This window comes from Lemur catta, chromosome 24, assembly GCF_020740605.2.
Source record: "Lemur catta isolate mLemCat1 chromosome 24, mLemCat1.pri, whole genome shotgun sequence".
Taxonomy (NCBI): domain Eukaryota; kingdom Metazoa; phylum Chordata; class Mammalia; order Primates; family Lemuridae; genus Lemur; species Lemur catta.
In genome coordinates, this window is record NC_059151.1 from 1069049 (window position 1) to 1130479 (window position 61431).

At 41.2% G+C, this 61431-nt stretch overlaps 1 protein-coding gene across 2 annotated transcripts; it reads left to right on the top strand.

The window, feature by feature from the left end:
* The first annotated feature begins 32201 nt into the window (after window positions 1-32201).
* Window positions 32202-52223, top strand: FGF5 (fibroblast growth factor 5). 2 transcript variants are annotated; one of them, XM_045536909.1, is made up of 3 exons: window positions 32202-32680; window positions 40075-40178; window positions 51203-52223. In XM_045536909.1, exons 1-3 carry the CDS (start codon window positions 32335-32337, stop codon window positions 51548-51550), a joined length of 798 nt encoding a protein of 265 aa, XP_045392865.1. In that variant the 5' UTR covers window positions 32202-32334; the 3' UTR covers window positions 51551-52223. The 2 variants fall into 2 exon arrangements, with proteins under 2 accessions (XP_045392865.1, XP_045392866.1); XM_045536910.1 differs by lacking the exon at window positions 40075-40178 and having other exon boundaries at window positions 32335-32680; window positions 51203-51423.
* Window positions 52224-61431: the final 9208 nt, after the last annotated feature.

A 61431-nucleotide genomic window follows, 5' to 3' on the forward strand; every position in this document is an offset into this window, starting at 1 on the left:
AACCAACTTAGTTTAGAAAGTAGCGTTGGTGAGTTAATAGGTGTATTATGTCTTTGAAATATTAATAACATTTCAGCGCAGAAGTAAAAGCAGCTTATTAATGGGAAGGAAGTTCCTATCTATTTATTTGGTTGCCAGGTTCCCAGAGGTTTTTTTTTCCATAAGAGTAAGGTGACCTGGCTAATTTTAACTTCAGCCATTGCATTCTATCCAGCTAAGTTATCCTCGCAACTTCTGTTTGGATATAGCATCCTTTATTGTTTCCTGTCCTAACCCTTTAGGAAGTTGTTATTAACTGATTTACCGTTGCTGACCTTTAACGAGCATAGACGATGATATTAGCTACTTGGTAATTTTATAAGAGCCTTTCTTACTATAAGCCGGGGAAGGAAAAGAAAGTTTAAAGACACTTCCCTTTCAGTAGCCCTTGGGATGTCCTAAGAATGTCACAATCCTTACTTAGTTAACCATACCATGTGCCCGACCTCTGAAAAGGTTCTATTCCGGATGATGTAACACCGGGAGCTTAAGTTATCAAATGGTTCTGGCTGCAATTGTTGGATACAGTTTCCTCCTGTACAACATGAAGACAGAAGTGCTAGCGAAAGCCTTCCCTTCCAAATAAAATGGGCTTAATGTGAAAATGTCAGTAAGTCTACAGGAAATAAGGATATATGCTAAATTAGGAGATGTCGTGAAATACTACACATAGGTAGTTTGCTGTAATCATTCAACTTTTAAATAATGAGTTGTGTGAAACTGCACATTTCATGAGCGTTAGTAAAATAGAGTACTTAGAAATTTTGATAGTCAACTTCTGTGTGAGGCTTTGTCCACAGATAAGGTACACAGGAAGGCTAACTATAATATTTCTAGTAACTTTCTCACTTTTTCCTTTTTTTGTCCCATCCCCACCAAAGAGAGAGAGAGAAAGAGAAAGAAGAAAAAGAAAGAAAGAAAGAGAAAAAGAGAAAGAAAGAAAGAAAGAAAGAAAGAAAGAAAGAAAGAAAGAAAGAAAGAAAGAAAGAAAGAAAGAAAGAAAGAGAAAGGAAGAAAGGAAGAAAGAAAGGAAGGAAGAAAGAGAAAGAAAGAAAGAAAAAGAAAGAAAGAAAAAAAATGGTTACATTTATTCTGAATACAGTCTGGAAAAGTTGCTCTGACAGCTGAGGAGAACTGAGAAGACATTCAGGATTCCTTTTTTCTTCCTAGAAACTCTTTTTGTGTGTTCTCTTTAGTAATATTTGATTCTCAGATGCATTGTATAGTATGTTTTTTCCCATTTTGCCTATTCTCTTTTCAAACAAGTAAAACAACAGCAAAACAAACTTATAAGTCCCCAAATGTGCAGCTGGAAACATTTGCCTTCTTAGAATACATAACTGTTTTCCCCCATTGTGTTTTCTGTGCAAATTATTTAGTAACCAGATTCTCCTAGTTTCAGAGGTAAAAATTTCAGTTTATTACGTGAAATACTCTTTATTCTATCTGCTTATATCTTCATTATCCATGTCACCGGCCTATTATATATCTCCAAATTCCTCAATTAGGTAGGTAGCTTCCGTAATAAAATATAAGAGAGGGCTATTGCATGCCTGAAACCAACAGTTGGATGTGACAAGGACAGATTAAAGGTCATGACACCTATCATTAGGGAAACAATTTCTACAGGTTTGGAAAAAAAAAAAAAAAACCTCTCAGATTGATCTATGTCTTAAATTTCAACCTAAAACAGATACATCTGTCAAGTTCGTACCATTATTTTTCTAAGATAGCATTTTCCCCCCTGAATTATCGTGGAACAATACTAAATAACAAGCAGCATGATAAGATGACACCCTACCTAGTGATATATATTAGTCCATTTGCTGTTGCTTATAACAGAATACCTGAAAGTGGGTAATTTGTAAAGAAAAGGAATTGATTTCTTACAGTTACGGGGGCAGGGAAGTCCTAGGGTGAGGGGCACATCTGGTGAGAGCCTTCCCGTTGGTGGGAACTCTCCGCAGGGTTCCAAGGCAGCGCCAGGCACCGCAGGGCAAGCAGGCAGAGCGTGCTAACATCCTACCTCAGGTCTATCTTACTCTTCTTACAAAACCACCGGCTCCTCTCCCACCATAACCCATTCATCCATTAACTCATGAATCCACTAATCCATTCATGAGGGCAGAGCTCTCGAGACCCAGGTACCTCCTAAAAGCCCCACCTCTCCCTACTGCCACAGTGGGGATTGCGTTTCAACATGAGTTTTGGAGGAGACGCTCAAACCACAGCATGATCCATAATTAAAATATTCCGTTTTAGTGAAACCAGGCGTCCTAAGAGCCATGGAATGGGTGCTTTAACAGGTAACTTTGTTTTGACTGTCTGATTTTTTTTTTTCTTTTTATTACCCAGATGCACGTTCATTTCATAGACATTCCAGGGAAGGTGGGATTAGAAAGTTAAAGGTCTTTCTCATAATAAAGGAGAAGAGATTCCTGAAGTCATGCATGTTACATTCCACACATTTTCCATGGTTCATAATAGAAAGAAGTTGTAGGATAGTGAAGTACTTTGGAAATGCCGGTGATACTCAGTGTTAGGAAAGTATTGAGATGGAGAAATGTCAAAGAAATAGAAGCAAACTGAAAATGTTTTTTTTTTTTCCTGTTAAAATATCAGTCTGCTTAGGTATACAATGTTTTATTAACCCTCAATTCTATTGTATGCACTTATACATATGCATGGTAATACACTTATTTATATTCAACCAAACATTTGGCAAGATGCCTAGAATAGTCCAGTGTTTTAAGAGTCAAACAAATGACTCAGAGATTGAAAGTCTTGTTTCTTTTTCAATATCTCAAAGTGTTAACAATTCTTTGTCCTCTTGTTGCTGCATTCTATAAGTCTATTAATTGACAAACTACACAAACTACCTAAAAACTATCTGTATCTACATTAAATGCAGAGCCTTCATTTGGGAATTACAGCTGACATATTTAATATCTTTGTGTATTTGAGTGGATGTATTTGGTTTCTAGGTGGACAGATAAAATCCACAAGTCACAGGTTTTTGCTTTATTTTGTTTTGTTTTTGCTTTTTTTCCTCTTTTAGTCCATTGGTGGGATAGAATTTGTCAAGTCAGGGTTTAGAATTTTATTAGTTAGGTAGCTAATAAGAACAATCATTCGGATATGGAGATTCCTGATGACTTAAGGAGTGACCTCTGCCCTTCCTTTCCCTTCTACACTGTGTTGGGAGGTGGAGCAAAAACGGGCCCAGTGGAATCAGAAAGACCGTGGCATTACCTGCGTCACTCCGTACTTGTGTTCTGTTGCAATGTGTACTGCTCGCAAGTCACCTTGCCTCTCTGAACCTCAGTTTTCTCTCCTGCAAACTGGAATTTTGAGAACTATCTAGGGCTGCAGCAAAGATCTGAGACACAGTCTGGAAGTCCAAGTCACACAGTAGTCACTGGACACATAAAAAGGACTATTTTCATAATCTCCCTTTATAGGTCTTCATGATTTTTCCATTACCTTGTGGTTTCTCAACTTTAGGGCTATAAATATTTTTCTTCCTTTTGTGAATAAAGGGAGGCGTTTCCTGTGCCCTTTCTGTACGAGGACGAGGATGCTATTGGGAAACTATGAAGGGAGACAGCCCAAGCTACAGACTGTTCCTTTTCTTGCGAATGGTAGATGGGAAAGTAACTAAGACAGATAAGGAGGGGAGGGAATATGAACTTCTCCACTCCTCAGACTAGATTCCTTATTTTCCCTAAACATCTTGGGTAAAAATTCATCCCCCCAGACTCCTTTGGAAGCTTGGCAGTCCGGAGCTCCCTTCCCTGGTGTTCCGGTGGAGCCCAGGAATGCCGGCCTTGAGGGCTCAGGGCCAGACCTGTGTGTGCACTCACGCTTAGAGTGAGCAGCGTCGGGGGTCCCGATAAGCCAGCACCCAAGGGTGCAAGATGCGTCCTGAACTTTCGTATATGCGTTTAGCGAGACAAGTTGTCAAACGGTCACTAAGGAGTTTGCATTCCAAAAGAATAGATGCATGCATTTTATTAGCATATTATCCTACGAGAGCCCTAAAAAATGATTCTGTATAGAACATTTTCAAATATCTATGTGACTTTGGAAAACAATCAACTCATCCTTTTAAAGACCCCTTCAGAACTCCTCTTTTAAAAATTACGTAGGTGCTAAGAATCTAAACCAAAGTAGCTATTAATAATGAGGGAAAATTCAGGACTCTGTATTTTCCTTTCTAAAATAGAATAAAAGGGGAAAAAAATCCTGGAGGAGAAGGCACAATTCAATCCTTGTTTAACTCAGTCTCAGGCTGAATGAAGTTTGAAGCATGTAGGAAAAGCAGATGAAAGTAACACTAAGCCTACACACCCCATTCCACGCTCAGACTTCTCTGAGTAGAAGTGGGGTTGAAGTAGCGAAGTTTACAACAGTTACCGAAGACTCCTTAGTCCTATAAAATGACATTATTTTAGTTGGGGAAAACCTATAAAGTTCAGCTGCTAAAAAATCCCCTAAACTCAAGACAACTTTCCTAGGTCTGAAAGAGTAAAGTGATCATTCAGGATATTTCCATAGGCTCTTCAGAACACACACAGAATTTTTATGTTTACATGAAAATATAGTTTCTGAATATGTCTCCCTTTTTACTCCCTTTTTATTCAATAAACTTCATGTTAGTTTTTTTTTCACTCTTTGGAAAAAAATGACTATACTTTTAAAATAATATATAATTTATGGTGCCTCAAGATAAATCATATCTTTAATTGAGTGGAGGTCCCTTCCATTTTTACTGTGTCATTACACTACCATAAATCAGCACCTTGTTTCCAACAGGTGCTTTTTAAATGAATTTCCTTCAAGATCCCGAAGTCAGGAAACAACTGGTGCTGGCTGATGGCACTTGCTCGGGGCAGGATCTGGCTATGCCGAGGATTAGTCTTATTTGGGAACCGGCGTGTGCTGTCCAGCCGGTCACGGGGAGGTGACCCACGGACCAGCTACATGGGGGGTGAAAGAAGTGAAGTATCAGTCCCAGAAATGCACGTGCTGGTGAGATTCCATCACTCATTTCTCATGAATCTAAACTGTATCTGTCATGGGCTGACTAAAAATCCATTTTTGACCAATAAACACCATGCCACGTGTGAAAAGTAGTCTTTAAAGTTTACCTTACTTTAAATATATTAGACTAACATATCGGGAGAATTTGAAAAATCCTTTAGAAATAATGATTTTTAAATTTTGAAAACAATCAAAATAAACTTATGTATTCCTATGTGTGGGTTAAATGTGTTATCCAGATTCTATGGCCTTCGCAATTGATATTTATAAAAAACTTTCATTTTTTTCCAAAATGAAGAGCCAGCTTTATGAGTGAAGCTAAGAGCCCACTAGAGGTCACTTTTTCAACTTATTTTCCTAAATAACTAAAAAACTTCAGCCTTCGTTCTTGTCATTGAATCTTTTTTACGAGCCCTTGTTCCCCGTGTTAGAACTTTCGTTTTCTCCCAGAAAAGTTTTTAATACTTCTCAAACTTCTTTTCTGATGTCCATCTGGTACTACTCCTAAGAACTCTTTGTTATTCCCTGTGGTCATATATTCTTTTTTCTTCTTTCTTTTTTTTAGAGATGGGGGGTCTCACTATGTTGCCCAGGCTGGAGTGCAATGGCTGTTCACAGCCACAATCATAGCAGAGTACAGCCTTAACTTCTGGGTTCAAGTGATCCTCCTGCCTCAGCCTCCCAAGTAGCTGGGAATACAGGTGTATGCCATTGCACCCAGCTTCCTGGGGTGATATATTTTTATTTTTGAAGCATAATTTCTATTGTGACATTTTTTAATGATCTTCCTGAGTACCTAATTAAGTCTCTATTCTTGTTGATTATTCCAATGTCACTATTTGAACACTAGCAACATCTATTTCCTAAAGTGTTAGTGGACTTTCCATGCTGCATTAGTGTGAAAGAGAGTGTACGGCCTTCTTAAGACTTGGAAGCATCCATGCAATTTCTGTGTCTTGTTGCAAACACAAGAAAAATGTCCAGCATCAACACCTGTTGAATTGAATTTCTGAAATGTGTCATTCTTGATTTAATTTCCCTAGTGACCCATAAGAGCTATGTTTTGAACCACTTTTTAAAAAGCAATAGCTCTAAAATATGAATGCCTGATATACTTTATCTAACTAAACGACATTGTAGCATTTTTTCCCCTTACTTTTGCAGTTTTGACTAGCAGGAAAATGTTCACAAGCTGCTATCACGTTAGTTTCACGAGTTGTGCATAAAAACCAGCATTACAAACATAGTTCTGTACGTTTTCTATCAGGCCACCTGGCATAAGATTATAATTTCCTGGCTTTCCAAATGCCCACTATATCTCTCCTATGCCCATAACTATATTGATTTTAAAACACTTTTTCTCAGCTATTTTTTAAATTCAACCAAAATGACTACTTTAAAACTCAGAAATAGTATAATATCTCATTTGTCTATGAAACGGAGGTGCTGGTAGGAAAATCACATGCAGAGACTTATTCTTACCTCCCAAAAGAATGACTGTCTCTCTATATCATTCATCTACCATTTATCCATATAAATGCCCTAAAACAGAGGCCACTTTAACATAAATTCTACAGCTTTAAAAAAGATGTTATAGAAGATGTCAATAGAAAATAATACCTGAAAAACCTGAGCATCATTAATAAAACATCAGGTGTGCTTTCAATCATTATGCATGCAGTACATAATTTTAACACATAAAAATTTTAATGCATAGAATTTTTAATAATTTTGACTGGTTAAAATTATTTTTATCCATCAATACTTCTCCATGTGAAACACTAAAATGTTGCAGACAGGCTGTGGCTTCTGTCATCTACTGGCCCTAACTGCCAAACTTTCCTTTCGTATTCTTCCAGATCTGGTGATAAACATTTACGTTCAAATACGTGCACATTTATGACATATATCATACTATTTTGTTGTTTTGTGTACACATGTGTTTTAAATAAATGTTATATAACACTGAACAAATTCTTCTTTCTATGTGTTTTATCTTTATTCAATAATAGATGTTAGAGGTGTTTACATGTTGGTTCCTATAAATCTCATTCTTTTGAACTACACATAGTTCTTGAGAGTGGATATACCCACAGTTTAGCCACTTTCCTAGCGAAGAACATTTAGTTTGTTTCTCCCTTTTCCTTCTTACAAATGACGCTCTCTAGATATCATTGAATGTATGATCAAATGTTCTCCTTCAATTAATACTGTGATGACTGCTTATTCATATGTTTGCATTTTTTCCATTGTATCATTTGCTTTTATTTCCTAATCTCTAGTTTTAAAATATTTTGAACATCAAATGGTTATGTATTATATTAATTTAAATCTGTTTCCCAGTTCATCTCTTGATTTTTAACTTTATGAGTTCTTTGCCATAAAAAAATTTTATTTTGATACTGTCAAATGTATCAGTTCTTTCTCTTACAATTTTAGTTTTGGTGTCTTGCTGAAGAAGACCATCCCTATGCTCAAAACAAATGCAGATCTTATATCTTCTTCTAGCTCTTTTATAATTTTATTGCTATTATTATTGTTTAAGTCTTCAGATTTTCTAAGAAGATTTTCATCTATGAGATTCACGTTTAGCTTTCATTCTTTTTCTCAAATAGATATCAAATATTTCTGACACCATTGGATACATTTTCTTACTGAATTAAAATTCTACTTTTGTAATATAAAATTTCTTATGTTCACAGGGTCATTTCTGAGTATTTTACTATTAATTTAATATTATTATTGTTCATGTGTTCCTGCATAATACCATATTTAAAAATTAGTACATGTTTTGCTAAGTGGTAGGTCAAACCCTTTCTTTTTCACTTTTTCAAAATTATCTGTGCTATTCTTTCATACTAATTTTAGAATCAGCTTGTTATGGAAAGATTCTATTGAAAGTGAGAATTGCGCTGAATTCACATATTAATCCAGGGGAGAAATAGCATATTGAGTCTCCTCATCAATAAATATAATGTGTCTTTGAATTTATATGTCATATAAGGTCTTTAGTTAAAGTTTTCTAATAGACTGGTCTGGTCTGGTTTATTCCTAGTCATGCCATAGTTTTTGTTATGTAATGAAAACTTTTATCCTTTTTTCTATTTTTGATGGTTGCTATTGTAAAGGAAATCTACAGAATTTTAGAGACTGATTTATATCTGGCTACCTGAATGTATTAATTCTAATTATTAATTCTAATAGTTGTCCAGTGATCCTCTCTGGTGGTTTTTATGTCAGTGATTATATCATCATCAAACAATGACAGTTTTGTTTCTTTCATACTAAGATATAAACCTCTTATTTTCCTGGTTTATTGCATTAGCCAGGACCTTAAAAATGTTGAATAGGAGTGTTGGACATCCCTGTCTTTCATTAACTTTAATTGGAAAAATATTTATATCTCATTCTTATGATTTTGCTGAAGTTTTTTGACAGGCACTCTTTATTAAGTTAGGGAACACTGTATTAATTTTAAATTTGCATGTAACAATATGATATCACTCTTGTCAAACAGGATAATTAGTATTTTGAGAGTGTCGAGCTATAATGGATTATTTTGTTGCACAGTACTGCAGATAAATTACATACAATATGAACTGGTCTATTAGACATCTCATGTGAGTAAAGCTAGGCTAATCCTAAAAAAGTGTTCAGAAGCAGCTAAAACAGCTCACCCTTAGATCCTCTCTTAATTGAAATTCTTTTTTCCAAGGCTGCTTGTCAGTGAAATTTGTTGCCAAAGATACAAAGAATACACCACTAGTGTGGATTAAAATATCAAATAAAACCCACTTTTAAACTACGTAATAAATACTTTGTCTCATTTTTCCTGAGCACACTAGCGCTTAAGATTTACCACCTAATAGGTCGTCCAGTATTGATCTTGACCTTGCTATAATGAATCCTTCTTGCCAGTGATAACATAAGGAGTCTGTAATTTATTCAACAAAGATTTAAAGAATGTTTATGTTGTTCCAGGCGTAGAAAATAGATACGGTCATGCGTTTCTTAATGGCTAAGATATATTTGAGAGATGCATTGTTAAGCAACTTCCTCATTGTGCAAACATCATAGTGTGTACTTACACAAACGTAGATAGCATGATAGCCTACTACACCCCCAGGCTATATGGTATAGCTTATTGCTTCTAGTTTACAAACCTGGGCAGTATGTTACTGTACTGTACACTGTAGGCAACTGTAACACAGTGGTGAGTGTTTTTGTATCTAAACGTATCTAAACATAGAAAGGGTAATACTTGGCGTTACCAATGTCATGATGGCTATGTTGTCATTAGGTGCTTAGAATTTTTCAGCTCCATTGTAATCTTATGGGACCACTGTCATATACGTGGTCTAATGTTGACTGAAATGTCATTATGCGGGGCATGACTGTACTGAAAGCTGGAGGAAAATTACGCCTCTGAAAAGCTGATGAATTGACTCCATTGTCATTCGCATACTCTAGAAGTAGAAACACATTTGCCTTACATACCTGGCAAAATCCTAGCCCAGTTCAAATCCAATTCCCCACTTACTACACGCCAGCACATACACAACCAAACATGGGTGGAAAAAAATATGTAACTATGTTGACCAGTCTCGCTTTAAGCGCAGGACCATCGATCTCCTGTGGGTTAAGTGCTACCTAGCAGTCCTGTCCTGCTTCTGTGGCTCAGTAGTGTGTCCAGTGTCTACCTGCCCCTGCGGTCCCACTTGCCGCCTCGTGCCGGTTCCTTCGGATGCATGATCTGTGCGTGTGTCTGAAGACCAGCCTCTAGCCGTGCCCTGGACTCATCCCCTTTCATCTGCTCAAGGACCTGCTGCTGAAATGGCTCTGTCATTCTCCAACCATCCCGTTCTCCCTCCCTCCCGGATCATTCCCATCCGCACGCAAAAATGTGGCAATATCTCTGTTCAAAAGCAAAAATTAAAAAACAATTCTCCCTTTGCCTAGGTTGCTATAATCACTGTTTCACATCCCTGCTCTCTTTTTGCAACAAAACGCCTGTCTTCACTCACTTCCTCTTCTCGCATCCTTTCTGGCCCGCATTCCATGCGGCTTCCCTTCCACACCACTGCCCGGACACAGCTCTTGGCAAGGACACTAACGAACGCCACATTGCAAAATCGATGCTTATTTCTCAGTCTTTAATTAACTCAAGCTACTGACACTGTTTATGTACATCTTTCTTCATGAGATATTTTCTTTTTTTTAACTGAAAAATAATGTTTGTTTGTTTTTTTTTCCCTTCTGTTTTTGTGACATCAATTAACAAATCCACAAGGCACTAAAACCTTCTTGCTGTTTCCTCAGGTCAAATTTCTAGCAGGGTACGGGTGCCCATCACAAATGGCTCTTGGATGGTCATTCCCCATTTATGAGTAGTGTTGCTTCTTCTATTAAGGAAAAAAAAAAATCCCTCGTGAAACATTTTCTGCATTTGCCTCCTGGAACTTCCCTCTCCGAGTACTCATGTAACTGTAATCGTGGAAACTTTTCTGTTTCCTTTGTTGTTTTCTTTTGATCTCCCTGAACTCATAGGTTTGAAGCGTTCCACACCTGCATCTTTGGACCACGTTTCATGTCTGGCTCCATTTGCTCATTTAGTCCCATGTTTTAAAACATTGTCCACAGGCTGGTAACTCCCAGGTGGATAAATCCAGCCTGGATCTCTTTCCTGAAGCCCAGACACACGTATATCCAACTCTTATTTGACATCTCACTCTGGCGTCTATATGAGCAATAATAGAGTTCAAATGTCTTTAGTATTTTGTCATTACCAAAGCATTTCACATATATTCTTTTCATTTGATCATCATGTCACCCCCGGGACTGATCCAAAATATTTTTTTAGTCTTGAAATTATAAATTTAAATATCATATTAATAAAATTAAACATCATAGTAACATATTTCTTTCACCCATCCTAAGGTGTAAAGTTTTATAAGAGCTTTTTTGGGAATTAAAGATTAGCTTCCCCCCACCCCAAGTCGCTAATAGGAGAATACCAGGCCTTCATGGTAAACCAATAAAATCGTCATTTTGGGGTCATTACAGCCAGTTAGGTTGGTAGCCTCCTGCAGTCGGTCACAGTCTGTAAGCACAACTGAATAAATTTAAAATAAATGATTCTTTACTCCTGTACATTCTTAATTTGCCCTATGTTACATTCTAGGTCAAATGTAGAGTTTAGGAAAAGAAGAGGCTCAGTAATGAGGCCCTTTTGTAGAGGGATCTGGTGTTTAGCAGAACTTAGAATTTCATTGTTACAAAGCAAGGATACAAAAAGTACCATAAAACCAAAGCCAAGCCCCCATTCTTTGGAAAGTATTTTTTTATTATCTTGTTTCAAGTTATTTTAAAGTACACCATAACTTGAAGGAAGATAAAATAAAACATTTATTTAAAGTTTAAATCATGTATGCTCATTTTTGACATCAGAACTGCTGCAAAATATTTTTTCTTACTATTGCAAAATCCAAGGAGAATTTGAAGAACTGTTCAACTTTAACTCAGTCAAATGCATCAACATTCCTGGTTTACACAGTAGCGTAGTTAGTAGAATCCTACACATAGTCCTATTCTGATGGCATTGCCTGTTTGACTTGCTTAGAAATTATTTCATATACCATATGATAGCTATAATTATATGGTATATAATGTATATATGTATCTTTATGTTTACAGAATTTGTTAGAGCCTCTTAGCTATCTGTTTTACTTGGTAAGTTTTAACCTGGTAAATTTTAACCAAGTTTCACTGCTTGCTGCCCTCTTGAAATTTTATCTTGATGACCAGTTTTCTATTTTAAATTCAGATTTCTTTTCCTTCTGCTCACTTTCCAAGCCTTTCGCTGGGACTCACCCATACTTGGAATACCTTTTAACATTCATACTTCCTCTCTGTGGTTTCACTTTCCTTCCTTTTCCTTTCTCAGGTCTTCAGTTTCTCCTCTCCCAGATCCCTCCATCCTCTCTCCCTCCCTGCACCTTCCTGCCGCTTGGTCCTTCTCACAGGAGTCATCAGTTCCCGAAACGAGACAGGGAAAGCACGTTCTTATCCTATACTCTTTGGCTGCCTTCCCACTATTGCTCCTACTCTCTCTCTCTCCTCCAGCCCCATGGTCTTTCCACCCCCACAACCCGCCACCTTCCTCCCTGTGGCTATTCACTCTTTTCCCAGCACATTCTCTCTGTTCTTTCCTCCTTTGGTAATTTCATGTAACTGCTCCCGGGATTCTTTCAATCCTTCCTTACTTCTCCTTATTCTTCCATGTGGAAGTCATCGTGATACAGCTCAATGGTAAAGGTAAAAAGATACAATCCAAGCGAGGTGGCTTATGCCTGTAATCCCAGCACATTGGGAAGCTGAGATGGGATGATCACTTGAGGCTCATTCAAGACTGGCCTGGACAACACAGCAAGACCCTGTCTCTACAAAACATTGAAAAATTAGCCAGGCATGGTGGTGCACATCTGTAGTCCCAGCTACTCGGGAGGCTGAGGCAGGAGGATCCCTTGAGCCCAGGAGTTGGAGGCTGCAGTGAGCTATGATCGGGCCACTGCATTGCACTCCAGCTTGAGTGGCAGAGCGAGATCCTGTCTTTTAAAAAAAAAGGGTAACAAAGACACAATTATTGCTAAAAAGCAGAAACATCAGATATGAAGTCACTGAGTAAGGGTCACACTGACAGTTAATATTGGGGCTTAGGCTGAAGACTGGAACTTCACCCCCCAGGCAGTTTCAGGACTCTTGTATTCCTTGAACATCACAGGACATTCTAGAGGATTCTGCCTCGCCGCTGCCAAAATCCACACTAGAAGGAAGTGCTTTGCTTTTAGTGTGAAGCCAGTGAGATGTATTATAAGATAACTGTAAGTTCAAGGAAGGAACAGAATTTTGCTTCTGTTTTATCCAGTATCTGTGGATATTGTCAGTATCTTAAGACGCCTGTCTGTTGCAAACCTAAAGAAGCCTTGAGGATGTATATTCTGGCGTTAATTCACACCGAGACTAAGACCCCTTATACTTTATACTCCAGGGCCTGTAAATGATTCACAAGAAAAATCCGCTGGTAGGTAATTGAGAATGATTAACTCAAAAAGAGGAAGAACTAGAAGGATTTGTCTACAAGTAGCCGAAGTATTATTAAACAGAGTAGCAATTAAATAAATAATTAAATGTATTTGTTAAATGAAAGTCTCTCAGGTTACCTCAACCTTGCTCCGAACCTGCAGAGAGGGATGGAAACCAAAGAATGGCCCATTAATATTTTGCCACTCTGACACAGTGAAGACTCAGAGAAATAGACTCGCTTCTTACCTAAAATTGTAAAAATTATATTTCTTGGGCCTATGAGTTTGGAAATTCATGTTCATTGGAAGAGGGCTGTACTTAGCTCCCCAGCGTGGAAGGTGCTTATGGAAAAGCTCCCCTCCCCAACCTCTCACAGTCTCCCTCCACACAGCCTGTCTAAGATAACATTCTCCAGCCGGCCGAGAAAGGGCTGTCAGTGGGTTGTGAAATCAAATTAGTAAGTTACAACATCTTAAAGAACATAGTTCAGATGAGAAAAAGAAACTAGAATGGAACATACGACACACGGTTAACTGAAGTATTACCTGGTGCAGGTATATACTGGAAGCCACGTAAAATATACTGCTTAAATCACAATGTTTTTAAGACACTGTTCCAAGGGACCATTAAAACTAATCCCAGAGTGCCCGACATTCCAGCTGACTGCGTCACTGTGGGAAACCTCTCGTCCCCAAAGGACTGGATTATTTCCATAGCCTCCTAATAGAACTTCCAGCTTTGACCTTCGTGTCCCTTAAGATCTGTCCTCTACCCAACACCAGAGGGATCCATTTGAAAATTAATTCAGACCATGTAGTGTTGCTCAGCACCCTTCAAGGGTTTCCCTCACATCTGAGGATAAAATTCTCAATCCTTGCTGTCATCTGCAAGGTCACATGTGGTAAGTAGCCCTCTTCCCTTTGACCTCCTCCCTTATCACTCTCCTTCTCTCTCACTCTTTTTCAATCCCATTGGTCACCCTGTTCTTCCTGGATTAACCAAGCATGTTTTTTCCAGCATGTTCTTTCCCCCCCTAGCAGCACAGCTTGCTTCCTCAATTTTCACATCTCTGGCCAATGGCAATTTGTCAAAAAGGCCTCCCGTGACCACCTTTTGTAAAATAGCAATATTCTCTCTTCCAACATGATATCTCCATCCTGCTTACTAGGTAAAATATTGTAATTTTTTAGTCGTTTACTTACTTGTCATTTGCCTCCCTGCACTGGAATGAAAGTTTCATAAGGGTCATGGTTGTTTTGTTGAGGCTGTTTATTATCATAGTTCTATCCCCCAAAATAGCACCTGTGTGCTGTTATTTGAGTAAGCACTAAAGAAAATTTTTTAGTGAATAAACAAATGTCATTACAAGGTGACAATTTTAAATCTATCACCTTTAAAATTATTATTAAGGCTATTAGAAAGCAGAATGTATTTTAGGTACTGAAATTAAACTCTGCTTTCCAACTCAAGTCTCCCCCGAGCGAGAGTGACACCTTTGGAGTACTGTCCTCCTAGAGGAATACCTTCTTGTGCGAGACAATTTGTCAAGGGAAACATGATAAAATATTGATGGAATTCTATCACATTGAATTAAAATATCCTCACACCATATTGCTACACAGTGTCAAGGCAGTCTCCAAATCCAGTGAAGCAGCCGTCCTCAGTGACTCACTGTTTTTCAGAACTTTCGTGCAGCAATCTGGCACCAGTAAATATTTACTCAGTCGAATCATAGGAGAGAAGTATTTCACAATCATCTATAATTCACCACCTTGATACACCGTCCTAACATGGCTGCAGAGCAGTTAGAATCTGAGGCTCTAACAACATGTTCAATCTCTGATTCCAAGGCTCAGAACTCTGGGTCATTTGGATATTTGGGGATGCCCAAGTGCCCCTCTCAGATTACTGTCCCCTGAGCGGAAAAACAAAGCATCAACAACAAATGAAAAAGAAACTGTCACCAGGGTTCATTTCTCTTTGTTTCCCTGTCTCCGCGCGGTTACAATGTATCACCCGCCTCCTGGCACGGGAGCTCGGGGGACTCGCGGGGCTGCTGGAGAACCGCGGGCTTCCCTGTCGCCACGGCGTGGTCCTCCCGAGCCAATCTGGGGCTGCGGGCCACCACTTCCACTCTTACCGCGTTCCCATGTGTGCCTGTTCGGGGGTACCTGTCACCCTGCTATGACAGTCTGCTCTGCCCTGCTCCCCTATCCTGGTACCGCCGTCTCTGCAATCTCTCTGCTATCGGTAGTTCCTGCACTCTGGCTGGCGACAGCTTGCCCTTGTCGTCTCCAGCCTATCACACCTGCTGCCGCCACCTGCTCCAGGACCTTGCCAGCATCCCCCCCGCTGCCTGCGGCGCTGGCCGGGCTCCTCCAGGAGGAGGGAGGACTCTTTTCTAATCAGTGGCTGCGGCTGGCCGGTGACACACTCAACAGGGACATCTGGGAAATATCAAGTCGTCTGTCCTTCAGATGCTGCGCTACCGTCATTGTCGCCAAGACATTTCACCACCGAGTCCTGGAGTCTGGTGTTTACTGTTCTTAGAATGCTTTCTCTTCCTAGCTTTCTAAGAACTGCAACCACACTGCTACCGAAATAAACCCTAACTGTCAGTTAAAATTACTCCATTAGGTCCTCGTTCCTAAAAACCTTCATTGCTTCATGTATCAACATTTAGTTACGGGGAGGAAGGGAGGCATGCACGGTGGTGAAATTTTAGTTCCAGCCTCACTGACATTAGCTAGGATCTGAGATGTTAAGTCTAAAACAAAGAGCCTTATTATGTTTACGAGTAAGTCTGCATTAAAGATTTCCATTTTAATGTGAATATTAAGTTGGTACATGATCTGTAAGAGGTAACTAATTAGGATATTGGTAACTATATCACATACTGCTGGATGAATAATGTGCCCCATAATATTCTGCTTTTCCAGAATGCCAAAGGGAAGACTGGGAGCGAGAGACAAAAAGAGACGGAAAAATGAGAGAATATATTTGGGATTAATATAAATATTTATATCAATATAAGTTAAAATAAGGTTGTTTTTAAAATGCTTACCTATAGAATAACAGAATAATCGAGATCCAAAGATTAATGGAAATCAAAATATATGAAGGTGCATAATTTGTTTACATAAATTATATTTCAAATAAATTATAATTCAAATATGAACATTTTTAGGAACGTGATTTTCAAAGCACAGCTTCCAGAAACAGTGCACTGACCTCTTAATAAGGCAGGCTGTTCCATTAGTGAGTAGCTCTAATCACTAGGAAAATTATACCAAGCCTTAAGCTACTTTCATTTATATTAGTTCTGTATTCTAAATGATACAAAATAATCTAATCTCATTTGAAGAACCCTTTAAATATTTGAAGACATCTTTAAAAAATGTAAAATCCAGAATAATCACGTTCCTGTAGAAGTGGAGAGTTGAGTTTCATGCATTGCTCAAGAGGTCTGTGAGAGCTACCCGACTTTTCAGAAAGTAATCTGGTGATATATATTGAAATACAAAACACATATAACCTTTGACCCAGCTATCCCAGTTTTGGGAATCTATATCACAGAAATAAAATCTTGGTCTGTTTGAATGTGTATGAATGCATGTATGTAAATGGTAAAAAATATTGGAAACAACTTGAATAACTATAAAATAATATATATTCTATATCATCCTGTTGAACATAAAGCAAATATTTAAGAAAAATTAGATCTATATGTATTGATCTAGTCCAAGAGGGCTGCCCTTGGTATGTTTTTTTGTGAGGAAACCACAAAAGCACAACCTTGTGCATTATAAGGTCCTATCTATCTATCTATCTATCTATCTATCTATTTATTTATTTATTTATTTATTTTGAGACAGAGTCTCACTCAGTTGCCCAGGCTAGAGTGAGTGCCGTGGTGTCAGCCTAGCTCACAGCAACCTCAAACTCCTGGGCTCAAGGGATCCTCCTGCCTCAGCCTCCCGAGTAGCTGGGACTACAGGCATGCACCACCGTGCCCGGCTAATTTTTTCTATATATATTTTTAGCTGTCCATATAAGTTCTTTCTATTTTTAGTAGAGACGGGGTCTCGCTCTTGCTCAGGCTGGTCTCAAACTCCTGACCTCGAGCGATCCTCCCATCTCTGCCTCCCAGAGTGTTAGGATTACAGGCGTGAGCCACCACGCCTGGCCTAAGGTCCCACTTTTTAAAACTAACAAAAGACAAACCAAATATCTATTTGGGGATAAATATTTGTAATAGCATTAAAAAAGCATGGAAGAAAATACTCCACACTGGTAAATAGATTTTTAAGATATACATCTCTTTTGTTTGAATAAGCAATTCTTTTAAAATTAAATTATCTAATACCTGAAAACATAAAACATTTTCAAAGTAAATTAAAATTTTAATTAAAGTAAAGATGTAAAAGTAAACTTCAAGCTATGCTGTTTTATAACTACATGAAATTGTAGTTGCTCCTAAAATTTCTTCTGGTTTGGAAACTGTATGCTCATTTTTCCAGTCACAGTGACAAACTTATACTTAAGGAAACTTTGGTTTTCATACATCAATCATTAAGGATCTTGTTAATAGTTATTCAACTTTAATAAAGTTATAAAAATAAAGTATCTGTCATTATTTAAGTACACACCTTTATATTTGGTTTGAAATTGGGAATACATCCAAGTAAATGTTGTCAAGAGTCATATTTCCAAGCAAAGGTATAGTTCCCCCAATTCTCCTATTTTCTATGCCAACCACCTGCCAGATCTTTCAACCAAATGATAATATTGTCGCATCCTTTACACCATTTGGATTGTCATTCTCTGGTTCTATTTTGAGATATGTTATTCTGCTTTGGAAACATTTCTACATCTCTTTCTTAAAATATCCCAATACTGCAACTGATTTTCAGAAGTCATATCTTCATAGAGATTTGCAGTTGTGACAAACGTGTGTTCTGTTGTATTTGTGATTGTTTTAACACAACCGTGTTGGGTCCTTTATTATCTGTCTTATACTTGAACAACTTAGTTTTTTCAGACAAAGTACAGGACTTTGTCATTATCCATTTTCAATTTGATTACGTTCACCATGTTAGAATAAAAAAGGAACTATATTGTACATACAGTACGGTTACAACTAGGTGAAAAATACACCTCCTTATGAGAATAATTCATGCTCATAGTGGTACAATAGTCAAGAGGTTGAAGCAATCCCAACAGCCATCAATGGATGGATGGATAAGCAAAATGTGGTGTATACATACTGTGGAATATTATCGAACCTTAAATAGAAAGGAAGTTCCGTCACATGCCGCAACATGAATGGACCTCAAAGACATCATGGCAAGTGCAACAAGCCAGCCACGCAAAGACAAACACTGGATGGCTCCACTTATATCCAAGGCATCCAAAATAGTCTAATTCACCGAAACAGAAAGCCAGAGCGGTGGTTACCAGGGGCTGACGAAAGGGGAAAGTGGGAGTTACTTAATGGGTACAAAGTTTCAGTTTTGCAAGACGAAGAAGTTCTGGAGACCTGTCTCCTAACCGTCTGAATATACTTAACATTACTGAGCTACACACTGACACATAGTTAAGATGGCAAATTTTGTGTTACGTGGTATTTACTGTAATGAAAAAAAGAATAGAAAGAGCAACAGTTATTGATATTAGACGTGTGGGATGGAGGGGTGGGGAAGTATATGATAACTCAGAACGTTCTGGCTTGGGCAACTTGGTATTTGCATGGATGGGAAAGTGACTATACGTGAGGAGGAGCGATCCGAGGCGAAGATGAGGGTGGACAATGTGGTGCTTTGCACCATCTCGTTTTTGTCCCGGTGATTTCATGCGTGTGGCGAGAGTCCCATCTCAGTGGGAACAGTTCCTCCGTTGCTCTGCTACCTCAGGGCTTTCTCCTGAGCCATAGGTGTCTCAAACCATCATGCAGATGCAGCAGGAAGTGGGAGGAAGGGGAGTTCACGGACCATTGCTCGCTTCCCTGCCCCACTGTGAGACAATTGTGAGACGCTGTCTACACGGTTCCCAGCGGGGCTGAGCCCCGGTTGCTGATGCTGGTAACCAGTTCAGTCACGAAGCCCTCCCTTTCACTGCGTTGTCTCCTATTTCTGGCTTCATTCTCCCAACTCCCTCTTTTCTGATTCTTAGAGACGTCTTCCAAATAAACTGTCTACACCCGATCTTTGTCTCAGGCTCTGATCAAAAAATGAGACAAAGACAATGAATGATATCTATGATGTGGAAACTTTTAGGAGCCTTTGGGAGATTTAGGTGAAGATGTCCATTGGAAAATTAAAAATTAATTAGTGTCACTTTAAAAGGAATAGCCTTTTGTATTTCTTAATCTTTAGCATCTTTAGAAGATGATTTTCATCTTCTAAAACTGTCTCTTATTTACATTTGTCATTGTTACTGTGTCCCTTCTCCTATTTTATTGATTTTTTAAAAAGTCTGAGATCTTAAGAAAGTTCCCTGAACAGAAAGATTGTTTAAAATGCCTCACCTTTTCCTTTCTCTAATGAATCATTTCTGACTGTATCCAGCTCTAGTTTCTTGTCAGAGATTCTCTCTCCTGAGTTTCTGGTGACAGAACCATACCTAATTATTTCCTCAGCCTAATTGCTCTGAATAATGGTATGTTTCCTACTTTCTCTGCACCTTTATTTCATCAAATGCAAAATAGTATCCTCTAAATAGAATATGAGAGAACATAATAAAAAAACATTTTGACTCTGCTGCTCTTCTCAGTCTAAGGGAGGTTTACTCTTGTAACAAAGATGTGGGTTTTTTTTTTAAATACCTCTAGGAACCCATTCTGTCCATGTGTCATATCTTATTTGATGCACAGCGTCAGAAATGTGGTTGAAATATGGAGAAATCCTGGATCTCTGGCACTTTTCCAAAGGCTAAAAGAAATCTTTGCATAAATGAAAGCTGTTTGTGTCCTACGAGAAGCAAAATTTTTCCGCTTGAATCAAAACTGTTGTTTCAAAGGAGAAGGAAAATGAAAAGTTTGGAAGATGAAATAGTGATTAATCCACTCTGGTAAGTTAGAGTCCTGTTCCTTTTTTGTGGCAAGAGATGCTGTGATCCTGTTTCCTGATACTAATCCTTCTGCAAGCTCAGCGATCTCCCCTGGGATCGCCTTCCCCCCAAGCTTTGCTTCTCCCAGTTTCATATCTACTCTCTATTGTCTTTTTTCAGAAATAACTTTCCATGAATTTTATCCTTTTCATAAAGTTTAGAGGACTTATTAAGTTTAAAGAGGATCATTAGAAATTGGACATTTAAAAGACATCAATTCAAGAATTTTCACAATTTTAAATAAAAAAGGTCCATGCCGTTTAAGTGACACATCCAAAGCCACACACCAATAACTGGAATCACCAGAACTAAAACGTACCCCTTCTGTCCTTGAATGTACTTTAACCAAAACAGGCTGTGATATGGTTGGTAAAGCCTGAGATGAAGAGTAGACGTAAGCAAATTTCTTTCTTTGTGATCCTATATAGATGACATCTGTCTAGTTTTTAAAAGTACTTTAGTGATCATCTCACCTAATAACTTTCATAGATTTTGCATTTAACGATGAGGAAAGACAGGTCCATGGAGAAGGTCAGGAACTTGCCCAACCACGCAGTTAAATCAACAGCATAGCCAGAGCTAGAATTGATTCATTCATTCCTTCCTTTCTTCATTCATTCCTTTGTCCACTACTGCAATAAATATTTTCTGGGTGCATTTCTGGTGCAGGCATCATGTTAGCTGATGGGGATTTGATTCAGCAGCAACCGAGATACAGTCCCCAGCTGCATGGTTGTCCATGGCTGGGCTGTGATCTACGCAGTGATGATGTGAACAACAGAGCTTGGGAGCATTTAATTGAGGAGCAGCAAGAATTCCTAGTCGACAGAGCCTTGAATGCTGTCCTGTTCCCCTAGCCCAGAAGCATATAAAAGGCAGCAGGCTTGTGGTTTCTTGCACCTCTTACCTGGTTAGTTCTTTAAAGCACTGACTAAGCCAAAATTGTTCTCACCCCCCAGCATGAGGAACCAGGAAGAAACGAGTGGTCAATTCCTTGTAGACTCTTGCAATGCGTATCTTTCACTGTCTGCTGCTTCTACAGTAAAGTGAAAGAAACCTTCGCTAGAGTCTGAATTGCCTTTTTGTTTTTTGCCAGTTTTCATGCACAGACTAAGCTTTGTGGCCCAGCCCAGCTTACGGTTTATCATCTATTGAAAGCTGCTGAAAAGTGCAGCTACATCTAGAGTCTCACCCCAGGGAGGGTGAAACTGGAGCCAGGTGTCATGACATTTGTCAATTGAGAAACAGGTTCACCCCAAAAAGGTTCCACATGTAACTTCGTTGATGTACTTTGTAAATCATACTGTTGATTTTCAGTTGTACACACATCTTTTATCTAATTATTAGAGGAGGGTTGGGTGGTATAAATAAACATCTGATGAGAACAATTAGGTATTTTAATCTAGTGCTTGAAAAACTTGTTAAATGCTGTTCTTTAGAGAGACTAGCAGAACCAATCACACACTCAACTTTTTAGCTTAGATAATATGGGAGACAGACATTATACAAATCGTCCGATAGGAAGCTATATAAAAAAGCTATCAGATAAAATTGTGGGATCAGAAGGCTACTTTAAAAAGAATGAACTATTTTGAAAACATATCACGGGGGGACCTAATCTAGATTTGGCGATAGGGGATGAGTCAGGGGAGGCTCTTGTGAGAAAGCAGCTTTTAAGCTGAGATATTAAAAAAATAAATAAAAGAAATTACTCAAGGAAAATTGTGGGGAGTGGAGCGTTCACTGCAGAAGACAGAAATGGATCTTAGGAGAGAGAAGTTCCTTTCCTCTAATATTTCCCCCCTTCTTCATGTTTTCCACTTGAAGAATGAGTCAGGTACACTTTGTCACTTAAATGGGAGCGCATATTTCTTAGGGCCAATTAAAACCACATTAAGATCTTGATTGTGGTGATAGCGACATGGTTAAGCATTTGTCAAAACTCAGATCAGTACCCCCCAAAAGAATGAGTTCCACTGTATGTCAATTTTTAAAAAGAAATAAAATGAAAATAAAATACAAACCAACTATGGACCATTGACTATTGTCCAGTTGCTCTTCCAATTTCCTGTTGAAAAGCAACAGGTAAGATACAAGTGTGCGCAGAATTATGTGTCTTCCTGGAAACTCTAATTTTCTCGTTGCAAATGAAACGTTTGTTCCTGTGTTTATTTGTCTGAGTTTTTGCTTTTCTAACACAAGAGGGACCCTTTAATATGGCTTTAATATGTAGACAGGCTAGGGAAATCCCCAGGAGAAAAATACGTATTGTAACATACTGATTTGACAAATGGAGTGTCATTGCAAGGCTTTATGCTGACAGACACCTTTGTTATCTAGAAGAGATATGGCTTTAATCACCAGGAGACTGCGTAACACAGGGACCAGAAAGACATCACTCCAGTAATGGGAAGACATGAGCGATCATTATTTCATAGCCTAAAAAACTTGTGTACCATTTTCAATACATTGGAGGCCTGTCATTTCTCTGCATGTCACCTGATGCCATTATCTCTGATATTTACGACAAAAGAAGCCCCTTGTGATTTTTACCACTCAGTTTAAATAGCATTTTTTTTTTTTTTTTTTTTTTACCTTTTACTGGATTGACGAAATCTGACTTAGAAAAAGACAGTCCATTTAGATGCATTTGTTGACTCGCATCAAACGTGAATCCCTTCTCCTCCAAAATGATTTTCTCCAAAATAAATGAGGCAGGGAAGAGGGATTGCATCTCGGTGGTTAAAGGTATTGCATCTTATAATGTGCCTGGAACTGACAGTGCTGATTGGCTTATGCGCATTCGCTCCTTAATTTTCACAACGATAATTACAGCAGTTCTCGGAGGCAGAGGGTATTGCTGCGTCCACTGTACAAGTGGGGAAGTTAAGGCCCAAAGAAGCAGAGAAACTTGCTCCGGTTTGCAGAGGCAGGAAGTGTTCCAGGAGTTGTGCCTGTCGTGGAGAAGGGCCGGCTTTCTGTTCTGGGGTCAGGTGTGCTGGGGGGACAGGGGTGACGCCGGAAGAGACCCCCCAAGCAGCCCCGAACGCTGACGTTCAGACCCTCTCTGATTCCTTCCTGTTGATGCTTGAATCTCACGTCAATTCATATTTCCTGCTTTTCAGCATTTTTTAAAAATTCTCAAATTGCATATTTAAAATATTATTTAAATGATAATTTAGGACTAGTATGTACTACCAAAACACAGGTTTTTTTTAAATAAATGTTTCATTTTACTGTTAATGGAATAGAATGCAAAGTGAATTATTCAAAAACAGACTGCAGCTTTCTGTGATTCTGTGACTTGGGTAGGTTACTCAGCTTCTCTGTGCCCCATTCTTTGATGACCTGATGGTTACGAGCATTGATGAATTAAGACTTTTCCAGAATATGTGGCTCACACTAAGAGCTCTGTAACTGTTTATGAAAACATAATTGCTGTGGGAAAAAATCGAAAACCAAAGCATCATGGGTGTCAGGGACGGTGCGGAGGGTGTGGTTTTGTATGGGGCGGTCAGGTGACGTTTGAGAAGAACGCATACGAGCAGACTCAGAGGAGAGGAAGGAGGTGGCCGGACACATCTCCCGGGGCTGAGCGGTCCCAGCGGAGGGAGGGGACCCCGTGAATGTCAAAGGTGCGAGTGTGGCCGCTGCGGTAGAAGAACTGCAAGGAAGCCAGCGTGGCTTGAACACAGGGAGCCCCCGGGGACAAACAGGGGCTGGAAGGTCACTGGGAGGACTTTAGCTTTTGTTTTCAGTAAAACGAGAAGTGACCCATGGTTTTCAGAAGAGGAGTGGCATATACTGACTTTTACCTCTAAAAAGATTACTTGGGTTGTTGCGTTGAGAATAAGCTGTCCGAGGCCAAGGTCAAGAGCAGGGAGACCAGGGGTTGGGGTCACCCACGGGAGAGGGGAGGGCAGCTGCAGCGGAGACGCTAAGGAGGTTTGGATTCTGGATGCGTTTGGGAGATAAAGGCAAAAGGGGCTCCTGGTGGACTGCTTACAGGGCGTGCAGGAAAGAGAAAAATCAAGCCTGAATCTAAACATTAAAAGTTCTCTTAAGGACTTTTCCTGCCTGCCCTTCTTCCTGACTACTATTGTTTTCATCCACCCCCATTTTCCATTTTGTATTTAATGCCAAGAGACCCCCCCCCAAAAAAAGAGTAGGAAAAGTCATAATGTAAGGAAAGGAGAGTAGTTTAATGAGAGACAACGGGACAGAGGAGAAAAGCAACATCCATCTGGAGGGAGAATTGGGGCCGGCAGCCCGTCCCACGGACCGGCATGGCGAGCAGTCCCAGCTGGAGAGAGACGCAGATGGGGAGGCTTGAGTGGCTCTGTGGGCAATCTGTCACAGGGCGAGGCCGGTTCTAGAAATTTCCCTGAGCCAGCGTGGAGGTCTATGTATCTTGAGCATGAGCTACCAAAGGTTAGGGCGTCTAAAGACAAACATTGATGCTAAAATCTATCTTTGAAGAAATGGGACCTTTCTATTTCCCCTCTCTCCTTCCCAAGCCTTTTTTCCCTATTTTGTCCTCCTCCTTCTCAGTGTGTGGCCACGAGCCGTATCCAAATACCTACAGTGTCGAGGAGAAATTGACCACGTCAGGAATTGATAGACTGGATCCGCCTGTCTCTATACACGGAACCAGCCCGGTGTCACCAAATCACCAAATGGTGGCTTTTTCACATCATATGAAATTGTCACGTGGGAATCATCATCTTTGTCGATATCTCTCTGCTTCCTCTCCCTTTTCTTCTTACTTCGCCTCCTGCACTCTGACCAAGCTGAATATTCACCTATGAAAGCTGTTTAGAGTCTGAGGTTGCAAAGCACTCATGTCTGTTAAACTATGGTCCCTTTTACAAAAGGAATTTTCCTCCAACCTGACCGTAGTCGCTCACTCATCGGCAGATGCTGCGGCCCCAGGCTGCATTTCTGGGGAGCAGGCAGGGGAAGGGGAGCGGATTCATCGACATCTTCTGTCAAAAGCCACTAAGCTGCCACTTGGCCCCCCAGGCCCTAAGCAGGTGCGCCGTCCTTTCTTCTAACAACAGCAGAGGTTCCCAAGACCCCCATGACAGCCCCTAAGTCAGCATTACTGGCTCCACGGACAGGCGTTTCCCTGCATAAGCAGACAACAGGTGTCTGCCTGGTGCAGCTGCCAAAAGCCAGGGAGCCAGAGTACAAAACAAAGCCCGTTTGCGAAAATGATTACTGTAATTAAGAGCCACAGTAACGCACATGATGGCAACACGGGTCCACACGCACACTCGCACTCCCCCAAATCCCCAACCCCCTGATAGAAGCAATGGCAGACAGCAAGTCACGCAGAATTACAATACGCTTTTCGGTGCTAAAGTTGTTACTTCCCTGGGAGAGAAAATTAAACGGTTATTAAGCCATCTCTTGAAGCCGTTCCTTATAAGGATCCTCGTTTAGGATCTACAGTATTGTGCATTTGGGGGATTACCGGGCAGCGTGTGCTCAAAGGAGATTTCCTTTGAGAAGCTTATGATTTGCTTGAGACCATATATACCCATGAGAAAAGCGAGACAGCTAAGCGGTAATCAAGTCACAATCCCTTTCGTGGTGACTCTCGTGACAACCCCGAGTGCCACCGTGTGCCCCTCTGGCCCCCATCAGGAAATTGCCTCATTTACAACCAAGAAAAGTCTGGATTGTAACATGCTGTACACGCTCCAATCCCTCCCTTAAGGATCATACAGGAGCTTCAAAGATAGGACAGACAGCAGGCTGATTTGCATGAGGTAAATAATTCTTTTTTTCTTTTTTTTTTAAATCTGTGAACATAGACTAGTCATTTTCTTTTTAGGAGGTAAGCTAGAATCTTCCTGTTGCTCTGATCTGAGCCAGCTACTGGAATGAAAACCAAATGCACCGAGGGTGTGGAGACAATAGATATATCAGAAGTGTCATGGAATTGATGACCACGATTTTCATACTACAAATATATGATTACGACATTCAGAATAAGCTGCAAATGTGGGGGCCTGATGCCCCATTTTCAGTCTTATGTTGTGTATGTTTGCATGGGAGCTGGAGGAGAGGCATGTGGGGAGTTTAATTTTAGTTGTCATATAGTATGATTACCAAATTACCAAATGCTTTTATGCTATGATTTATGGAATAAATGGTCCAGGATTTTTGAGCTAGCTAATTTGCATCTTGAAAAAATTTTAAGAAAAGATTGGAAGCAACCGAAAGGGCTGTTCACAAATATTTCCCTTTCTGGAGGCCGCAGGAAGCGAATCCTTTTATTTCTTTCTTTCTTTTATTTTTTTTCTTAACAGATTTTGGTTAAGCCAAAAATCACTTTTTTGTTTTTGAGGAGAAGGAAAGAGGAATTCATTAATTTGCCAGCAAAAATTTCAAAATCACTTTTTTGACTTCTTAGAAATTGCCTGATTTTAGAAAAAGTATTCATGGAATATCTCTCTAGAATGTGATGCCTAAACTTTTCTTGGGGCAGGGGGGCAGTGTAGGAAACTAAACCAAAGCAAAACATCCACTTGCTATTGTTGAAGGTATCTTTGAAATTTGGTGCACTTTTTTTGTCACCCTTCCCCTTCAACATTGGAGAAAAATAAGCACCTTATTACAAAAAACCATAAAACACAGTCCGTGTGTGCTAGCTCTCAGACTTAGTCTGAAACGACGACCTTGATCAAGTTACTTTCTGAACAAATGGCCTTTGAATGAACGGGTTGGTGAACGGACATCACAGGGAAAGCAGCGTCCTGTTTTCTTGCTGGTACCAGGCTTGGTCTTCTGTTCTCTTCCTGCCATTCCCATTTGGCACAAGAATGTCCTAGAAGAGGACACTGTGCTTCCTTTCTCCCACCCCCATTTTTCTTGAATAAGTGCCCATTTGCTTATGGCCCGTCTCCGCATACAAACATACACCCAGAATGCTAGAGCTATTGGAATAGCAGCTGTACTAATTTCTACTTTTTTCACAGACGAGAAAAGTCTCAGATTTCCTGCCCGATGCTCTTCTTTTGAGGAATTAAGCCTGGAAGTGCTGCACCCCTTGACATATGCTTAGGATGCTCTGTGACACGATTAGATACAGACTACGCCAGTAACAAAACGCATTGCAAACGGCAGCAGGGACTCTATTTTGAGGAAAGGGATGGTGGCGTGATCTTAAATCGTGACTTTGGTACACCTGTGGGACAAGCACGGGGAATTGCATCCTCCCTCTTCTATGGCGGATCATGGCCAGGCTGAGAGGCTTCTGCTACTGTAAGAGCAGTTGTTCCCGGGCAATTGGCTACATTGCTCGCTGGGACAACTGAGGGTCTCTAGTGCTTTGGGACTCGGTGCACAAGTTAAACAAAAAGAGTCACCAGGTGAACTGGAAAGCACAGGAGTTGGGCTTTATGGGAAAACCTGACTGATTTCATTGAGTCACTTTAGGGCACAAAAGGTTTCTTTTTAGTAGCAAATGCTGCTTTACTTTCCGAACCTACAGATGCGGAGCTCAGCTGCGACGGCCAAACACAGCCCCCGCCCCCCAGAGGACAGCAATAGACCCCGGAGAAGGCGGAAGACGTCCAACCTCAGGACCTGCAGAGTTCCTAACCACGCCATCGTCACCCTGCAGACACTCCTGTCCCCCCTCATCGTTGTTCCTCATCACACAGCTGGCCCTTCCCACCCTTCTTAGCCTGCTCGCTGCTTCTTTAGCCACTGACTATTTGTTGCTGCCAGTTTGGCCGGGAAGAAGCCAGGCCTGGAAGAAATAGAAGGTTCTGGCAAAAACATGGACTGAGAACCCCTACAGGGGTCAGCTCCCGAGTCCTCCCAAGCAACGGAGCTCTGTCTCAGTCTGCTCAGGCTGCTACGACAGGAATCCCGTAGACTGGGTAGATTAGACAGCAAACATGCGTTTCTCACCATTCTGGAGTCTGGAAGTCCGAGATCAGCGTGTCAGCGCCGAGGGAGCTGGTTTCCTCGCTGCGGGGAGGGATCGTGAGAGGCAGCAAGCTCTCTCCTGTCTCTTCTTATAAGGGTACGAATTCCATCGTAAGGACCCCACCCTCACGACCTAATGGCCTCCCAAAGCCCCATCTGCAAATATCATCACACGGGGAATTCGGGTTTCAACAGATGAATAATTTGGGGGCGGGGAAGCCAATCAGTCTACGGCAGTCTCCGTTAAAAATTATGGGAGATTAGAGGCCAGGTCTTCAGGGGCCTGGTTAGTAAAAACCGGTACCGCTATCTGGATATGGCTTCTGAGAGCGTGGAAGGTGCTAGGAATGGAGAAGGAAGGCCACGGAGCCCTTCAAAGCAGCTCTCCCGGGAAAACATTCTGGAAATCTCTGGGTTTTCATCTGCTTGAATCAAAACACAACCTTGCCTTCCAATGATAGCAGATAATCAAACCTTAGAACAGGCAACTTTCACACAGTGTTTGCACCTGCGGGCGCGGAGATTTGGTTCAGCTGAGGCTTTGGGCGCAGAAGCTGCACGAGGCCCACCTGTCGCAGCGGCAGCCGGGCGTGCAGGTGGGAGAGCCTGGCAGGAGTCTGCCCACGAGCTACCTCTGCCCTCCTTCCTGCCAGCAGGAGGCACTGCAGGACTGACGGGGAATGGCCTTGCCTTGGGAGGCCCGGCCCCAGGGAGGCCCAGCCTCGGTTTGCAGCCGGAGGGAAGTGGTAAAGTAGTGAGTTTGTCCCCTGGGCGCAGGGAATCCTGGGCACTGACTTCTTCGCCCTCACCTCACCTCTCTCTTCTTGGGCTTTTGGGTTCCAGTTTGAGGATACAAGTAACTGTACAGTATCTCCTGCGAACTGATTTCTGTCCACAGTAACCAGATCCACATCAGGGAAATGCACGGTCAGGATCCCACACAGACGTAGGGGGAGGCTCTGAAGGAAAAGTCAGGTGCTGAGGTCGGGGCAAGGTGGGCCTCAGGTGCTCGGGGCTGCAGGACCACAAGGCCTAGGGCAGGAGGAGCTGTCACAGGTGAACCAGGAGTCGGGGCTGTAGGAGTGGGGTGGGAGCTGACGCACTCAGAGGCCTGGATGACTGGTGGAACCTATTGACCTGTTGGGTAGTTACCAGTCCCCTGTCAGGTGGGAGGAGTGGAAACCAGTCCTGGAGGATTGTTTGCTTTACCGCTGCAGGGACCCAGTGGCATGCACTTTCTCCGACCTTGCTTCCCAGGCTGGGAGAACGCAGGAAACAGGGAGCCCAGCTGAGGGACCCCCGTGGATGCGTACTTGCGAGCACCCTGGGGCCTGTGACCTGGTTCTTCAGGGTTATAAGCAGACAGCTAAGACGTCCCCAGCAGGGGGCTTTGGGTTATTCGCTTTGGAAAGTTGCCAGAGCAAGTGTGGCACTGGCCTGCGCTCTTTTGGGTGGACCGGAGTAGCGCCCGGGGCAGCCAAGAGAGACGGGCTGCTCCGCGCAGCCTGAGCGCTGGGCGACTGGTCCCCCCTCGGGGTCGCTGCAGGGCGACGGGGCGCTCAGCTCGCGGCGCGGGCGCGGCGTTGTCGTCGTCTCCGTCCCGCTGTTTCAGATTTTGCAGCCTTTTAATGACCCAAATACGTGTTCAAGCCTCTTGTTATATATTTTAAAAGTTCGACGACATCCACCCTACACGTCTATGCGCACCAATGCGGACTGAGTTTTAAGCGCGGGCGCGTGTACACATTAATCCGCCCCCCGCCCCGCCCAGGAGTGGAAGGGAGTTGGGCGTCGAGATCGGCTTTGCTAAACTCAGTCCCTGTGCACAACAGCTGGTCACCCGTCTCCTCTCAGTAAGCCAAGCCCCCGGCTCTCCCTAAACCCTTGGCATCCAGGAGAGCGCGTCCTGCCTCCCTCCAGGTTGACGGACGCTAAAGCCTGAGCAGGTGTCTTGGCCTTCCTGGGTCATCCTAGACAGATATGTGACCCCACCTGGGCCCTTGTGGGGGACCGCAGGGTACAAGGACGATTGCTTCAGGGAAGGTGGGGCTTGAGAAACAGAGAAAGGAGGAAAGACTGAATCTCAATTCCAGAAAACCGGCCCCAGAGTCCTTTTGGCCTCCCAGGTTTAGAGACGGGGCTGATCCGGGCGTTTGGGGCGGGAGCCACTCTCCTGCTTTTCTTAGCGGAGTCCTCGGGAACAGGAGGAGGACAAACAAGCAGCGGGACTTGCTTTGGAAAATCTCTGTCACTTTAGGCACGGGCTGTAGACTGTGTGACGCAGGGGGATCTTACTGATGGCACCCTTTGTCCTAGAGCCCAGGGTGTCACCTGTAGATGGCCCAGCACCCAGGTTCAGCATCCTACAATCGTTCAACCCAGGAAAAAGGCGACTTCAGTCAAATGGACCATTTCCAGGGTCCCTGTGACTGTTCTCAACGTCCACTTTCAGGGTTGCCTTGTAAGGATCTGCCTACCACCCTAGTGAAGCCGGAAGAATCCAGCTTGAGGCCAGAAGAGGGGAGAGATTGTATCTTATACAGTGTGTCAGGGGCCCTGTGCCCTGTGTCATGTCATCTATGTGTAATATACCCTGTCTTCCCCACAGTGGCCTTTTTCACAATGTCCAGGTGACTTTCTGTTTTGGCCACTTTGATCTTAAGTACTCTGGCCATAGAAAATTTCCAATCCTGCAAAAATCTACGTTCGTTTTAGACGCTTTTCATGATTGAGATAGGAAACCTTAAGTGGGTTCTCAATAATGGATAAGGCCATATCTTAGAATCAACCTTGGCTTGTGTGAATTGACCTTATCAGTCAAGATCACGGCCTCTTCATTAAAATAACCAATGAATAATGTATCAGAGCTTAGTGGAAAGCTTCAGATAGGTTTTCAGACGGAAATATTCCAAGAATGCAAGTCAGGTGTATTTCTCAGATAACTAACAGTCGGGGGCATCGCACGCAGGGGAATTCTCTGTGCTCGGGTTTCCCGGGGTTGAAATCCGGCGCGCGCGTCATTAATCATTCACCGGGGTCGGTCCTTCAGTCGGTGGCAGCTCCGAGTAAGCTCCTGCGAGCCGAGGCGGTAGCTAATCCTTCCTGCGGAGGAGATCCTGGGGCGAGAAGGGACAACTGGGCAGCGAGTGACATGTGCCGCTGCCCAGCCCGGCGCCAGCCCGGTGTGCGGGTGCGCTGGGGTCGCGCAGGGACCGAGAGCTCCCCGGGCGGAGAAACACTCGGCACAATGCGCAGCGCAGCCCAGAGTCCCAGCAGGGCGACTCGGGGAGGCTCTCTGAACTCCAAGCCCATTCCTTAGCTCTGTATCAAACCAGTAACAACAACAAAAACAGCCCTCTCCGCCGCCCGCGTCACCCCAGAGCTCCCCAAGTTGGGCTGCGAATCCAATCTTTGTTTGGTTTCCGCCCAGGAAAGCGCTGGAAACACCGGGATCTCCTGGCAGGACGCGGTTCCGGAAGGTTCCGGGGGAGGAGGTGTGATGGCCGGGTGCGCGGGGCACGGCTAAGGGGACCTGGACGTCCGGTGCCAGGTGGGCAGGGGCGCGGCGGCTGGACGCGAGCGCGCCGGGGCGGTGGGAGGGGACTAGAACCCCCCTCCCGAGGACCCGCTTCAAGCCCGCGGCCCCCGTCGCTGCCCGCGGAGGACGCGGCTGCTCGCGCGGGGCCGAATTCCGCGCGGTGGCGGCGCCACGGGGGCGGGGAGGGTCGCGCGGCGCTAGGGGACAGCTGGGGTGCGTGGCCGGGGACGGGCGCGCCCGGCGTCCGCGCGCAGCTCTGTCGGGCGGCTTCTCCTCCCACTCGCTCCCGCGTCCCCTCCCTCCCGCACCCCCCGCCCCCGGGCCCGCCGGGCGCCCTCCCCGCACCGGCCGGAGCGCACCGGGCGGCGGGTGGCGAAGCGCCCAGGCAGGCAGCGAGCCGCGCGCTCTCCGCTCCTGCACATCCCCGTGCCCGCGCTCCCGCCGCCTCTCCCTCTCCCTCCCGGGGCTATGTCCGCCCGGCGCGGCGAGCGGGGCAGCGCCGGAGGCTCGCGGCCGCGCGGGGGCTACGGAGCCCGGAACCAGCCCTGCAAGATGCACTTCGGAGCCCCGCGGCTGGAAGAATGAGCTTGTCCTTCCTTCTCCTCCTCCTCTTCAGCCACCTGATCCTCAGCGCCTGGGCTCACGGGGAGACGCGCCCGGCCCCCAGAGGGCGACCCGGCCCCGCTGCTGCCGGCAGGAACCCCGGAGGCTCCGGCGGCGGCAGCACCGCGTCTTCCTCCTCCTCTGCCTCCGCCTCCCCCGCGGCTCCTTCGGGCGGCCGAGGCGGCGGCTCGGAGCAGAGCAGTTTCCAGTGGAGCCCCTCGGGGCGCCGCACCGGCAGCCTCTACTGCAGGGTGGGCATCGGCTTCCACCTGCAGATCTACCCGGATGGCAAAGTCAATGGCTCCCACGAAGCCAATGTGCTAAGTAAGTCGCTCGCTCTCCTAGGAGGGCTGCGGGGGACTCGGGGGGGGGAGGGGATGGCCGGTGTTCCACGGGCCACGGGCACACCTTCCTGCGCCCCGGCCGCCCGGACCCAGCTGGTGCTGCAAGCAGCCGGCCGGGCGGGCTGGGGCAAGATGCGATCCGTGTGGCTCGCGCACGTGGACCCCTCTCGTGGGCACGAGCAATGGCGAGTCCTGGGGCGCAGGTTACCCAGAGGTTGGTGCCCAGATGAGCACCTGGTTTCCAGTTTGTCCTGGCCCCAAAGACGAGCCTCCAGCCATGCCTGCAGGAAAACAAAAATCTTCCTTCTCCTCGTCCAATTTCTGCTTACCTTCTGCTTAAGAACTAGGCTAGCATTCTGCATCAGGCGTCAAAGTGCAACCCTTCTCCTTTTCCATAGCTGAAGTTATTTTCTCACTAGAATTAAATCTCCAGTACTTCTCCTCTCTACCTACTACCATAAACTTGAATTAATATCACATGTGTATTTGCATGTATGTACGTAGTGTACACACATATGTATGTATGCATACATCGTGTACATACATACATGTAGAGAGAGAGTGTGTGTGTGTGTGTGTGTATTAGCGCGGAGACCAGATAGTTCTGCTTGGAAGAGGACTGTGATCTGGAAAACTGGACACGTTTAGAGACGGAGACGTGATGAACATTGAAATCATCAACTCCAGAGCTCGATTTAGCAACATTTAGTATTTTGAGACCATGACAACACGTTATTAGGAGGGTGGCCAGCCTTTGGTGTCCAAGGACAATTAGGGGAAAGTTCTGTACTTTAGGAGAACTCCAGAGGAGGTTCAATTCGGTCTGGATGCAAATTCTGTAGAACTTTTTTTAAAAAAAAAAACGAGTTTTAAATTTTCTGAGCCTTCTCTTTAGCTCTCTTCCCCCTCTTCCTCCTTTCCCATTTTCTCTTCCCTTCCGTCTGCGTTTCCAGATCCTCCCGGCCGCTCCTCTGGTTCCCCTCACTGCTTCCAGGCGGTTGAGGGCAAAGAGGATCCGGGGCTGCGTGCAGGACTGCGGGCATCTCGGTGCGGCTTTTCCTCCTTAGGGCCGGACGGCTCTTGCAGCGGGGCCGGGTCCCCAGGCAGAACCGCGCTGGGGCCTCCGAGGTACGGGGAGAGCGCAAGCGTGGCCAGGAGACAGCGCTGCGCGGACCTGGCTCTCAGTGGCAGCCTGGCAGCTCCCAGTTGTACCTCGCTTGCTCGGCGTGGAGCGAGTCAGTTGGGGACCGACGACTCCATGTGGCCTGGGCTCCTCCTTATACAGGCTCGGGAGGACCGTGGGCGCCACTGCCGGGCTGATCATCTGGCCGCGGTCCCCGGAGCGGGGCTGGAGGTGCGCGCGTCGGGGAGGTAGGCGGCTGGCAAACCTTTCCCCAAGCCTTAAGGGGGCCTGTCGGGGAAGAACTGGCGATTCGAGCTGGGAAAGCAGCAGTTGCCTGCCCGCCCCCCTGCGCCTGCCTGGTCTTTCTGGCCGTGCGGTTCCCCAGGCTGTGACACACGTGGGGAGGTGGCCTGGAGTACCCAGCCGGACAGAGAGCCCCCTTCGCACACCCCGGCGACTCCCAGGGCCTCCTGCGCGCTCCTTAGAGGGTCCTATTTCCATGGTTCAGAGTTCATTTCACTCTTATCAAACAGCTGCCCACCTTTTGGTGATAAAGTGTAAGGTCTGTTGGGGTGAAGGGGGATTTTCTGAGATTTCCAGAGTAGCCAGTGTTAGGTCTGTTTTGGTATTTCTGTGTGTCCTTCTCATTTTGCCCCACCCAGATCTTTACTCCCTCAAACATCAAAGCTTATTCCCCACTTGCAGCAATCGTTCCTTCTTCCTCTTACAGGAGAACTTTCCCTATCCTGCTCTTACTGTAGTCTGTCCAGGAAGTCAGTACCAACAGAGGATAACTCCCGTGTGCCCAGGGAAAGGCCCCAAATTAACAGGCAGCAGGCAGTAGGCAGGAGCCCAGGGGGCTCAGAGAATGTATCTGGAGTGGGTTTTGCTGTGCCAGATCTCTGGAAGTGAGGCTCATTCCCAAGATATTCACCCCTTCTCTACAATGACACCATAAGAGACAAATATTTTTGGAGCTTAGGCCTTGCTAGAGAGGAAGTTGTAGAAAAGCAAAGGATGGAAAATGAGAACAGATTTTTTAAAAAATGCATGTGGTTAAAGCCAACATTGACCACTATCTATTATTTCCAAAGCACATTTGATTTTCAAATCCATATTGAAAGACATCTATAAGAGAACAGAGATGTTTCCTTAACGGTGCCTAAATAAAACTTAATTTAACTAACTTTTTCCTAACTCATTCCTTTTTACAACAGCCCTTCAGAATTTAGTCTCTGTGTCTTTCTCATGATTTGCTTTCCTTCACATGCTCACTCATTCATTCATGCACCTAATACAGGATACCTACCTCATCATGCATGATATATTGGTTGCTTTTGTGTTAGTTTTGTTTGTTTTGCCTTCCATAGACATTTTTTTTTTCACAGAGGAAGGTATAATTTAAATATACCTTTGTGATGTCTGGAGTGTCCAATACTCTATAAAATTTTGCTACCATTGTTCAATGAAGAATTTATGGAATGTCTCGTGTTTAGCAGCATGGCATGTAGTTTGGAGATTTAAAATGGGTCTCTGCCCTTAGGTAGCTGTGAAAGAGAAACAGAAGCCTGCTAATTGCAGTTGGTCATTTGCCTCTTTGAAGACAGCACTTGCCTTTTCCCTGACATTCGTGTAAACTAAAGTGTTGCTGATAGATAGTATGTGAGGAAGCATTTGTCTGAGTCTCACAAGAGAGGCTGAGAGAGCTGTGTCAGAGACGATAGAGGATGCCTCAGTTTGGCCTCATCATCTAATTCTATCGTCTGTGAGTTAGCAATCATAGGAAACAGTCTTTTTGTTACAATCCTGCTACTTCAGAAAAGTGTCAAAGCTTTACCATGAAACCACATTCTAACAGATCCTTTGAAGCCCAATAATAATCTGTAACATTTGTCTGATAGAACGAATAAATACGCATGTGTTTCACAATTATCATTTACCAGTTGTGAATATTTTCTAGTTTCTCCATCAGTTACACTCTGGCCATAGATTTTGAAAACATAATTTGTTTAGTTTAGGTGTACCAATTAGCATATTCCTAGCTTCTTCTATACAATAGTTACTCCAAGTTTTAAAGACAGAAAATGGAATCAAGCTCATTGCATAGAAGCACTTATTATGAGAAAATATTGGGAGAAGATGAAGACAGATGAATAAGACAAGACAGGTGATAAGACACGACTATTGCGTAGAAACAAAGGGTTTGCTTTAAGTTATGTGCTTTCAAGTTCAGTTTCATTATTATGCTTCTGTTGACTTGGGCCACTGAAGCATAGGCAATCCGGTAATTGTCAGCTCAGGAAAGGAAAGTGTAAGACTACGGCTACATGAAACCAAAGGTTCCACCTAAAATATGAAAATTCCAGTCACATATTTTGGCTAACAGAACCATCAGTTTTACTGCTTTTTAAAAAATCTGAATTTACTATCAATTTTGGTGTCACGAAGGTCCATAGACGGTCCCCCAAGCCTAGATAGACTAGAATATGTATCTATCTACTGGGTAGAAAAAAGTCAAGTGTAAAAAAAAAAAAATTGTTACTAATTTAATCAGTGGAGACGGCTACACTGGATATTTCAAGACTCAGATTTGATGACTTGGCACAGTGTGTCTGTTACTCTATGGCTGCAAGCAGAGAAACTCCACTCGTAAAATATTTTCCTTTGGGAATTTTCAGATGGGTTGTTGAAAGTTTCTGAATCCGTGGAATATCTATGTTTGTTCTATATTTTATTCACTAAGAAAAGGGAGAAGTTAGTATAATTGTATCAAACACCATCAATGGGGCCTGATAAAAAAATCTGGAGAGGACTAAGTCAAAAATCTACATCTATGTTTTCTTAAGTGAAGCCAATTTATGTCACAGTGCATAAGTCTCCTTGTAGGTAAGTGGATTAAACAGTGTGTGTATAATCGGACAGATACCAAGAAATCCTGGCTTCCTTCAACCTAGATGTCAACTCTGTGATTCCAACAAGAGAGAATAATTCCTTCGGTTACGCATTGCCCTCTTCTTCTGATACTCTTAAATGTGAACACGTTAAGAAAAATAGCACACTGTCACTAGCACTTGAATGTGAATTAATTTACACTGAGCCATCCCCCTTGCCCCCTCAAGCGGGAGAGGACTACCCTAGCAGAAGAGTACTCAGTGTGCACACACATGTGTACACATGGGGTGTCCTGACAAGGGAAAGGAAAAGTAGTGAGAGGATCAAAGAAGACAGTCCAATGGAGCAAACAATCATTAAGTATCTACGATCTGTGAGACAAACTTAGCCTTCCCCAACTTTGCTTAGGGATACTTACTGTCTTGGCATCCATAAAGTGAATGGTTACGTTTCCATCAAAGTTAATTATCACTGATTCCTCATGAAAGGGTCAGGAAATTACTGAAATTAAAGGAAAATCAATGTTAGAGAAATGTTTTTGAGGGTTTATATATGTGTGATTTAATGCACATGGGTTTAAAATATTATGTAGAGTTTTTGAATGAATTACCGAGATTTGTCATAGTAAAATCAACAGGCCTGGGTCTCTTGGGGAGTGGGGCAGGAAGTTGAATTGTGAAGCTTATTGAATCTGCTGCAATAATCTGGAAAACAAGACCCTGTGAAATCACTGCTGACATTACTTTGGAAATTATGATCTTAACAGTGTTCCCAATATTAGGCTATAATTATGTTAAGATTCAGAAGACCAATACCAAAGTTGTCTGTGTGAAAAATATTTCTTTCATCTAATTTCACCTTTTCTCTCTCCTGCACTTGTCATGTTAAATAGAATGATATGTGTATATGTGTGTATTTTTTAAGCTTTCAGTTAAATATAATTTTCTTAAAGTTATAAAATCCTTTCATTCTCAGACTGCATCATTTTTTATCCTGGAACTTACAAGAAAATAAACCATGCAATACGTAATAAAATAATGACACTCTCACATATATTATTTCGTCTTTTAAAAATTCATTGCAATGCAAATTGTGCATAACATATATACAAAGAAATCCAGTGTGTTGAGATAGAAGTTAAATGAGTCAAAATGGGTCTTTCTTAAAAAATAGCATATGTTAGTTGTCAGAAACTCATGGTTTATTTAGGCAAAGCAATAGGATTTCCATTAAACAAATATTTATAAAGCCTTTTCATCTTAACATCTTTAAAGTTGGCATGCAAAACCATATAATTATGAGAATTTTATCTTTATGCCACCATGTATGTATTTTTTATTAATATAAAGATTTGCGTTTACAAAACCAGATAGTTTTCCAGAGAAAGGCATCAAAAACCTAGAACCATGAGTAAACTGAGGGAAAGATACAACCAGGTCTCTTCTACCAACTCCATGGTGTCTCTTTTGTGTCTCTCATTCCACACTTGTACAATTTCTCATGTTCTCCCTTTCTCGTTTTTGAACACACAAGTTTATACAGTATTCACAATCATATCCCCCATCTCCCAAATATTTAAAAGCATTAATGCTGTTCTCAATGTTATTCTGTAATTCTGATAGAAATATAACTTTGTATCAGATGTTCCAGGCATGCTTCATAGTGTTATTATAACCTGTGACACCTATGTAGTGTATTTCACTTTACAAAGCATTCAGTGTGCTTTGGTACTACCTGATAAAATAATAATGCTTCTAAACCTGTGGGTGTGTATCAAATTCAAATACTTTTTATAGTAAAATCCATCGTAAACAGCATTTGGAAAACATTTTGAAGGAAAGGATTTATGAGACACCAGCTTATTTAAAAAGTACTTTCTTTCTAACAGTTTTTAATTTTTTGTTTTTGTTTTTCAATTAAGAAATTGGTAGCTACAGTTTCCCTGAGATGTTTTCTTTACTCTGAGCTAAGAACATTTATTTTTAAAAATGTTATTCAGTTATCCTTTTTTATGAACTTTTTGATCAAGTATTTTTAAGAAATCAAATTGAATAAATGCGCAGTATTTACTGTAATTATAGATGTTAGCTCACATTGTGCAATGTAAGTGCTCAATACAGTTATATATATGTACTTATAAAATATTTCTTTTTTTGTAAATTGAATAATATTGTATGTACTTCAAATACTACAGGGAGAAATTGCTATTTCAAGAAAAATTCGGTGAATTTCTCTATTCGGCAGTATCCTATTGAGATATCCTAATACTAATGTTTAGAATATTACAGATTTAAATGTTGAGATGTTCCCTTTTCCTTCCTGCCTCCCTTCTCTCTTTCCTTTGTTTCTTTCTAGAATTGGTCCTTTTTAGCTCTAATGAACTATACTATTTTGCTTTTATTTTGGGGGGGGGAATTTTATGTAGTCAAATAACAACAACATGCTTTTCTCTGTTCATATAACAGTATATATGAATTTATGATAAGCCGGCTTTCCAATGATATGCGGACTATGAATTTTACTTTCTTAAAATATTCTGTGAACTGTGATTCTCTTGACCTAGTGGAGGTGGACTTTGAATTACTGTAGGAGACAGAGGGACATTGACTCGATAATGCTAACTATGAAATACAAAATATAAACAATAATGTAATAAAATACCTCATTAAATTTTGTCCCAGGAAATGGTTCAAAATGCAAGATGTCCCAAAGCATAATCCATTAAACACTTCATTGAACCAATAATCCTAAGTTATTTATAGGGCTTTCACTATCTTGTTATATGTAGTTTTTAAATGAACTTCTCACTAAAAGATTGAGTATGGTGTATATTTATTTGTAACTACTACCATAATCATGATGATTAGAGAAGAAGGATTTACTTCATGTAAATAGGTATTATTTTCCAAGCTTTCAAATAGTTTATACTAGTCTTGAGTACAGACTTTATGTGCTTTTATATTAAAAGGGGTGTAGTACCTCGTATGGAGAAACAGTGGATGAGAATTATTTTAAAAACATTCAGAAAAAATATCTTTTTAATTCCTTTAGAACTTGAAAAGATTTGGTTGTCAAACATTGTTTATTAAGAGCAACTTATGACTTGTCAAAAGATAACAATTATTGATTAAGCAGATTCAAATTTTTGAGTCTGGAAATTAATAATTTTAAATGAACACTTGAATGCTAGCCTTTTGTATTTTTTACATAGTGAATGTCATGAAAAATAAGGACGTTAATACTAAGTTCTTTTTTTAATCACAGTAATAAAGAATGGAAAGAATCTATGTAGAAACTTAATTCTTCACACTGATATATAGAAGAGTCTGTGTTTTATTTTGGGATTTCTGTCATCCTAGGTATTTTGGAAATATTTGCTGTGTCTCAGGGGATTGTAGGAATACGAGGAGTTTTCAGCAACAAATTTTTAGCGATGTCAAAAAAAGGAAAACTCCATGCAAGTGTAAGTAGAACCACTTTATATTTGTTAAAGGTGTTATGGAGATTTTACATTTTACATTTGTAAAACATAATGAAGTAATTTTCCAAATTGGTAGATAAAATAGACCATTTTCCTGAGAAGTTAATTTTTTTTTTGTATAAAGTTACATGTACATTTAACCGAGATAATTTTCTGTGTTGCTGTAAGTAATCATTTAAATATTTTGTTTACTTGGGAAGATATTATAGAGTCTACAAAAAATTTTAAGGGCAAGCGTATTTGGAAATAGTGTGCTCAAAGTGGTTGCCATGGTTTATTTCTTAGAAGTTGCCCAAATATGAAGTATTAGGGCAATAATATATTACATAACATTTTAAATTTACATGTTTATGGTGATTATGTGTATTTTTAGTAGATGAGGCTCTAATTTAATTTTACAAGCTACTCATGATGTCAAAAATTGGATCTCAGTAATATGACATATGTTCATATTAACAAGTAGGGAGGGAAGAAACCAGTAATTAGAAAACTCTGACCTTCACAGAGAAATTTTATTTGATAAATTTGAAGAATTTTTGTCTTGTATTTTTGTCACATTAAAAAAATGACTTTGTAATACTATGAAGACTAATTTTGCACTTTTAAAAATTTCCTCAGACTTCTTATACGTTTTGTAATCAATTTACAAATTACTTATATCTTAGTTTTTTTATGAAAATGCTCATTACCTGGGAAATATTAAAATGTTTTAAGATAATAAGATATATTTAGCTTAGTTTTCCCACTTACAGATCCTGTTTGATTGTATTAGTATGTACTCAGAGCACATAAAAGTGATTTATGCTATTTCTGTGTTGTACTAAGTTTCTTCACATTACTTCATTTAAAAAAGTAATTATTCTTTAAAGTTAGTTCTTTAATCCTTACTCCCTTTAGTTGTTGCTAAGTAAATTTATTGAGACATCACTTTTTCAATTTTCAATGTATGTAGCAAGTTTTAATTGAGTGCAATCAATTGAAACTTACTATTTATGATTTTTATTTTATAGACCTTTACAAAATTCAATGAGAATTCCACTTGGTTCAATGTGTAAGACTGTAACAATTTTCCTTTCCTTAACAACTAAAGGTGATTTGTTAATACCCTTTGGAAGAGACAGTAGAGTTCGAGCAATTTCTATAATTTTTTTGAGGATTAAATAAGATAAGACACAAAGTATTTAGACTTATATTTGGTACATTGTAAATGCTCATTAATATTGCCTATTATTATATGGTAATAATATAACTATAATAAACTACTAAAACATCAGTTTATTAAGACAAATGGAAAACCTTTGTTAAACTCTTTAATCACCCATTGCAAAAACTATAAAATGATTTACCTATTTCATTTTCTGAGCTGGTTATTATACTGTTGCAAGCTATAACATAGTATTCATAAATATAACGCTTTATGATTTTTTATTTATTTATTTTAAGGGACAAAATTCTGCATCACTGTGAAAAAGTAGGACATCTTATTTTGTTAGAAAATAATATTTAATTTTTAAAAATCCACCTATAAGACAGAAAACAATGATTAAACACATCAGAACAGAACAACTTTTCCTCAGTCTACTTTAAATGTGTAGAAGATTGAAACACCTTCAAAATCTAGCCACCGTAACAATACACAATGTATGTAAAGGAACTTTCTCTTATTGGTTGGTTTTGGGTAAAAATCTTAATGTTTCAAATGATCTGATTTATGCCCTAGTGCATGCAAAAAATAGACTAAACTTGGCCCAGCTTAAGGGTAATTGCCACAGAAAGTGGTGTGTTACAAATGGATGCCAATTAGAAAGGTCAAACTGAGAGGTTAAGATACATGATTCCTCTGTCAAATGCAAGTAACAAATTTCTAGAAATTTGACCCAAATGTCTGAGGATGGCTGGCTGAAATAACGCAGATAATGCAAAAACAGCATCTGTTATTCCTTCTCATCTTGGCAGGCTAAAGTTATTTCATGGAATAATGACTTTTAAACAGGACAAAGCAAGTCTTGCTCTTGTCACTCACTGAAGCTCTTTGATATAAAAGTCATTCTGATGACTTTGAGCTGAATGGTAGATAAAAACTTAAGCCCTACGATTATGTTGATTTTTTTTAACCCAATTGTCCACGTCCACTTTCTCTTATCTGAGCTTTTATTAGCACTTTTTCTTTAGGTGAAAACATAATTAAATTACAAAGTGATTTATTTTTAAGTAAGTTGAATTTAGAAATAGTATTAATGCCAACAATTATCGGTCTTGTGCCCAGATGATTTCTTTCCTGTTATCAATTTCTAGTTAAACACTTTGGGAAATTGTTCTTGTATCTTTAAATATGATTTTTTGGTTCAGTTTTTATTTTACAACTTTACATCATCACCAAAAAGGCTCAAAGCTTTTACACGTTTAGAATTAGATGTGTAATTTGTGAGTTGCTTTAAATTAATAATTGTGCAGAGGCATTTGAAGAATACCGTTGGGAGCCCAGGAGTTCAAAATCAGCCTGGGCAACATAGCGAGACCCCATCTATACCAAAAATTTAAAAATTAGCTGGTTGTGATGGTGTGTGCCCATAGTGCTAGCTACTTGGGAGGCTGAGTGAGGAAGATCACTTGAGTCTGGGAGTTGGAGGTTGCAGAGAGCTGTGAGCATGCCACTGCACTCCCATCTGGGTGACAGAGTGAGACCCTGTCTCAAAAAAAAAAAAAAGAAAGAAAAAGAAATGGAGTACCTTTAGGTTTCTAGGTACAAAGTAAATGTAAACTAAAAATGTAAAATATTCATATAATTCTAGAGAAAGTAATCCTCCACTGTACTGAGAAATATTCATGGGTAATTGTAGATTTTCAATGTGGTTTTTATACTAACAATCAGAATATTAAAAATTAGTTACTCGGCAGAGATAATGCAATTTCATAGTTTTTTAATAGCTCTTTCACTCACATTATCTCATTAGATAATGAGATGAGAAAAGAGTCTCAGAGATGTTAAATTATTTTCGCAAGGTTACACAGTTAACAAGTGATTAGACCAGAACTGTATCCTCTTAGAATTTTCTCTCTCTTTCTTTTTAAATGCTATAGTGCCTGGTAGGTAAAAGTTAGTTTGAAAGAAGATATTAAATTTTGTTTGGAACCAATGAAATTGTTTTCAACTATCATTTTATAGGAATTAATAAGTGCATGACTTAACATTTTCATATTACTTGTAAAAACTGAATGCTCTGGCCATCCTTAGAATATTTATAGCACTTTATTTAAGGGTTATTTTAGATTGGTACAGTTGCAAATTTCCCCTTTACTTTCTTTCTAGTTGCCTCTCTGATTCAGTGCATTTTTCTTTTGACTGTGTTCTTTTTCTACCTACCTCTGTGCCTCAAGTACTTCATTTTAGAGTCTAGGAAGGAGGGGATGTCTCACCACAGAGCTTACCACAGCCTTTTGCAAATGTTGGCTATTCCATGTGATGAGGAGTTGCTTAGGGAAACCCTCCCTCTCAAAATCTTTCAAAACAGAAAAGAGATCTGTTTTGTTCACAAAAATCTCCGTGCAGTACATGCTTCATCGTGAGTGGACACAAAGATGGCAAACTGAAATCGCGGCCCATGGCAGTTAGATTTAGGCAGCATTGATGCTGATTTCATTTTTGTGCTATGTTTGTTAATTCCGTAAGTTTTATCTAAACTTCAACCACCTGAATGTGCAGGGCTCCTGTACCCATTCGAACTCCCGATCGACAGGAAGCTCTCCTTTAGTCTAAACGCACGATGCAGTCAGAGGACTACCATGCCGGTTTTTCCAGCATTGCCTACAAGGACGGGGGTGTCTGGTCTTCTCCTTGTCAAGATGTGTCAGGAATCGTGGAGACGAGGAGGAGATTGTGGCTTCCCAAAGACCCACGAGGCTTAGAGCCACCGCTGTGGCGTCTGCTGCCTTCTGGACACATGCCCCTGCCGAGGTCCTTTCCCAGACCGGGTGCCCTTCTCTTGCTGTCTGTTCCTGCTCCCTCCTCGGGTTCGGTGTCCTGTCTGAAAGTCCCCGAGAGAACCTTTCTGGATGTACCTGCCGTGGGTCCAGACACAAGACTGAAAGACCTGCAGTGTCTGTCCCGGGGTGGATTTCCCCGGGGGGCTGAAGCCCACTCCCCGACTTCCTCGCTCTGTCATTGTGCTTTGTCCTTCTGTTCCTTGGTTTTATCAACTATGAAAGGAGGAAAATTAAGGCAGCCATCTCTTGTGATGGTTAAGTGTCTGAAACAAGATAACACATGCAGGACACTTAGAATACTGCCCGGAAAGTGTTCAGCACTTGCTGTTAAAACAGATCTTCCCGAATTTGCTCCCAGGCAGCTGTTTGATGATCCTCAGTTACTTTCTTTCTGATTCTGGGGTCAGGCAGCTGTGACCCTTCAGTTATTCAGACCAGTCCCATATTCTATTTGTCACTGACCTCTTTTCCCTCGGGTCCAAACTTTGTTGTGCACACGGGAGCCCCTTATCTTCTGGGCTTTCCTTTCTCCAAGGGACTCAATTTGAAAGCAATGTTCTCAGCCTCAAACTCTTAAAAAGGCAAGGATTTCCTACGGGAAGAATCTTACAATCTTTTCAAAGCCCCATCGTCCATCTTATTTTTACCCTAAGATATGCAAATCCGAGGAAAGGTGGTTATCGTGGGTTCTTCAATCTTTTCCTAAGGTGTGCGTGACAGCTCGTTGTCTGCCAGCAAAAACGTGTTAGCTTTTTTTAAAGATCCAGAGAGAAGCATGTGGCGGAATTATTTTTGTTTCTCAGGGTTTTAGGGGATCATATTTGGAAGGAGAGCTAATTGCAGAGTTTACGAAACAGGCCTGGAATGTGTGTGCTTGATCAGCCCTGAGCAAGGACTAGAACATCCTCCTTTCCTGGTTTTGGAGGTGCCGGCTGGCTTGCCCAGGGGGAGAGACAGGACTGGCCTTCCTGCGCTGGGGGCACAGTGACGAGGAATCAGCAGCCCCTCACGCTGGGGCTGGGCATGTTTACCGAAAGGGGAAAGGGAGGCTCCAGTAATACTCACCATCGTCTTTAAAAAATAACTTGTTAAGCACTCCACTCTCACAAGCTATGTCAAGGCATTTGAGTAGAAACCTCCCTTGCCCTCTAAAAGCTTTCAATTCACATAATAAAATCCAATGTCCAGTAATTCAGGCACAAAAATGGGTTCGGGCTCTGCCTTTGCAGTAAATGCCAGTTTTCCCTTAATTTTGCCCTACGTGAGTCTGGCCAGAGGGCTTGTTTTCTTGAGGGAGTCTGGGGGTGATGAACTGACTTGTAGCTTCAAAGATCCACTTCAGCCTCAGGCTAGAGGTAGTGTTCTGTTTCTCTGATGATTTGGGGGTGGCACTGGTTCATCAGCATTTTAACAGGGAACAACTGGAGAGTCAGGAAGACTATAAACACCTGGGAGACAGCCTTGGTTTGCATGGTGCTGTGGAAAGAGCCTCAGTCCAGGAATCAGAAGATGAGATTTAAGTCACAGGCCTCTCCTGGAACTTGATAAATGTGGGGAATGAGATGGATCATTTTCTTTATCTTTCTGACTGAAAAATCAGATAATAATGTCCTGATAGTAGTCATGGAATGACTGTGAGAATTAAATTTATGCAAACCGCCTGGCACCCAGGAGCCTTCGCTAGCCCAGCTTCACAGCATTCCTAAGGGCCCAGAGAGAAAGTGCCAGCCTTACCCGTGTTTCTCCCTGTGTACCCTACGTCACCTGCATCAAAATCACACAGGCGGGGCAAAGGCAATTTAACCAAAGCGTTTGTGCCCCCTTCATATTCTGGAAAAAAGAAACCACACGGGTTGCTGGCTAGTGATGCAAGTGCAGGGTCTCACCTCAGACTCACTAAAACAGTCTCCGGAGACAGGGCCTGGGCAATCCTGGGGAATGTGTGTTGTCAGCTGGCTCTGAGTGATTTCAATTCCTGACGTTAGGAGGGAAGACCCCGTGGTTGGTGCTCCTTACTCTACGACTTTGGGTTGGTTATTTTAAACACCAGCCCGTGTATTTCCTGGGTTGCTCAGCGTGGAGAACTGAGATGCAGGACAGACAACTGTCCAGCGCTGGGCAGATGTGTGGCCGTGTCTCATGGACAGTATGGCGGGGCTGCCGCTGACCTGTAGGGGCTTAGACGGGACACAGTAAACGGCGGCCGCGGGTGGGTGCACCCTGCCCTGCGCCAGGGCACAGCCACGCCAAGTGACCAGGGTTTAGCCCCGTGGGTGGGGGTGGGGATGGGAGGAGGGAGGGAACCAGGATGATGCTCCCAGCAGGGACGCTTAGCTCAGAGCCCAGTTTCATCTGCGACTTATGCAGTCTATGCTAACATTTTAGTTATTTAATGACATTTAAGTCTATAACCACATCTTAATTATTTAGATTGGGTGAATTATTTCTTCACTTCATAAGGTTTTTCAGGAGAAAGAGGCAAACAGTGTGAAATAAAGAATTAAAGTTGATTAAATACCCACAGACTCCAAGGTTTACACTGGTTTCAGTTCAAACTCACTCTCCTCTCTAGACTTCATACGCCGGGCATTTACTTCCATAGTAGCATGAGAGATGAGAATGGGCATTTGCATAGCTACATTTCATTCACTGCAAGATCCTCAGTCATCACAGAATGTGATATTTACTAAGGAACAAACTATAAGAAGAGTTTTTTTAAACAATATAATTTCAGAAAGAATTTTCTTTTTGGTTTAATAGACCCTCTGTTTAACTTCAATTTGGCAGAGTTAGTCTTTTCTGGAATACTCCAGTTAATCAAAACTTGGCTTTTTTTTGAACTGAACTTGACCCTCTTTTAGACATCCTTCGTTTAATATGAATTCTCCACTGTGAGGAGACACGAGAAGAGCCAAGACAGTGTTCTTTTAATGAGAAAGTTCTTACTTCCCTTAATAGTTCTTACTTCCCTTCCGCTCCTTGAAATAATCAGGATATTCAAGCAAGAATAGTTTATTTGTTTAAGTTTTTGTGTGTGTGTGTCAATTATGAGTATACTAAACTACATAGAATTAGGTGATTTGACCATTTCATTGTCATTTTGTGATTATGGGTGGTTGAATGTAACTTGTTTTTATGCTTGCAAGATCAAGGAGAAATTAAAGAGAAAAACACTGATAATTCTAGTCCACAAAGAACCCCGGGCAAAACCACGCCTATGTTGTTCTCCACTGTAAAAGTGGCAACTAGCACAGTACCCGGCATGTGATATGCAGTCAGTAAACATCTGTCGAATAAATTAGTGAACAAAGGAATTTGAAGCAAAGGTAGGGATTTTCTTTATAAGCATCTTAGTGATGGCTTTCATCGTAGTAGCTGGCAGTGGGAGGGCAATGAAATGAGGGGGTCCTGACGGGTTATTTGAAATTCAATTCACCTTTCTACTTTATACCTTAACTGCAAAAAAAAAAAAAAGTCTGTACATCCACTTCATTTTTTCTAGGGAAATAATGCAGTTCCATTCTTTTACATTTTATTAAAGGACTTCATATAATTTCAAGAAAATTTTAAAAATAAAAAATTAGCCTGGAGAATTTATCATCCAAAATTGTCTAATGGTAAATGTATATAGTTTGGTACCTGTAGCTAAGACGTATGCTGCTTTGTGGCTTTTTTTTTTTTAAAGACGCCCCGGGCATGGTGTGACGTGCAGATATGTACCGCGTAGGGGCACCATCTTGTCTGAGGAAGGCTGGAAATGCCACCAGGGACAGTCGATCCTTCAAGAAGAAACTGGATCTCCTGATGAAAAATTTTGCTGAAATGTTTGTTTCACATGGTTCTGTTCCATCATAGCCTGGAAAATTTTTCAGACAAAACATTAAATTGGAAGTCAATTAGGAAAGCCAAAACAATCTGACTGCCTCTACCCCTGTTATAATGTGGGATTTGGAACAGCTGAGGGGCTGCGTGTTGTGTGTGGCTTTCAGAACTCTGGACATTTCTACCCTGAGTAACAGTCTGGTGACCCTTGGAAAAATCTATCTCCTTAACAAAAACTTTAGAATATGAATCTTGAGGAGGAAAGGAGAAAGTTTTTAGATGAAATAATTTTAGGGGGTGGGATGGGTGGGTTTTCACTCATATGAGAGACCCTAAAATGGAATTGATGTAGTTTTTTTTTTTTTAATATGCTCTGGGGTGTCCACATACATATCTGACAGCTACATCCATTAAAAAATGACATATTCTTTCTTTATTTTCTTGGACACTGTTGGAGGGAAAAGAGTTAAGCAATGAAGTACACTTTAAAAACCTAACTTTGTCAAAATTGAATAACGTGATCACTGCTATTTTTGTGAAATAGAGACAGAAAATTAGGTCACGGTAAAATGTGTTGTGTCTATTTCTAAATATCATTCAAATGATATTTAAAATGTATTTTCAGAAAAAAAAATCTGAGGTGAGGTAAATATATACCTGCTACTCTTTTGATGAAATGTTCCACACCTTTCTAACATGCTTATTATCCTTTTATGGAGCCAGAAACATTCCAGGTGACTATAGCTTTTATTTTAAAACAAAACTTTGGGATGATCTAATTAAATAGGAAAGCCTTTCTAAGAGCTAAGTAGCCTTAGACAAATCTACATTTAACTTGTAAGGAAGACTTTTTGGAAATAGGAATAATAAATGTGTGATCTTCTGAAGTGATGTCAACATGGCAGCCTTGGCCCAAACACAGGCTGGGAGATTGTAAGGCAGGATTAGAGGATGCTGGGCATAGACGTGGGTCTTTGAAACACCTGCCTTCGGCCTGCTCAAGGTCAAACCCAGAGATTCACCAGTGGACTTGTGGAAGATCTACACATATAGCTTTATCGCCCCAAATAAAGAGCTTTATTGATTGAACTGCACTTAAATGTAAATGAGTAAACTGTTGTACGTGAGATGAATGTGCTGTTGGAGATGCTCTGATTTTGGTTGTCTTCCGATACTGTCAGTCCTTTGCACACGTCAAAAATTCCATGTGGACGTCAACAGAGGATCTAGGAGATGGCCTTGCCGCATTTGGACCTTCAGATTCGTGTTGTAATTTGTATTCCAGAGAGAAGGCTGACATTGTTAGAAATAGCAAGGGGTGGGGGGAAGGCCTTGTCATTCCACTATAGGACCTCTCGTTCTGATATAGAAGCATACAGCTTTTACTGCTTTTATATATAGGGGACAAAGTATTTGGTGTTCTCAGGATTATCAGGAATTCTGTACAAATCATGCTCCCTAAAATTGTGAAACCTGGTAGTTGGGGCTAGCACAGAAATTCTTAATTACTTTGAGTTTGATGAAAGCTACAGATCCCTCCCCTAGAAAAACATTTTGATTCTCACAATAGCCCTGTGGGTGTAAAGCTCATGGATAAGGAGCCTAAAGCTAAGAGCCCTAGATGGCAAAATTGGTATTGATGGCATGCTGGACTCCAAGCTCATGCTCTTCCCCCTTCTCCTATACCACATTCCTTCGAATTCCACAACACGGACAAGCTAAGCTTTTCCAGAGCTGCTACGGGCCGATTTCGTCAGCCTCACCTCTTGTTACTTCCCCAGTATCCTAAGTGGAAGTCACACTGAACTACTTACAAGTATTCGAAAGTGTCATGCTGACCTTGGAACATATCCTTCCTGCTCCCTGAAAATCCTTTCTCGTTTTACCTGCCTTCCTAATTTCCAGTTGTATTTGAAGACTCAGCTTAAATGTCACCTTTCCTAGGAAGACTTCCCTGCCCTCCTCCCTGCCACCTGTACCCTCTCAGTTGCTCTTTCTCTACGCTGTCATTGTATGCTCTGCATACTGCTGTCGTAACACCATTTCTCAGGCCGCACTATGATGGCCATCTACTTGTCCGCTTTTCTGCTCTTCTGTGAGCATTTCAAGGGCAGATATTTGTGTGTGTGTGTGTGTGTGTGTGTGTGTGTGTGTGTGTGTGTAAGATCTGGCTGAATTGTTTCTTGTGACTCCACTGACTCTTTTCTTGGCGTCAAATATACTCTCTTCTGTTACGTAAGTGAAGATACATGTTTTCCTAAAGAATCCTAACCTGTGCAATAGTAATGGGGCCACCTGCTACCTCTCAGCAGCATGAATCGCACGGATAACACTGAAAAATATATGCTTGTTGCAAAGGAACGATTTGACTCTATTCCTCTGAACATGAAATTATGTTTTACAGGCAATTGTCTCTTACTAATATTTATTTATTTTCTTGGTGACTTAGGAGGAAAAGAAATCTTACATTAAAAGATTTTTAAGGCCGGGCGCGGTGGCTCACGCCTGTAATCCTAGCACTCTGGGAGGCCGAGGAGGGTGGATCACTCGAGGTCAGGAGTTCGAGACCAGCCTGAGCAAGAGAGAGACTCCCGTCTCTACTAAAAATAGAAAGAAATTATCTGGCCAACTAAAAAATATATATAGAAAAAATTAGCCGGGCATGGCGGCACATGCCTGTAGTCTCAGCTACTCGGGAGGCTGAGGCAGGAGGATCGCTTCAGCACAGGAGTTTGAGGTTGCTGTGAACAAGGCTGATGCCATGGCACTCTAGCCCAGGCAACAGAGCGAGACTCTGTCTCAAATTTTTTTAAAAAAGAAAACCAAAAAAGATTTTTAAACTATACGTTTCCACATAGTTTAAACACACTCACAGTATTTAAATGCATTAAGAATTCTGTTTATCATTTTTATATACATTGGATATTATGTTGCCAAGTACATAGCGAATCGAAATCAGTGTTGCAAAGATGAATGAAGTAGAAATATAGAAAAAAAACCAGTAATTTTAAAGCAGCTTTATTTAAAGCAGCTTTGAAAGAAGCAAATATATCTTTATACAAGGGAATGAAGTTGTAAGGACAGGGATCAATAGAATTCTTGGTTTTTCTTTTTGGTATCAGACCTCATATTTTATCTTATTATGCTGAAACTAGTACCACAATTTGAATTTTTCTCTTCCCTCCCCACCTCCCCCGCAGGCCAAGTTTACAGACGACTGCAAGTTCAGGGAGCGATTTCAAGAAAACAGCTACAACACCTACGCCTCGGCCATACACCGGACTGAGAAGACAGGGCGGGAGTGGTACGTGGCCCTGAACAAAAGGGGGAAAGCCAAGCGAGGGTGCAGCCCCCGGGTGAAGCCCCAGCACGTCTCTACCCACTTCCTACCCAGATTCAAGCAGTCGGAGCAGCCGGAACTCTCTTTCACAGTTACTGTCCCTGAAAAGAAAAAGCCACCTGACCCCATCAAGCCAAAGGTTCCCCTTTCTGTACCTCGGAAAAGTCCCAACACCGTGAAATACAGACTCAAGTTTCGCTTCGGATGATGCTCCTCCTGGCCTTGTGAGAAACAGTTCTTTCCCCTCAGGAGTTTCTGTGAAGACAAAATTTCAGACCCAGCTTGAGCTGTCCTTACGCTGCAGCCAAGTCAGGTCCTTTGTTTCAGTCTGACTGAAGCAAAGATGTTTTTTGATAGGAACAGAACTGGAATTCTTAGCATCCATACAGGGAACACACTGCTTCATTTCAGGAAACCATAAAGCCTTTTGCTTTGTGCTTCCGCTGCAGGGATATTTACAACTCTGTATTTTCAGAAAGCGAAATAACATGGACTATGTATTTTTCTGACTTTTACAGATCAACCTGAAAGAACATTCATGATACATTTTTTATTTTTGGTTTCCAAAGAATATTTTGATGCAGATAAAATATTTTATTAACTTTTGTTTTTCGGGATTTTTTTTTTTTTTTGGTTTTTTAAAAGTACCTCTGCATTGAGCATATTTTCTTACTTTTATTATTTTAATTAATGTGACATAAGCAATCATCTTAATGCTGTTAATGAACTATAAATGTGTTTATAGCCCATTTGTAACATGTGGAATTCATTTGCATTTTTCCTATTCACTGCACTTTTTTTGTTTGTTTGTTTTTTTAGCCATACCTCAGATAATGTAAGTTTGGTTCTACGTTTTAAAATGTTTGAATTCTCTTCCACAGTACCAAAGGCTCAGCTTGGATTTGTGTGTATGATTGCGTGAAGTCATGACATTATGAGGAGTCCTACCCCTTTGGTAGCTGGGCTATTATAATGGGTTAGAAGCAGGAAGAAGATATAAGGACTTTGGATGGAGCTAGAAGCTGGAGGTGAGGAAAAGGGTTTAGAGGTAAAAGTACACTAAGTCTGCAGCATTTATGGAGATCTAAGTCTGTCCTGGCTTCACTTCTCTTTTTATCTGCCCCTTGCCCTCATTTGGGAACAGCTGGACGAGTACATTTTATTCTGCCCCTCAAGCACACACTATGACACTGGAGCGCTTAAAAATACTTCTGTGACACGGTGCTGCCCCACTGTACAGATCCACAGGGAATGACCACTTAGAGGGAAGCTGTGGAGAACTGAAGAAGATGAATCGTTTAACGCTTATCCGTGCCAAGCCCATTGTCAAAAATATTCTTGTTACTCAACCGCCCTTTGAGCTTCCCTTCCTAAAGTAACCATTCCAGTGAATAGATCTGTCTGCCCTTTTATAAGGAAACTTCTGATGTGTAGTTCAAAAAGCTGGTCTTGCGATAGGGGAAACTTCATTTGGGAATTCGATGAGTTGAAAATGGCACTTAATTCTCAATCCAAACACTGAATGCTGGACATAAATCACAGAAAATTTAACTGAAGAACATGTACAAAATTTATTTATTTTCTTGGGCAATCCTTTTTATGAAGTTCTGCGAAATACAAATGTCTATCTTATATTCAGAAATGTGGCATAAAAAGGTATAGCTAATAGTTAGAAGTATGGCTTCCATAGTGAGAGTAAAAGAGTTTGCAGAAAGTTTGTGGTTTGCATTTAAGCATGTTTAAAGTATACTTATAAACTTTCTTTTTTTCTTAAAACAAAGTATGGTTTATTTTAGTGCACAAGTGCAAAATGAAAACATCAAAACTGAACTGACTACCACATAGACAGATTGCTTTGTTTTAATGGGAAAAACTATACAAATATATATACTATACAAAAACCCATTCCTCAACTAAACATCATGTGTATAATCTAGTATAGTATTTTATTATAAAGCCAATAATCTGATTAAACATTGTTTGCATTTAATGCATGATTTTTTAAAAATATAAAATGAAATGCTACAAATGTTTTAATTAATTTATGCTTTAAAATACAACTGGGTTAAATGAAACAATGACATTTTGTAAACAAAGATATATCCAATTCTTATCCAATTGGCATATCATCTTATATACACAGTACAAAGCTAAAAATATTCCTCTAGTTTAATCTATTATTAAGAATTGTGCACTGTATATCAAGTTCTTTGAACGCATGAATGATTTAAGTTTTAAAACAGGGGGGAAACTAATAAACATATATTCCTAAATGGACAAGGAAACAATGATAATTATGGTTAACAACAAACTAAATTAATGTATATATCATATAGGCTAAATGTTTCTCATAGTTTACATTAAACTAAAAAGAAATAGCATATTTTGTACTGCTAGTTTGATTTGATTAGTATATGAAATTTAAAGCAGGACAGCTACCAAATATGTACTATGCAAGTCAGGAATTATTAATTTCAAAATGTAAAGCCAAGTTAAAGTTAAAAAAATTTAAATTACACTTATCTTTAGTTTATTGGGCATACACAATTACATTTAATGAGTGCTCAGTGAAGCATAAAGTTACCTGAATTAATTAAATGAATTCCTGTACAGACAATATGTATAAATATAACACCTTACTAATAGAGCTTTCTAAGAGGGTTCTTGCTTATGTAGTTTTTGATTATTTTTAAGTAATTAGACCCAATTAACATCAAAGAAAGTTATTGATTATGATTATGTTCATCTAAATCTAAAAACATCAATAAATTTTACATTAATATTTAGGAACCTAATTTGCCTAGACTATAGATGACAAACATCTTCAGACTGACATGTCAGTTTTATTAATTATATTATATTTAATTTAATTTAAGATATTCTTTATTTGGAACATCTATGGAGACAAATAGAGGTTCCCAAAAAGATGTAATGATGTGGTGGTGTTTACTTTACAAAACCTACCTTCACTTCCTTCTGAGAAAACTAATTTGAAAGTATGGGTGTATATAAATTACCTTGGTTCTTTTAGTTGAGTCATAGTGGTCCAGCAGTTCAAAATCATGTGACAGTAATAAGGGATACTGACAAAATTTATTTCCAAATTTTTATATACATTATTAAAATTACATATCTATAGCATCTAAGACTTTTATTTCTCTTATTTTTAAATTTTTTTTGTCTTGATTATGCCACAGACATCACGACTCGCTCTTTCACCCTTGTTTTGTCCTCTGCCATTTGATCGCTAACATTATTTCCAGCTTTATCATCAATGATTTTATGAGTTTTAAAATGTTAAATGTTCTCTGAGATCCAAAAAGGGGACATGGTTCCTCCTCTGATGAAACTAAACCTATGTCCAGATGAAGCTAAAAACCTATGTCCAGATGAAACTAGACAACCACATAAAAAAAAAAAAACTGGCAATGATATAATAAACATAGATATTTTTAAAAGACCTTATCTTTGTTAAAAAAAAAAAAAAACTGAGTAAGTGTGATTGGATCAAGAGAGTTACAAAATGGGGATTGACCTGGGCTTAGCATTTTATGAGGGATGTCAAAATTTTAACTTAATCTGGAGGGGAGGAATGGTAGTAGTACCAGAGTAGTATCATTGTGGATAATAAATAGCTCCAGGGCCTTACCTAAACACGTAACTTTAGTATCTCTTTTGCGATTAAAATTTCACATTCTTCACGAGTTCATCTAGAAATTCGTGAGGAAATATGAGTAATCTCATCCTGACATCACGCCTCCAAAGAAGGATGGCTCACGACACACCTTTCCAATACCATTCGCTTACTTTCTCCCAAGAAGGCAGGAAGCATTTTCTGAGGTCCTGCCTTGCACCAGGCGCTCAGCTGGTGAGACATCATGTTACTTGCTCTGTGCTCGTTTAGTACGTTCTTTGTGGATGTTTACATCAAGGTACTTTCGCATTTTGAACTTCCGGAGGGAACATATCTGCCCTCATTGCACGTTGCCCGCCCTACGATCATGCTAATAAAAAGAACTTCAGAAGTGCTCTTAGCTGACAGCAATTTTGAACCATGTGTCCCTGGGACTTAAACACTTTGTGGAGGCTATTAAACATAGCCTCAAAAATGCTTTTAGGATGGATATATGTGCTGAATAAGATCGATGTGATAAAGACGATGATGATGGGTGAGAGAATTTCGTGTTACATGTGAAATAGCTCCTACGATAAGAGTAGGACCATCCACAAGCCCCCTCCCTGTACCTGAACTTCTCAAACACAAATTCTGAGACCAAACTAAAAACATCAGGTACTTGCAGCTGCATTTAAGTATCAATAAATTCATCATCGTATGATACTTCAATGTCACTGGCAATCATAAAAATAGGTCGCCATGCCAATCCCACCATCTTTGCTAGTGGCCAAACAAGCAGTCCAGTGGGGTGTCAGTAGGTGTCAGTGGGAGAATGAAGACGTTTCTTTTGGGTAATTTATTTCTAGATGTGTTTTCCCCTTTCCTAAGATAAACGCTCTCAGAGAAGACTGACTCTTTTCTGTACCCTACAGAGAGATTAGTGAATGCATAATCACACAGTGACAGGTCCAGTTCCAATGTGTTTCTCATTAAATTCTCTGTTGTTCCCTCTGTGGGAAACTGGAAAATTTTATCAGATTTTCATACAGGGAGGTGGATTTCTGCTGAGGAGGCAACCCCGAGTCTTTCACTCTCTGGAGTGCAATTATGTCTGGGCTTCCAACAGCAGCGCTTCATTTACGATCCGGCTCTCTTTGTGGGATGTGTGCATTCGATAACTTGTTTCCATACTCTGACACAGGTCATGCATTTACGTTTTTAACACTTTGCTGGTTGTCCTGCATTTGCCTCAATACAGGGCCCCTCAGAGTAAGCATACCTGTACACTAGAATGTTAAAGGCACAAGGAGAATATACCAAGACTTCCATAACCATCGCCATCATAGTGGAGCAAGTGAAAGAATGAAGTTTAAATTTTAAAAGCAAAAAGTAGCCTAAAAGTAGTAGCATGTCCTCAGTTAATTCTTTTGAGGGGTTTTTTTTTTTTTTTTTTTGCATAAAGGATGCATTACAAAGGAGCAAAAACATGTTTTCTGTTTAAGTGATGAAAGAGTAACATACATCACAATGACTACTATAAATTCCATCTGAAGCCTGGAGTTCCTGTAAATTGTGATTAGGAGGGAAAGTTATGCCGATGTATGTTGCCACATTAGTTGTATCACTCTGTAAAAAAAAGTAGGTAGGCTCTGAGAGACAGTTTGTTTTCACATTAGAAATCATGTTGCCCAAGATTCTCAGCCTTTACCATCTAGAGAGCAAGGGAGCAAATGTAAGAAATGTACACCCATTCCCAGCTTGCTGGTGCAGAGGACAGACCACAAGATCTCTCTGCTGATCAAGGGAGCTTCATGTTTAATGATGCAAAATCAACTCTGTCTAACAAAACTCCTAGGACCTAAGGAGCCAAGTTAAACTAAAAGAATAATGATTTCTTAGTTGCTGATAATTTATGACAGAAACACTAATACATTTCTTATAAAAGCATCCAATATTCATTTAGATCCTTATACTATGCTGGGGTTTTGGGGATAGAATTAAATATATACATTTTGAGGGAAACTTACATTTTTGCTTATATTATCGGGACAGTGAATTCTATTTTTGAATATTATATCTAGTTCTCAGTGGGTTAAAAATGGCACTTATTCATGCCAAAGGAATTTAATATGTTGGGACACTGTTTATCATGATAGACCCAAAAACTGAAGCTATAGGTTACAATATATATTTGGGGGGTAATTCACAAGTTCCCTTGATGCTCCTTTTGGGAATTTATAGAATGTTTTCATTGGTGGTTGAACTACTGGACTTGCCAAAGATGAAAGATTTTTCTATGCTTAAAGATAATTAGGGCCCCGATAGAGCATAGGAAAATGCTATGTAGGCTTTTCTAGGTAGACCTCAAATTCCATCTGTTACAACCAATGTTGGCTTGATAGTTGGGATTGGAAAATCAATGCTATCTGGTTTTAGGATTGCCCAGAAATTAGAAACAGTGTCCTGTGCTTCCCAAAGTCTGACTTATTTCCCAAGACAAGGATGTCCGTAGCACAGAAACAAGAGTGTGAATCAAAAAAAAATCAAGACACGCACGTGGCCCTGAGTCTTGCTTAACTTTTCAGCTATTTTTCTACCTGTTTGCTGGAAGCAAGAAGATGGTTAACAAACTTAGCATATTTTTAACAAAACATCACCTCCCACTGTTGGTCTTGAATAAAGGATTATATATCAGACTTCCTTTGAGAACAACTTTTGCTTTTTGGACTGCTGGGATTAGTGCAGACAAACCTCCCCCAGGGCATGTGAGGGGGCTGGCAGATGTTGCCACGTCTGCCTTGGGTGTTACAGAGGCACCTCTGCAGTGGTTTCAGCCAGCGTGCCTGTAACCTTGGCCTGCAGTCAATAAATATTTCACATCTCTTTCCCCGAGGGTGTGCTCAGAGGACCACCCTGCGAGCATCTGCCTCTGCGGTCACAGCTCCCTGCCGTGGGCGTAGAGGCGGGTGTGGAGCCAGAGGCAGGCTGTGCAGGCAGGACCCAGTGCGGTGAAAGTTCGGGATCGCCAGTCTGGCTTTAGGGAATCTGGAGACTGCTTCATGTCCACACTCATTCTGGGAGGAGAGGCATGTCCACCAGAGGATTATCACCAGGCATCAGGGTGACTCACGCAAGGGTTAATGGAAGAGAGCATTCATGAGAGGTGAGGTTGCAGGTTGAAAGAGAAATAGAAGCTTCCTGCTCTTCCCACTAGGCAGTGTAAAGTGTCTTCCTTCCTTTAAGAAAAAGACTTCCAAAGTTTCCAAAACGTTCCCAAAGGGACCCAGATCGGAAAGGGCCCTTTTTCTTTCAAACTCTTTACAACATGTCATGAGTCATATGTTGAAACAACCATGCACTCAGTGAATATTTAGTGAACTAAATGATTCAGTGATTAGTCAAGATTCATCAATGGCTTAATAAAGAGACTCAAAGGCCAGGGGGAGTCGCACCAGTTTTGTATTGCTTAAGAAAATGAGTGGAAAAATGAAAATGATGTCTGATACTGATTCTGGGGCCTCATATCAGCTTTTCTCCACCCTGCCAGAGGGTGGGTCTGGCTTTCGTACATTGCACTTTGGATGGCTTTATTAACTGCTCCCTGTTTGTTTGCCATAGACATTGGTTGAGTGCCTACTAGACAGAGAATACAGTACTGAGTACACAGAGACAAACAAGATATGGTTCCTTCCCTCAAGAAGCTTATAGTCTAGATGGGAAGATGAACAATTAAACAAATGTGGGAGGGGCTGGGCTCTCCAGGCAATCTTATTAGCATTAGTAACTTGACTGCTACAATTACTGCTACCACCTAACAATTGAACAGCCAATTTTAGGGCTAGCACTTTTTAGTTTATCACTTGTAAGTTTCAGGATATATCTAGCTACCTTATCTAATAGATATAGAAGGAAACCGCCTACAAGGAAATGAATGCCTTCTAAGGTGTTGGCATTTAAACCGTGGGTACTCTGCTGCTTGGTCCGGATTCCCTCTTCAGTTCTGTGACATTCCTACCCCAGCTACTGGAAATGGAGCTGCTCAAGGCTGTGCCCCGGAACCTTAAAGAACTACCAAGATTAGCCCCATCCCCAGGGTACCTGGGGCCAATGACTGGCTGATTCAGAGGTACAACGGCCTGCCCCTTTGCCACGATTTTCAACAAATCTGAAGGCCACACCAGCTCCAAAGCACCACTTAGGGTCAGCTGAGGCATCAGCTGCAACCACATAGAAGATCACCTTCTCCCTCTACTCTACCCTTTTCACTTCTTACTAGGCAGCGACACAGATAAAATACAACACTCCCAGTTAAATCTGAATTCCAGGTAGACAACTAATAATCTTTTTAGCGTAAACATATTCCAAATATTGCATGGGCATCCTGTATTTTTTTTTTGCTAGATCTGACAACCCTACTTACAAGAGTGACTCTTAACAGCGCTCCCCAATAAAGCTCCTAGTGCTACTCTCAGTCTTGGAGTGCTTCCGGGGAATCCACTCTCTGGGAAAAGGAATTATGGTCCACAAGCACAAGGGAGGGGTCGGGACGGCCAAAGAAAAATATGAGGGAACTAAGATGCGGATATAGAACAAGATCCTCTTTCTATATGTGGAGAGGCATATTTCTTGCACATAAGGAACTTTATCCTCATAAGCCACGCCAAACTTGAAAGTTTCAGTGGCTGTACAAACCCTAAAATATTATGTATCCAGAGCGTGATCTTGAGGCATTAATTCTTTGCTCCACCTCCCAAAACATTAGCTGTGAGTGTTTGTATCTGGTATTATACTAAAGCACAATTTCCTAAAATATACTAAGGCATGCAATCCACCTGTGACTTATTACCAACATTTCTGAAGGTCTGTCAAAAAGTTGATGATTCTGTCCTTCATAAAACGCATTTTTTTTTTTTTTTTTTTTTTTACTTGTTTTCCAAAGAGCCACATGCTCCTGGTCTCTCTGCCACTGGGGCGGCTGATCCTTCCTCGTCTCCTTGGCTGGCTCCTCCTTGACACAACCCCTAAACCCTGCAGGACCCCAGGCTCGGTTTTTGCCTGTTTTCTGTTCTCTAAAATCATTCCCCACGTGATCTCACCTCTGCTTGAAAATACCCCGTGTATGCTAATGACTGCCAGGTTTAAATCTCCTGCCTCAACCTCTCCCAGAAGGCCAGGTTCACACCATCAGCTGCTGGGAAGCCTGGCAGGAGTCTGGAACCCGGCATGTCCAGAAGTCGACTCTTGTTCTCAAACCAGGTAAGCTTCTAGACTTCCACAGTTTAATAAACAGCACGATGATTTATTCAGTGACTAGAGCCAAAAATCTCAGACTCACTCTGGTGCCTTTTCTTTCTCCCCAAACCAGCAGCTTCTTTTGGCTAAACGTTCAAAATAAACCCCGAGTCCTCTCGCTTACCTCTGTCTTTACGCCAAACCTCATCTTTAGCCTGGTCTGTCGCTGTCGCCTCTCCACTGGCCTCCCTTCTTCTCCCTGCAGGGGATTTTACAGATAAGTCAGAGTGGCATTTTTTTTTAAAAGAGAAATCATGTCACTTTCCAGCTCAGAACTCTCCGGTGTCTTCCCAGCTCCCTGGAATGAATCTGGTCCTTTCCTCCCTCTCCTGTTATATCCTCCACTCCGCTCAACCTCACTAACTCTGCCCTAACCGCGATGCCGGCAATGCCTGTCTTCCAGCTGTTCACCAGCCCACTCTTCCCTCCTCAGAGATGTCCTCCCTGCAGAGTCTGTTAAAAGTGTCTCCCACTAGTTACTCCAGCTCAGCCTCCTCTTGGTTTCCTTAGAGCATTTTTCACACTTCTGAACAATCTTGTGCACTTCTGTGCTTACTGGTCCTCCCAGCAGCGTGTAAGCACCTTGAGGGAAGATGCTGTCTTATTCTCGGCAGTGTCTCTGGCATCTGGCAGTGTGCTTGCCACAGAGCAATATTTATTTATTTACTTATTTTACTTATTTGAATGACAAAACTTTTTATTTATAAAAAAAAAGGCTAGATTAAAAGAAAGTTGAAAGTAAGTAACATATACAATTAGTTAATCAGAATGATGACGATCAGCCAAGCTTTGGTTTTAATGAGCTCTCCGACCAGAATGCTTCAATTTGTCTGAGAGTGCACTTCATTCTCTGCCAAAACATGAAAGAGCTCACAGTAATCACTGACTTTTCAGTAGAGTGAGCTCTGCAGAAGGATTAGGAAAAACTTAAAGCCTTAGTGTGGTATCACCATGTTGCCAAGCTATCTGTCCCCTTGCTGCATCTGACCAAGATTCTAAGGATACGGTTTTATGATAAACGGTTAAGGGGTGAGCACAAAACAGCACATCAGTATTAATAAATATGTTTATGGCCTAAAATCGGGACATTCACCAACAAGTATGCAAATTAATTCTGATTAATTTTAGGACAATCCACCGAAAGGAATATGAATATGAATATTATACTTTTCTCTTTTCTC

Coding starts and splice junctions, on each gene's coding strand:
- FGF5 (XM_045536909.1), top strand. CDS start 32,335: ATGAGCTTGTCCTTCCTTCTCCTCCTCCTCTTCAGCCACCTGATCCTC. Junction 32,681..40,074: donor CCACGAAGCCAATGTGCTAA/GTAAGTCGCTCG, acceptor CTGTCATCCTAG/GTATTTTGGAAATATTTGCT. Junction 40,179..51,202: donor AAGGAAAACTCCATGCAAGT/GTAAGTAGAACC, acceptor CCTCCCCCGCAG/GCCAAGTTTACAGACGACTG.